Genomic DNA, 72089 nt, shown 5'->3' with positions numbered 1-72089 from the left:
CATGGGTCTCAGCTGTCAGGGTCACACATACATGGCTATGATCATACAGCCACTGCCTGGTACAGGTTGCCCACAGCTCATCGGTCTCAGCTGTCAGGGTCACACATGCCTGGCTGTGATCATACAGCCACTGGCTGGTACAGGCTGCCCACGGCTCATGGGTATCGGCTGTCAGGGTCACACATGCCTGGCTGTGATCATACAGCCACTGGCTGGTACAGGCTGCCCACGGCTCAAGGGTCTAAGCTGTCAGGTTCCCTATAAAGGAGTTGTGTGAAATAATACATGCACTGTAAAGAAACTGTCTGGCAAAAGGGTCTAATGGAGGTTACATTTTGTAAAACTAACAATATAATTATTCACACCTGCTGTCACCCTCCAGCGCCGACCGTCCTGTGATCTGTGCAGCAATAATTATGTTACCGTTCTACCAGACACATGACCGCTGCAGTTTGTGATCGGCTGCAGCGGTCAGGTGACTTGAACTGCAGGCATCACAAGTTGCAGCGATCCTGTCTCCCATAAACCGGTGACATAATTAATGCTGGCACAGAGCACAGGACGGCCGGCGCTGGATCCTGGAGGTGACAGCAGGTGTGAATACAATTTATTTATTATTTTTACAGAATCTAGCCTCCAGGTAATGGCCTTTTGTTTGGACAATCCCTTTAATAAACTATAATCCTCATCTTTCTTCCACCTGACAGCTCCAGTGTTACATTCCCTGATGCTTCTGTTTACAATGGCTGCAGATATCACAGCCCAGGAGCCTCATGTGACCGCTGCAGACAATCACTGGTTTCAGACTTGACCTTTATACAACTGACAAGCTGCAACACACTCACAGGGTATCCAGGTTGTGCCATCTCCAATGTGAATAAAAGCATTGGAGACAGCGCTGAAGCTGCAGCAGATAGAAGGCGGCAGGACTGGTCTGTGTTATATTCAGTTGGTAAATATGGAGATTATTTATTGTTTAAGTTTGGTAGTTTGGTCCTAAACTAGTAATAAACAGGACAATCTATATATTTACATCATTTTCTTGTGGTATGAAGAGGGGCCCAAAAAGATTTCTTGCATAGGGGCCCCCTGCAGTCTGTGTAGGCTCCTGGGTACTCGTAACTAGTGATGAGCGAGCACTACCATGCTCGGGTGCTCGGTACTCGTAACTAGTGATGAGCGAGCACTACCATGCTCGGGTGCTCGGTACTCGTAACTAGTGATGAGCGAGCACTACCATGCTCGGGTGCTCAGTACTCGTAACTAGTGATGAGCGAGCACTACCATGCTCGGGTGCTCGGTACTCGTAACTAGTGATGAGCGAGCACTACCATGCTCGGGTGCTCAGTACACGTAACTAGTGATGAGCGGGCACTACCATGATACCATCATCATGGTCATCAATACCATGATCGTGTGCTCGGTACTTGTAACCAGCAGTTGGATGCACGAGTGGATGCAGCAGTTGGTCACGAGTCAAGTATAATGGAAGTCAATGGGGAACACAAGCATTTTTCTGAAAAAATTTCTTGAAAAATGCTCCAGCTCCCCATTGACTTCAATTCTACTCAATAAACGAGTTGAGCCAGTCTAAGCATCAAACTGCTCATTACGAGCAACCGAGCATGGTAGTGCCCACTCATCACTAGTTGCAAGTACCGAGCACCTGAGCATGGTAGTGCCCACTCATCACTAGTTACGAGTACTGAGCATGGTAGTGCCCACTCATCACTAGTTACGAGTACTGAGCATGGTAGTGCCCACTCATCACTAGTTACGAGTACTGAGCTCCCAAGCATGGTAGTGCTCATTCATCACTAGTTACGACTACCAAGCACACAAGCTCACTAGAGATGAGCTGATCTGTGGAGTTTGAGTTCACCAGGTTCGGCCGGACTTTAAAGTTCAGGACCCTTCACTTGATCCCGGACCCCAAACCCCATTGGAAGTCAATGATTGGGCAGTTTGGCTCTTCACTCACATTCAGCCAGCCATAAACAGAGTATTTCCGGGGAGGTGGACTCTCGTTACCCCCAGTGAGAGCCATACAGGGACTGCATGTTTATTACACTGAGCTGAGCATCGGCCGTAACTGCGCACCCCGCTGCTCAGTTGAGTGGTTAGCATATGTACAGCACCGGAACTTGGACACTGAGGGGTTTTTTTTTAAGGCCTTGTTCACACACTGCGTTAAGTCTGTGTTTGATACGAACCCTAAACTTTACTACTCCGCACTAATTATAATATCATGCTGTTATCTTCCTTGAAGATTTACAATTTCTGTTAAAAGAGGAGTACCGTAAATACGTAAGGCCAAGATATTTTGCTGATTTGCTGTGAGGATTCCGCATTGCAAATTCAAATTAATTTACTGCACAAAACAAGTGTTTTTTTTTTTTTTCACAAAATCCCAGTCACACGTCGGGGGGGAAAAAATCTGCAAAAACAATGAATGCATGGTGCAAATTTCATATCTGCAGTTTGGTCGTTAATTTGCAGATTTTTGCTGATTTCACCCTAATCAACGCTTAATAAATGGAGGAAGGTGAAACTGGAAGCCAAATCCGATTTTGTCTGCAAATTCATTGTGAAAATTCTTTTGCAACGTGTGAATATACCTTAAATGTAACAATGCAGCCACACTTAATAGTATAAGGCTAGTTTCACACTTGCGTTGGACGGCTTCCGTTGCTATCCGCAGCTTTGAGGAATTACGGTAACCGTTGCAGGAAACAGTTATATTCCTCAGACTTCTATTAGCTACGGATAGCAACGAATGGTCTTGCAGCGCATCAGTTGTTTTGACGCTGACCGTCAGTGACCGTCGGGCGGATGGAACGCTGCATGTAGCGTTTTTCTGCATTTCAAAAAAACGCAACCTGCAGGATTCGGTCGGCGTCCGTTGTTTTTATAATGGACGCCTATGGTGGCGGATTCCGTTAGAATCCGTCATTTGACGGATTCCGTTAACGCATCCGTCTTTACACAACTGCGCATGCCCAGATGTGTAAAGTCAAGGAAAAAAAACCTATAACGGGTTGCGTTATTTTGTACGATCCGTAGCATCCGTTGTGCCACTATATGCAACGCATCCGTTGCATCCATCACACAACGCAATGCTACGGATCCCGTCCAACGCAAGTGTGAAACTAGCCTAAGTAGCAGAACATTGAGACTTGCTCAAATGAGTTTATCAGATTGGCTATTATACTCACATCTCCCGGCACAAGCCGGGCTCCCTTCTCCTGTCTGCTCTCCATTGGAGATTTTGTGGACTTCACTTAGCCTCTCTGTGCTGATCCTGACTGTGGTTTGGAGCTCCAGCCCTTCAAATGACAAGAGCTGAGATGTGTCTTCCATTAGAAAACAAATTTTAGCACTTGTCAATTGAAGTGGATGGACAGTGAAGTCTTTCACCTGAGCGTCCGATGCATGTGTAGGCTGGACTGCCAATGTTTTTGCTCGCAGTTGATGGACCCTTCATTTGACAAGTGCTGCAATATGCTTTCTAATGTCGGGGTCATTATAGCACTTGTTATTTAAAGGGGCTGGTGCTCCAAAGCATTGTCAGGATCTGTGAAGACTGATCGGAGTTTGCAATCTCAGACTCTTGTCAATCATTTAAAGTCAGATTCCCTCTCATTGCCCCGATAAGGGGACCAGATGTAACAAAGTTGTGTCAGAATGTCAACACAGTATTATGGGACCTACATAGACACACACTCATAGAAAACGTACAGGTGGTGAAAAGTATTTTGGAAACGCGATTGTTAGGAAGAGTTAGGGAGGCTTTACACGTTGTGACATCGCTACCGATATATCGTCGGGGTCACGTCGTTAGTGACGCACATCCGGCGCCAGTAGCGACATCGCAACGTGTAAATCCTAAGTGCGACGATGAATGAGCACAGAAGCGTAAAAATCGCTGATCTGTGCAACGTCGTTCATTTCCATAATGTCGCTCCATCAGGAGATACGATGTTGTTTGTCGCTCCTGCGGCGTCACACATCGCTGTGTGTAAAGCCGCAAGAACGACAAACATCTCCTTACCTGCGTCCACCAGCAATGCGGAAGGAAGGAGGTGGGCGGCATGTTCCATCCCGCTCATCTCCGCCCCTCAGCTTATATTGGGCGGCCGTTTAGTGACGTCGCGGTGACGTCACTGTGATGACGAACACACCTCCCCCTTGAAGGAGGGATTGTTCGGCGGTTACAGCGACGTCGCCGACCAGGTATGTGCGTGTGAAGCTGCCGTAGCGATTATGTTCGCTACGGCAGCAATCACAAGATATCGCATGTACGATGGGGGCGGGTGCTATCGCGCTGGACATCGCTAGCAAATGCTAGTGATGTTGCAACGTGTAAAGTACCCCTTAGCACATACAGTTAGGTCCAGAAATATTTGGACAGTGACACAATTTTCGCGAGTTGGGCTCTGCATGCCACCACATTGGATTTGAAATGAAACCTCTACAACAGAATTCAAGTGCAGATTGTAACGTTTATTTTGAAGGTTTGAACAAAAATATCTGATAGAAATTGTAGGAATTGTACACATTTCTTTACAAACACTCCACATTTTAGGAGGTCAAAAGTAATTGGACAAATAAACCAAACCCAAACAAAATATTTTTATTTTCAATATTTTGTTGCGAATCCTTTGGAGGCAATCACTGCCTTAAGTCTGGAACCCATGGACATCACCAAACGCTGGGTTTCCTCCTTCTTAATGCTTTGCCAGGCCTTTACAGCCGCAGCCTTCAGGTCTTGCTTGTTTGTGGGTCTTTCCGTCTTAAGTCTGGATTTGAGCAAGTGAAATGCATGCTCAATTGGGTTAAGATCTGGTGATTGACTTGGCCATTGCAGAATGTTCCACTTTTTTGCACTCATGAACTCCTGGGTAGCTTTGGCTGTATGCTTGGGGTCATTGTCCATCTGTACTATGAAGCGCCGTCCGATCAACTTTGCGGCATTTGGCTGAATCTGGGCTGAAAGTATATCCCGGTACACTTCAGAATTCATCCGGCTACTCTTGTCTGCTGTTATGTCATCAATAAACACAAGTGACCAAGTGCCATTGAAAGCCATGCATGCCCATGCCATCACGTTGCCTCCACCATGTTTTACAGAGGATGTGGTGTGCCTTGGATCATGTGCCGTTCCCTTTCTTCTCCAAACTTTTTTCTTCCCATCATTCTGGTACAGGTTGATCTTTGTCTCATCTGTCCATAGAATACTTTTCCAGAACTGAGCTGGCTTCATGAGGTGTTTTTCAGCACATTTAACTCTGGCCTGTCTATTTTTGAAATTGATGAATGGTTTGCATCTAGATGTGAACCCTTTGTATTTACTTTCATGGAGTCTTCTCTTTACTGTTGACTTAGAGACAGATACACCTACTTCACTGAGAGTGTTCTGGACTTCAGTTGATGTTGTGAACGGGTTCTTCTTCACCAAAGAAAGTATGCGGCGATCATCCACCACTGTTGTCATCCGTGGACGCCCAGGCCTTTTTGAGTTCCCAAGCTCACCAGTCAATTCCTTTTTTCTCAGAATGTACCCGACTGTTGATTTTGCTACTCCAAGCATGTCTGCTATCTCTCTGATGGATTTTTTCTTTTTTTTTCAGCCTCAGGATGTTCTGCTTCACCTCAATTGAGAGTTCCTTAGACCGCATGTTGTCTGGTCACAGCAACAGCTTCCAAATGCAAAACCACACACCTGTAATCAACCCCAGACCTTTTAACTACTTCCTTGATTACAGGTTAACGAGGGAGACGCCTTCAGAGTTAATTGCAGCCCTTAGAGTCCCTTGTCCAATTACTTTTGGTCCCTTGAAAAAGAGGAGGCTATGCATTACAGAGCTATGATTCCTAAACCCTTTCTCCGATTTGGATGTGAAAACTCTCATATTGCAGCTGGGAGTGTGCACTTTCAGCCCATATTATATATATAATTGTATTTCTGAACATGTTTTTGTAAACAGCTAAAATAACAAAACTTGTGTCACTGTCCAAATATTTCTGGCCCTGACTGTATGGTAGGGGCTGGACTAGTAGTGGAAACCCCGTAACTGCCCTGTAACATGCCAGAAAATGGTAGTTTCCTACTCCATTACTGTTTTTGTAACCGGGCACTGTTTTATCAGAGCTACCTGCCACGTATTTCTCTGCCAGTTTACATTACTAGCTGTCCTGCTTCTCCTTGATCCACGCGGTGTGCGTCAAGATCTGCTCCACTGCATTATAAGATCTGATCCGTGCTGCTCACCCAGACCTATGGCTTAGACAATCTACCTCACCAAGTGAGCCTATAAGGAAGTGGAAGTGCTGGCCACTCCACCCTTGAAGTTATGATGGTATTATGCATTGCACTGTTTTTATTTGTCTTTATCTGTTGGGTGATTTGCATGCACTTGGTTGGGTATATATAGGGTTAATAGTTGGGACTACCCCATGATGGGAAGAGCTACATGATCATACAGGATACAGCTTACTGGTAGTTAGTCAGATAGGGCCAAGCATTTCGAAGTGAAAGACCTATGGTCTAACTACTTGCAGACCTTCATGTAAGTGGGTGTTGTGTTGAAAGGTAGAAGACCACTACACATCAGATAGTATATACTAAAGGAACGTAAAAATACAATGCTTGGATTCTAGGCAGTAAGAACTAGTGCAGACTAATGTAAAGTACGAGATACTGAGTCCAGGCCAGGAAGGCCTAGAAAAGGAAAAGAATATCACTCGGATGAGCTGCAGGACGAGGTCCTTGATTCAGGCCAAAGAGACCATTGTAATGGCACAGAACTTTGTCCAACGGAGAGCACAAGGCCAGGGAAGCCCATTTAAAAGGAGTTGGTTTCAGATCAGCGTTTTTTTGACACACGTCAAAAAAACGCAAATAGCACCTGAACGGATCCTGTTGATATAGTGTTGAACGCTTGCAAACGCAAGTGTTATTTACAGGATCCTTTAATTTGAAGTTTATGGGCGGGCAGTTGAGTAAAGTGATAGGGAGTCAGTGGAACTCGACGAGAGAGAGAAAACCGCAAACATGATACTTTCTATCAGCATACCACCGTTTACATGCGGTTGCGTGCAGTAGAGTCAGGATCCAGTGACATGCAGTATTTGGATACAGGACAAAATGCTACAAGTAGCATTTTTGAAGTAAGGTAACAAAACGCAAAACAATGGATCCAGTATATGATGCATGCAAATGCATCTTAACGTGATTCCATTGAAAATGCATTGAAATTACAACACATTTGTCAAGGATCCAGTCACATGCGTTTTGCATTTTTTTGCAGTCAGGCAAAAAAACGCTGATGTGAAAACAGCCTAAGGATTCTGTATCTTGGATAAACAGGATTTAAGTAAACAATTATCTATATTGGAGAGGAAGCTGTGGTCGCTGTATTGGGACATGAGTTCTCCTATGGAGAGCTGAGAGTGCACTACAGCCAGCAGTCTATGACCCTCATCGAATGGAGATGCTAGTGAGGAGTCGTACTGACATACCACAGTCTGTGAGGTCCTTATTAGATAGATGGAAACTGAGCGTAGCTGTGAGGGGCTGTAGCATTACATCTCGACCCATACAGTCCTCACAAGTGAAGACAGAACTTCCCATAATGGTTTTCTGGACTGTATCACCACATGCATCTCTGCATACTGCAAACCAAGCATTCATAAAGTGTTGTGTCTAGTGTCTGATGTACATACTGTATTTTTTGTTTTATAAGACGCACCTGTCTTATAATCCTAGTGTGTCTTAATCCTAATGCTCACCAGGGGGATCGGCAGTGTTGGAGCAGCTCAGAAAGGTCCCAGGAGGCAGGGCGATGATGCGGGCTCAAAGGAGGGGGTGTTATGGCTCAGGAAGGTTGGCAATACTGTGGGCTTGGGCGTGTCGCAGCAGCAGGCACCATTGATCTGCCGGTGGGCTGCGGGGGTGACACTGCAGTGGAGCAAAGATGGACAGTCACGAGATTGGGAGTCTCTGCGGTGGATACCATTGATCTGACTGCGGACTCTGTTGAATCGCCCGCAGTTGACGGGATACACCTAAAAAAAATGGCTGCAGAGGCTGCGCATGTGTAGATAGGCCATTTTCTTGAAGTCCATCTTGTCAATCTGCGCATGCGCCGCCTCAGCGGCCATTTCTTGAAGTCCATCGCGTCAACCGCTTACGATTCGATGGTAGCTCAATGCAGTTGCCGCCAAGACACCCCATCCTGTGACCCTTCTGAGTCACTCCATTGCAGTGACACTTCCCAGCCCTCTAGCAGATGATGGGTGCGGTAGTGCCGGTGTGTGCGGTGATGATGGGTGCGGTAGTACCTGCGTGTGTGTGGTGATGATGGGGGCAGTAGTGCCGGGGTGTGTGTGGTGATGATGGGGGCAGTAGTGCCGGGGTGTGTGTGGTGATGATGGGGGCGGTAGTGCCTGCATGTGTGTGGTGATGATGGGGGTAGTAGTGCCGGGGTGTGTGCAGTGAAAATGGGGGCAGTAGTGCCGGGATGTGTGCGGTGATGATGGGGGCAGTAGTGCCTGGGTGTGTGCGGTGATGATGGGGGTGGTAGTACCTGCATGTGTGTGGTGATGATAGGGGCAGTAGTGCCTGGGTGTGTGCGGTGATGATGGGGGCGGTAGTACCTACATGTGTGTGGTGGTGATGGGGGCAGTAGTGCCGGGGTGTGTGCGGTGATGATGGGGGAGGTAGTACCTGCATGTGTGTGGTGATGATGGGGGCAGTAGTGCCGGGGTGTGTGCGGTGATGATGGGGGCAGTAGTGCCGGGGTGTGTGCGGTGATGACGGGGGCAGTAGTGCCTGGGTGTGTGCGGTGATGATGGGGGCAGTAGTGCCTGGGTGTGTGCGGTGATGATGGGGGCAGTAGTGCCTGGGTGTGTGCGGTGATGATGGGATCTCTCTTTCTCTCTCTCTCTCTTTCTTGGCATGAAAAAGAAAAAAAAGAACAAAAAACAACGAATCCGTTTTTTGCTGGATCCGTCGCATCAGTTTTTACACAATCTGCGACGGATCCGTTGCATCAGGAACAAGCCGGATTGTGCCTGATGGCAAAAAACTGATATGTGAAACCAGCCTTTGACAAAGTGACTCTAGCTAATGATTAGTGGCACCGCTCTCAGTCTCCCCCTTTGTGGCTCCTTAGCTGCTGGTGCTTTCATTTGCTTTTCTGCTCCAGGGAAATAATTCTAGAACTCTGTGCCGGTTTAAAAAATAACAAAAAGCGTAACTGGCACCGGGGTAAGCTTCAGTCACGTTATTCCAGTCACCAGATATGTATCCACTGATCTAGAACATTATTAACAGAGTCGTCTTTACTAGGACTGTTTGTATCACCTTTGACCATCCTTATGCTTGCTAGATTATTGTTTTAACACAAATCTGTTTGTGGGCGTCCAGTATGGCCGGAAATGTCCGTCATGTTTCTCTAAGGCTACGTTGCCATGATGAGTATTTAATATTGCAGATTTTCTGCAGCATTTTTGTACCTGTTAGGTTACTTTGCCTTTTTGCCTACAATTTTCAGTGCACTTTTTTTTATAGATTATTATTTTATAGACAATTAAAATTACCTTTTGATGCTGCAGTTGTTGTCTCTTTTTGGTGTTTCGTGTTTTCAATGAAGCTGCTTTGTTTTTGATACTTCTTATTTGGCTTAGACAAAACTTTACAAAACTTTATAGTCATGTGTAAAGTAAATGAGTTTTTTTTTACCTTTTTATTAAAATTTTGTGTTGAAAATTCACACACAAAACTCAGCATATCAGCAAGAAAAATTGACATGTTTTACATTTCAAACGCATCGCAGGTCAGTTTACGCTGTGAAAAAAAGCACAGTTGGTGTGAGATATATACACTAGAAATCAAAATTAGAGAACAATACACAATTTCCTAAATGTTGCAGCCTATGTTATTATATCCTAACATGAATAAACACACAATATTTTAAGCTTATTTCATAAATTGAATTTATTGTAAAGCACATAATAAAAATGTAAATTAGATAAGTGAAAAACAACACTGATCAAAATTAGAGAACACTTTCAGATACCTGCAAATTATTGGTGTTAATCTGGCACTTGGTGCTAATTTTCTTAATTATCTGACAAACCCTATGTAACTGGCAGCCTAACTTTCCAGTTTGCACTGACTTTGCAAAAATGGTGTGCTGTTCCAAAGTGACTGAAACCCTCCAGCAGCAGGTTGTCCAGATGAAGGCCAAAGGGGTGACCCTATCAGCCATAGCAAGAGAAGTTAGTCGTTCCAAGTCTGTGATTTCAAGATAATTCATCTTTACAAAATCAGAAACTCTTCCAAGTCCCCCAAGAAGGCTAGTCGCCCTCGAAAGACAAATGCAAGAGAGGACAGAATAATGTGGAGACTCTCCATGGGTAATCATTTCAATAGCGCAGCTGGAATTGCTCACCAGTTTAGCACTGACAGGGTAAGGATCTGTCTCGTCATATATTGTCACAACGTTTAAGAGCATCTGGACTGAAAGCCCACTCTGCAGTGACCAAACCTTTTATTAGCAGAAAGAATCAAAAAGCTAGACTCCCCTTTGGTGAGGAGCATGTTGTGTGTACAGAGGAGAAGTGTCCACAGTGCATTTTAGTGATGAAAACAAGTTTAATTTATTTGGGTCTAATGTAAAACATTATGTTCGTCTACAAACTGGGGAAAGACTGAACCCAAAGTGTGCTAAGAAGTCAGTGAAAGGTGGTGGAGGAAGTGTCATGGTTTTGGGAATGTTACCTGCAGCAGGAGTTGGACCTCTCATACAGCTACATGGCAGAGTGAATGCAAGTGTGGATCAGAACTTTCTTCAACAACACATGGTTCCTTACTTGCATTCATCACTCAGACAGCAATTTTCATGTAATACAATGCCCCCTGGTACACAGCAAAATGGATAAAACAGTTCCTTGAAACAGAAAACATTGAAACAATGAAATGTCCAGCCCAGAGTCTGATCTAAACCCAATAGAAAACCTCTGGAAATTCCTTGGTGACAAAGTTATGGCCAAGAAACCCACAACAGTCAAAGAACTGTGGAAGAAACTGGAAGAAGAGTGGACCAAAATCCAAAATCCCACCAGAGCAGTGTGAGAGACTAGTGATGTCCTGTGGCCGCAGATGTGCTGAAGTCATTCACAGCAAAGGCCTGTGCACGTCCTACTGATTGGTGACTGTTGTTTCCTTCAGAACAATTAGTTACAATCATTCTCTGTGCTACAATCATTGCTGTTATCTAATTATCATCATCACATTTTGGGCAAAATAAAGGTTTTATGTTAATAAACTTTGGATCTTTTGTAAAACACTGTTCTAGTGGCATGGTGCAGCCCTTACAAAAACATTGAAATGTTCATCAATGAAGATGACATTATTTCCAAAAAAAAAGAAAGTGATCATACATTGTTCTCTAATTTTGATCTCCAAGTCCCATCTACTTTGCTAAAACTGTAAGACGCTTGTGTTAACAATTAATCATGGGAACTAAGCCTAAGGGCAAAGGCAGACAGCCGTAGATTCTGTCATCCGGGAGAATTGGCACAATTATTCTAATCATAGTCTGATCAGAGTTTGGTCGGAGTGTCAGCATAGTGTGAGCCGGTTCTTCCAGAGGACAGAATCAGAGAACGCTGTGAGAAGATGGAGAACAAAATTTCTCCATAGTGTCTGCATATGAAAGTCAGACTGGACTATTCCCACCCACTTATACTCTGCTATCTATACCCACCCACTTATTCTCTGCTATCTATTCCCACCCACTTATACTCTATCTATTCCCACCCACTTATACTCTGCTATCTATTCCCACCCACTTATACTCCGCGATGTGTACCGCCCCGGGGCTCGACCGGATCCGTGCTCATCGGTGGGTGGCTCGAGCTCCTCACGGACCCGGGGGACATGTTGCTCTGAAAGGGGGGTTGGCGCTACACGTAGGGACTTCGGTGGGGAGGTCCACGGCCGGAGCCGCGGTTGTTTGTACGGGATTTAAGTTCGTGACACCACTCACGGGTTGTGGTGAATGGATGGACACCACCGCTGCTGTTGACTAGGCTCCCGGGGACGGTGTTGTGCTGATTGGTGTTGACCCCCTCCGTGGGTAGGGGGATGATGGTCCCGGGGGCCCGAGGGAGGTGCTGAGGCAAGGGGATGGTTGCGTGCTGGGGGTGTCGGTGCGGTGCGGCGCGCGGCCCGAAAGCACTGTTGTACTCACTATGACAAACACGCTGGAGTCTCTGGTAAACCAAACAAGATGGTGAACGTATCCCGCAGCCGGCTGTAGTTTTCCCCTTAACAGGTTGGTGGTTTCCGCCTTTCTCCTGCACCTCACTTATGTAGAAATCACGACTCCTATGCCTGAGCAACGGTAGTCCGCTCCCCGGTTTGATATATGTCGGGAGAGCCCTCGTTGCCCGCAGACGCTGGCCCCTCGGGTCTCTATGCCTGGGCAGTGGCTTTACCCCTATGGTTGGGCTGTTGTGTTCAGTCAGGTCTTATGTGGGAAAGGTCCTAAAGTCCAGTCCTCAATCAGTTGATTTGACTCGGCCCTGTAGTTTCTGGGCTTCATACTGGGTCTGAGTACCCCTTCCTGGTGCTCCGGTTTCCAATCGGTTCCCTGGTTCGGTACCGTCGGGCCACCGCCCGTTCTCGGTCCCTACGGTTCCACCGGCTGTAATCCCAGCTCCTGCAGGTGGCGATCACCGTCTGCCTCCTTGCCAGAGATGACTGGGCTCCAACCCAGACACCTGTGTAGCCTATGGCAGACCTAGACGCAGGTCTGCCCTTGAACTTCACTCCACTCCACTTCACTGTCAAGACTCTAACTACTGTTTTTCCCGCCTTGGGGCCTGTGAACTCCTCGGAGGGTGGAGCCAACTGCCTGGCTCCGCCCCCCTGGTGTGAACATCAAACCCGGAGGGTGGTGACAAGGGTTTTGGTAGTTTGGCTGCTGTCACCTTACTAAAGAGGGGAAGAGGGGTGTGTGTGCATGGTACTACCTGGGATGACCTGGCTAGTCCAGGGCGTCACATTCCCCCTTGGTTTAATGCAGACCGTCCGCGAGCTGCCCGTCCACCATCGGTTTATTTTGTGCTTTGCAACTGAAAAAGATTAAAACAGGTTTACAAGTATAATAACTTTTGTATAAACTTCAAGGATATTTTCAAATCTTCCCTTGCGGGAGGCACATTCTTAAACGTTGCAAGAAGTAACATTTTTATTAACACGGGAACGGGACCGGGTCCTTCAGTCACCCACCCAAACAAACCTAGCATTGATGCTGCCCCTAAGAAATGGGCAGCACCCCTTTTCCCCAGTCCAGGAACAGGCCCAGGTGTTGTTTTACAGGACGGGTGCAGGGTTTCACACCTGTTTGTCTCTCAGAGGCCCCACGTAAAGGGGGCCCCCAGGCCCAGAGGATTGCCACCGGTTGCATTGGTGACTGGGCCTCGGCCATCACTTTCCCGCAGGCCCATCCTCCAGTCTGCCTCTCCGTAGGTCGTGAAACAGGACAGACCGGTCATGGGATTATTTACAAATGGGACTTTGCTGCCAGCGCAGCCTCCTCCAGTCACTTTCCCACAGTCCACTACAGGCCAGCTCAGGTCCCCAATGCCACATTTACTCCCAGTGACACTGTCTACAAAGACCCCGTTCTCCACTGCCTGCAGCACGGCTACGGTGAACCGGGCTCTGAAACGGGAGCTGTCCTCGCTCCTCACAACTCCCTGCCGTCCTCCACCAGGGGCTCCGACCCCCGATGGCGCCCACTGGGACTCCAACCGCAGCGGCGTTCAACAAGTCGGGCAGGGTCCGGCTCCTTCCACCCGGCGCACCGGATGGCGTCTCCCGGGAACATGGGGACGTTCAACAAAGGAACACGGGATTTCGCAGCAGCGGGTCCTTAAAACATTTAAACTTGTAAAACTTGCAACTTCAAGGCGGCTACCACCGCAGGGGACTGTACTGTCTGACGATCAATCGGGCTCCCCATCCAGGTGCAGTATTTCCCTGGGCTGTAAACTTCCAGCGGGAATGGCGGCGGGGGCAGCGTACACGTACCACCATGAGTTGCAATACCTCGGGCTCGCTGGTAACAGTTCTGGCGAGCTCCAGCTCCCAGCTGATGAGGGACGACATGGGGGTCTGCGTGGCTTTATCTCGGCGCTGCACGGCTGCGGCAGCCCTCTGCTCACGGGCCCACACCCGGGCAACCATTCTGCGGACCACCGCCTTCCAGTCGAGCACCTGCTGCAGACTTTGCGCCCTCACCTTCACGCAGAACCGACCCAGCTCCCGCTCCAACCAGGCAGCGGTTCCCGCAGGGAGCTCACCCGGGCCGCATTCCTCAAAGGCTACTCCACCTCTGCTCCTTCCGGGTCCTGCCGCTCCAGAGGCGGGCGCCTCTCCGCTCCCGTCCGGGAATGCCGACATCTTTCCATGCGTCCCCCCCGTGGTCTTTTCGGGGCACTCCGCTTGCATTCTGCACCGCTCTGCTCTCAGGGGGCGGGGCTTTTCGTTCACGCCCTTTTGCTTGGAGAAGACGGCTTGGGCGGGAAACTTCGCGCCACAGGATGGTGACAAGATGGCAGATTCTGCAATTTTTCAACGGGGACTCCGCTGACGATAACTTCAAGGCGCACTTCCACAGGTAAGTGGATGGGTTCAATCCTGTTCGTGACGCCAGAAGAGTCGATGTGTACCGCCCCGGGGCTCGGCCGGCTGCAGAGCCGTTCGGATCCGTGCTCGTCGGTGGGTGGCTCGAGCTCCTCACGGACCCGGGGGTCATGTCGCTCTGAAAGGGGGGTTGGCGCCAGGGGTGGGATTCAAATTTTTAACAACAGGTTCTCTGTAAAGCCCGCCCACTTGAAAACCACACCCATTCTGTAACCACACCCATTTTGTTAGCCACACCCATTTTCACGCACTTTCCTCAACCAAAAAAATACAAGTAATTTAAAGTATAATCTCTTTCCAATACCTATACCGTCACTCTCCTGTCCAGCACCAGTTGTTCCAGTCACTGTCACTCTTATTGTATTAAACGTTTTTTCTACAGTTTTTAAAAATTATTACTAAAGGAGCCCTGCTAAAATTGGAATGGGCGACCTTCCCCATACAGATCCCATCCCATGTGGTCTCTCCCCCCCCTGCAGATCCCATCCCATGTGGCCTCTTTCCCCAGCAGATCCTGTCGCGGGCGGGGAGGACGCTAACGGTCGGGTCCGGCGCTGCAGCGGCTGCTGCTGCTCGGTGGCTCGAGTGGTGGGCCGGATCCGGGGACTCGAGCGGTGCCTCCTCGCCTGACCCCAGTCCTACGGTTCCGCGTTGCTTCACCACTCCTGCAGACGGCCACCACCATCTGCCAACCTTGTTGTCAGTGCCTGGGCCACAAACCCAGACACTCAAGTGTTTACTCCTCACACCTCAAACTCCAAACTCATTCTCTCACTTTTCCCGCCTCCAGGCCTGTGAACTCCTTGGTGGGTGGGGCCAACCGCTTGGCTCCGCCCCACCTGGTGTGGACATCAGACCCTGGAGGTAGGCAACAAGGATTTTATGTTTGGCTAATGTTACTGTCTGGTGGGGGTGGGGGTGTTTGTGTGTTACCTGTGACGACCTGGCTAGTCCAGGGCGCCACATTCCCCCTTGGTGAAATGCAGACCGTCCGCGGGCTGCCCGTCCATCACCGGTTTAATTTTTTTTCAAAAACTGTAAAAACATAAATAACATGTAAACATTTCAAACATCAGCATTTTTGTTAGGTCACTTAAACATTGCACATATAAAACACATTTTTAATAATGACGGACGGACGGATGTCTTCCGCTCTCCCACCCAAGCAACCTAGCCCCGATGCTGCCCCTAAGAAGTGGGCAGCACCCCTTGACCCCTGTCCAGGTTCAGGCTGCCCGAGCAGGAACTGGTACGGTAACTCGCACCCGGCTGTCACTTCAGGGGACCCCATGTCCAGGGGGACCCCTGACCCCCGGAGGATGGCCACCGGTCCTGGTGGTGGCCGGGCCCCAGCCTGCTCTGCTGCGGGCCCTTCCTCCAAACTGCCTCTCCGGAGGCGGCAACGGTTTCCATCCCACAAAACTATTTACAAGCCCACCAGTTCGTGGGTGGCCTGACAGTTCTCGGCCAAGTTCATGAGCAGTTTCTCATGCGGGTAGTAAAAACACACAGAGTCCCTCCGGGAACAACTTGCCGGCAACGGCTGGGATAATCACTGTAGCTAATCAGATGAAACTTCGTTGGGATTATTTTTCATTCATTCAAACTGCTGAGGGTCCCAACGGGGACAACTTGGTTGCAACGGAGGACCGCTGCTTTTTTCCTCATCTTTAAACAGCAATCCCGCGGCACAGCTGCCGTTGCTGCCGCTCCCGGTGTGGAGCACCTTCTGCTTGCTCCAGTTCAGGCGGTGTAGGGGATGGGCCCAGACAGAGTCCCTCTGTGCCGGCTACGACCTGTACCTTCTATAATGAGGGACCCCGCTGTGACGTGGCCTTCTCTGCCTCCTGGCAGCTGCATCCCCGCCGTGCCTCAGCCGAGGCCTGGGGTCTGGGAGCAGTTGACGGGATTTGCAGTGCTGGCCTCTGGTCGAGGATCTCCTCCGCTGCGGCCGGGCGGACTGCCGGGGCCGTCGACATCTCCGTCGCAGTTGGGATGGAAGCTGAGATGGGTGCCAGGGCGGTGACAAAGGTAAGGCCCAGGGGTCGCAGGTCTGGGCCCTCTCCCTCAGACGCTGTGGGCTCCGCTATCGGTGACAGGGGTAACGGGTCGGTCGGGGCGTTGGCCGCGGGAGTGGGCAGTGAGGGAGGTAGCGTGGTGGATGGCAGTAGGCCGGGCCCCTCAGCCGTATCGACCGATCCGTCGGGGACATAGGGGCGTGGGTCGCTTACCCGCTCCTCTGAGACCACCTCCACTTCGGATGCCCAAACGGTTGCGGCCAGGCCCTTCATCTCCGACGTCCACTTCGCCAGCATGAAGTGGACTTGGGCCTGGAGCTCCTGGCACATATTACGGCTGGTTCCAGGAACGTGTTTCGGCGGAGTCCTGGCATCCCTGCACGCTGCAGCGTTAGTTACATGCTGCCGCGGCTGCGACCGACGCTCCTCCGACGGCTGCGTCGGGCGCAGACATCTTTTTCCCGTCCCCCCTTAGTTCTCTTCAGCTCTTCCGTTTGCTGGGGGTGGGGCTTCGCTTTCGCGCCTTCCCTGCTCGGAGAAGACGCTCGAGCGGGAGATTTTCGCGCCAAGATGGCGGCGCTTCAAAATTTTCAGCCGGACACCGCCGGCGGAGATCACAAGGCGCACTTCTACTGGTAAGTAGATGGGTTCAATCCTGTTCGTGACGCCAAGTTGTCACGGGCGGGGAGGACGCCGCCGCCACGCGCTCACTGACGCTCGGGTCCGGCGCTGCTTTGGCTGCTGCTGCTCGGTGGCTCGAGCGGTGGGCCGGATCTAGGGACTCGAGCGTCGCTCATCACCTGTGAGTGAAAGGGGTGGTTGGTTTGGGGGATTTAGTTCATGACGCCACCCACAGGTTGTGGTGGAGATGGGCACTACCGCTGCTGGTGACGGGGATCCCGGGAGCGATGGTAGGGAGCAGCTGGGATGTTGTTTTCCCCCTCCATGGGTAGGGGTCGGTGGTCCAGGGGCCCGGTGGTGTGACGGGGAGGCAGGGTTGGTGAGGTGCAGGGTTGCAGGGACAGTGCGGCGTGGTGCCAGATGGCACGGGTGTACTCACTCAGTAAGAGATGCACAAAGTCCTCGGTAAACCAAACGGCTGGATGGACGGGTCCCTCAGCCGGCTGCAGTGTCTCTCCCCGGATAGGTGATGGCGGCTGTCTTTCCCTGCACCTTTGTGTACTTGTTTGACTACGATGGATCCCCAACGATAGTCCACTAACCGGTGTATGGATGCCGGAGGAGCCCGTTTGCCCACAGGCGCTGGCCCTTGGGTCTCTAGCCTTAGGCGGTAGCTGTATACCCTCACGGTGTGGGCGGTTGCCTTCTATCGGGTCTTTGGCTGATAGGAAACCCCTGGGGTTCCGGTCACACTCGGATTTGACTATTGTCGGCGGCTCCAAGCCTGGTCTGGGTCCGATGGCCCTGCCTGTGTGTGCTGGCTTCACTTCGCTCCCCGGTCGGTACCAGCGGGCGAATGCCCGACCCCGGTCCTACGGTTCCGCATTGCTTCACCACTCCTGCAGACGGCCACCACCGTCTGCCAACCTTGTTGTCAGTGCCTGGGCCACAAACCCAGACACTCAAGTGTTTACTCCTCACACCTCAAACTCCAAACTCGTTCTCTCACTTTTCCCGCCTCCAGGCCTGTGAACTCCTCAGTGGGTGGGGCCAACCGCTTGGCTCCGCCCCACCTGGTGTGGACATCAGACCCTGGAGGGAGGCAACAAGGATTTTATGTTTGGCTAATGTTACTGTCTGGTGGGGGTGGGGGTGTTTGTGTTACCTGTGACGACCTGGCTAGTCCAGGGCACCACAATCCCATCACATTATGGCCTCTTTCCCCAGTAGATCCCATGCCATTATGGCCCCTTTCCCCAGCAGATCCCATCCCATTATGGCCTCTTTCCCCCTGCAGATCCCATCCCATGTGGCCTCTTTCCCTTGCAGATCCCATCCCATTATGGCCTCTTTCCCCAGCAGATCCCATCCCATTATGGCCTCTTTCTCCCTGCAGATCCCATCCCATTATGGCCCCTTTCTCCCTGCAAATCCCATCCCATTATGGCCCCTTTCTCCATGTAAATACCATCCTATTATGGCCTCTTTCCCCCTGCAGATCCCACCCCATTATGGCCCCTTTCTCCATGCAAATACGATCCTTTTATGGCCTCCTCTCCTCATATAGCCACATATAGTTCCCATCTTATGTGGCTCTTCTCCCCATATAGCTGCCATGTTATTTGGCCCCTCTCCCTGCATCTTCGGCTGACTCAGCGCTTACCTGCAGCGGCGGCATCTCCTGTGTCTCCCGTCCTCCTCTGCGGCTCGTCTCTGCACGCTGACACTAACAGACGGCAGGAGGAGGAGCTACCTCCTCACACTGCCGTCACCTCTGCAGCGTCAGCGCATCGGGTCAGGGAGCAGACAGGCTCCACTGAACCAGGAAGTGCGGCACGGAGGTACGGGGATTCATTTGTGCTAGTGTCTTAAAGAGACACTAGCACAAATGAATACAGAGAACCGGATCGCCAGAGCTGTTTCTTGCCGATTCTGGGAACCGGCTGCTATTTTAACAACCGGTTCTCCAGAACCGGCTGAATCCCACCCCTGGTTGGCGCTGCACATAGGGACTTCGGTGGGGAGGTCCACGGCCGGAGGCGTGGTTGTTTGTAGGGGATTTAAGTTCGTGACGCCACCCACGGCTTGTGGTGAATGGATGGACACCACCGCTGCCGTTGGCTAGGCTCCCGGGGACTGTGTTGTGCAGCTTGGTGTTGACCCCCTTCGTGGGTAGGGGGATGATGGTCCCGGGGGCCCGAGGGAGGTGCTGAGGCGAGGGGATGGATGCGTGCTGGGGGTGTCGGTGCGGTTTGCGGCCCGAAGGCACTGTTGTACACACTATGACAAACGCTGGAGTCTCTGGAAAACCAAACAAGATGGTGAACGGTGCCCGCAGCTGGCTGCAGTTTTCCCCTTAACGGGTTGGTGGTTTCCGCCTTTCTCCTGCACCTCACTTATGTAGAAATCACGACTCCTATGCCTGAGCAACGGTAGTCCGCTCCCCGGTTTGATATGTGTCGGGAGAGCCCTCGTTGCCCGCAGACGCTGGCCTCTCGGGTCTCTATGCCTGGGTGGTGGCTTTACCCCTATGGTTGGGCTGTTGTGTTCAGTCGGGTCTTATGTGGGAAAGGTCCTAAAGTCCAGTCCCCCAATCAGTTGGTTTAAATCGGCCCTGTTGTTTCTGGGCTTCGTACTGGGTCTGAGTACCGCTTCCTGGTGCTCCGGTTTCCAATCGGTTCCCCGGTTCGGTACCGGCGGGCCACTGCCCGTTCTCGGTCCCTACGGTTCCACCGCCTGTAATCCCAGCTCCTGCAGGCAGCCACCACCGTCTGCCTCCTTGCCAGAGGTGACTGGGCTCCAACCCAGACACCTGTGTAGCCTATGGCTCACCTAGACGCAGGTCTGCCCTTGAACTTCACTCCACTCCACTTCACTGTCAAGACTCTAACTACTGTTTTTCCCGCCTCGGGGCCTGTGAACTCCTCGGTGGGTGGAGCCAACTGTCTGGCTCCGCCCCCTGGTGTGAACATCAAACCCGGAGGGTGGTGACAAGGGTTTTGGTAGTTTGGCTGCTGTCACCTTACTAAGGGGGGGAAGAGGGGCGTGTGTGCATGGGACTACCTGGGACGACCTGGCTAGTCCAGGGCGTCACACTATATATTCCCACCAACTTATACTCTGCTATCTATTCCCACCCACTTATATGCTGCTATCTATACCCACCCACTTATACTCCGCAATCTCTACCCATCCACTTATATGCTGCTATCTGTTCCCCCCCACTTATACTCCACTATCTATTCCCACCCATTTATACTCCGCTATCTATTCCCACCCACTTATACTCCGCTATCTATTCCCACCCACTTATACTCTGCTACGGTATCTATTCCCACCCACTTATACTCCGCTATCTATTCCCACCCACTTATACTCTGCTACGGTATCTATTCCCACCCACTTATACTCTGCTACGGTATCTATTCCCACCCACTTATACTCCGCTATCTATTCCCACCCACTTATACTCTGCTACGGTATCTATTCCCACCCACTTATACTCCACTATCTATTCCCACCCACATATTTGCTGCTATCTATACCCATCCACTTATACTCCGCTATCTATTCCTTCCTTTCTTGATTGACAGCTCTGGCTTGACAAAAATCTAAGGAAGGTGGACATAGATGTAAAAATTGGAAGGAGCACTGAATTGCTCTGCTCTGCCAAAGGTGAATCAGGGCCACCTTAGCATATTTGACCCTTAAAATGATCAGTATGACAACTTTCCAACAATTTGCCTTTGACTTTAATGGTGTTGTCAATTACTTGACAACCACTTATGAATGTCCCCAAAATGTTTTCTCTGCTGCAGATCTAGCAGTTATACAGAGTGCATGAATATGCTGGACTACCTGCCGCACGCCAAGTAGTCCTGTAATGATAATGTACTGCTGATTAATCAGTTTTATCAAACCGACACAAAGTAGCTCATTAAAGGTGGCTTTACATGCTACGAGATCGCTAAAGCGATCTCGTTGGGGTCACAGAATTTGTGACACACATCTGGCCGCTTTAGCGATGTCGTTGTGTGTGACACCTATGAGCGATTTTGAATCGTCGCAAAAACGTACAAAATCGCTCATCGGTGACATCACCTCCTATTGCCAATTATATTTGCTGCTGCAGTAACGATGTTGTTTGTTGTTCCTGCAGCAGCACACATCGCTATGGGTGACGCCGCTGGAACGACAAACATCTCCTTACCTGCGTCCACCGGAAAAGGAGGAAGGAAGGAGGTGGGCGGCATGTTCCGGCCGCTCATCTCCTCCCTTCCTTTTGTATTGTGCGGTGGTTCAGTGACGCTGCTGTGACGTTGCTGTGACGCTGAACGAACCGCCCCCTTAGAAAGGAGGTGGTTCGCCGGTCACAGCGACGTCGCAGAGCAGGTATATGCGTGTGATGCTGCCGTAGTGATAATGTTCGCTACGGCAGCGATCACCACATATCGTGCCACTGACGGGGGCGGGTGCTATCGCACGCGACATCGCTAGCCGATGCTAGCGATGTCGCAGCGTGTAAAGCGGCCTTAAGTGACACATCGCTGCAATCAAGATCTCTGCCCATGCTGCTCTCAGATTAGGTGGCAAAAACCTGCTGACAGGTTAACAGCACTTACATTCAGCATATCCCATATATCTACAGCATTTCAGCACATGACGGTTCCTTTAAGAACTCCAAAAGCTGTCCTGTATGTATTTGCACCTGCAATAATAGAAGCTGCCTGTAGGTGGCAGTGAGAGCCGTTACTGACTGCAGACAAGGTCAGACAAATACAAGAGGAGGAAGGAACGTTCTGTTTTCCCACAATGCTTCTTGCAGAGAGCAGGCAGCAGACATGTCTAGGAGGAAGGTGCTGGAGCTGTTCTATGATGTGGTCTCCCCATACTCCTGGCTGGGGTTTGAGGTGAGAGAATTTATGCGTCCATTATACCTGTGCATGCTCCACCATTCTTATTACTGCAGACGCGCCTAGAGGATAGGTGTGATATGCAGGTCTCATGAAACATGCTACTAGTTTTGTGTGAATGGAATGTCTATATGGCATGCTGTATATATGGCATGCTGTATACATGCTGTATATATGGAATGCTGTATATATGGAATGATGTATATAAAGGATCCAAAGGAGTTGTCCCCTCTTAGAAAAAAGTATCAGATCCATACTGTGCAATCAAGAGTGTGGCAAACTTCTGCAGCCATCATTAGAGTTCCACATGTGTAGTGCTGGGTCTGTCACTCTGTACCTGTCCTCCATGTGTAGTGCTGGGTCTGTCACTCTCCATACCTGTCCTCCGTGTGTAGTGCTGGGTCTGTCACTCTCCGTACCTGTCCTCCGTGTGTAGTGTGGGGTCTGTCACTCTCCGTACCTGTCCTCCATGTGTAGTGCTGGGTCTGTCACTCTCCGTACCTGTCCTCCGTGTGTAGTGCGGGGTCTGTCACTCTCCGTACCTGTCCTCCGTGTGTAGTGTGGGGTCTGTCACTCTCCGTACCTGTCCTCCTCCGTGTGTAGTGCGGGGTCTGTCACTCTCCGTACCTGTCCTCCTCCGTGTGTAGTGCGGGGTCTGTCACTCTCCGTACCTGTCCTCCATGTGTAGTGCTGGGTCTGTCACTCTCCGTACCTGTCCTCCGTGTGTAGTGCGGGGTCTGTCACTCTCCGTACCTGTCCTCCGTGTGTAGTGTGGGGTCTGTCACTCTCCGTACCTGTCCTCCTCCGTGTGTAGTGTGGGGTCTGTCACTCTCCGTACCTGTCCTCCTCCGTGTGTAGTGTGGGGTCTGTCACTCTCCGTACCTGTCCTCCTCCGTGTGTAGTGTGGGGTCTGTCACTCTCCGTACCTGTCCTCCTCCGTGTGTAGTGTGGGGTCTGTCACTCTCCGTACCTGTCCTCCTCCGTGTGTAGTGTGGGGTCTGTCACTCTCCGTACCTGTCCTCCTCCGTGTGTAGTGTGGGGTCTGTCACTCTCCGTACCTGTCCTCCTCCGTGTGTAGTGTGGGGTCTGTCACTCTCCGTACCTGTCCTCCTCCGTGTGTAGTGTGGGGTCTGTCACTCTCCGTACCTGTCCTCCTCCGTGTGTAGTGTGGGGTCTGTCACTCTCCGTACCTGTCCTCCTCCGTGTGTAGTGTGGGGTCTGTCACTCTCCGTACCTGTCCTCCTCCGTGTGTAGTGTGGGGTCTGTCACTCTCCGTACCTGTCCTCCTCCGTGTGTAGTGTGGGGTCTGTCACTCTCCGTACCTGTCCTCCTCCGTGTGTAGTGTGGGGTCTGTCACTCTCCGTACCTGTCCTCCTCCGTGTGTAGTGTGGGGTCTGTCACTCTCCGTACCTGTCCTCCTCCGTGTGTAGTGTGGGGTCTGTCACTCTCCGTACCTGTCCTCCTCCGTGTGTAGTGTGGGGTCTGTCACTCTCCGTACCTGTCCTCCTCCGTGTGTAGTGTGGGGTCTGTCACTCTCCGTACCTGTCCTCCTCCGTGTGTAGTGTGGGGTCTGTCACTCTCCGTACCTGTCCTCCTCCGTGTGTAGTGCGGGGTCTGTCACTCTCCGTACCTGTCCTCCTCCGTGTGTAGTGCGGGGTCTGTCACTCTCCGTACCTGTCCTCCTCCGTGTGTAGTGCGGGGTCTGTCACTCTCCGTACCTGTCCTCCTCCGTGTGTAGTGCGGGGTCTGTCACTCTCCGTACCTGTCCTCCTCCGTGTGTAGTGCGGGGTCTGTCACTCTCCGTACCTGTCCTCCTCCGTGTGTAGTGCGGGGTCTGTCACTCTCCGTACCTGTCCTCCTCCGTGTGTAGTGCGGGGTCTGTCACTCTCCGTACCTGTCCTCCTCCGTGTGTAGTGCGGGGTCTGTCACTCTCCGTACCTGTCCTCCTCCGTGTGTAGTGCGGGGTCTGTCACTCTCCGTACCTGTCCTCCTCCGTGTGTAGTGCGGGGTCTGTCACTCTCCGTACCTGTCCTCCTCCGTGTGTAGTGCGGGGTCTGTCACTCTCCGTACCTGTCCTCCTCCGTGTGTAGTGCGGGGTCTGTCACTCTCCGTACCTGTCCTCCTCCGTGTGTAGTGCGGGGTCTGTCACTCTCCGTACCTGTCCTCCTCCGTGTGTAGTGCGGGGTCTGTCACTCTCCGTACCTGTCCTCCTCCGTGTGTAGTGCGGGGTCTGTCACTCTCCGTACCTGTCCTCCTCCGTGTGTAGTGCGGGGTCTGTCACTCTCCGTACCTGTCCTCCTCCGTGTGTAGTGCGGGGTCTGTCACTCTCCGTACCTGTCCTCCTCCGTGTGTAGTGCGGGGTCTGTCACTCTCCGTACCTGTCCTCCTCCGTGTGTAGTGCGGGGTCTGTCACTCTCCGTACCTGTCCTCCTCCGTGTGTAGTGCGGGGTCTGTCACTCTCCGTACCTGTCCTCCTCCGTGTGTAGTGCGGGGTCTGTCACTCTCCGTACCTGTCCTCCTCCGTGTGTAGTGCGGGGTCTGTCACTCTCCGTACCTGTCCTCCTCCGTGTGTAGTGCGGGGTCTGTCACTCTCCGTACCTGTCCTCCTCCGTGTGTAGTGCGGGGTCTGTCACTCTCCGTACCTGTCCTCCTCCGTGTGTAGTGCGGGGTCTGTCACTCTCCGTACCTGTCCTCCTCCGTGTGTAGTGCGGGGTCTGTCACTCTCCGTACCTGTCCTCCTCCGTGTGTAGTGCGGGGTCTGTCACTCTCTACCCGCCCTCCTGAAACTAGGTAGCCCTATAAGAATAGTAAGAATAGGAACGTCCCATATGTATTTGAAGAACGTGTATTTGAATACTGTGTGTGTGTGTGTGTGTGTGTGTGTGTGTGTGTATACGTATACGTATATATATATATATATATATATTTCTTTGTCGCTCCATTGGGAGACCCAGACAATTGGGTGTATAGCTTCTGCCTCCGGAGGCCACACAAAGTATTACACTTAAAAGTGTAACCCCTCCCCTCTGCCTATACACCCCCCTGTGCATCACGGGCTCCTCAGTTTTTATGCTTTGTGTTGAAGGAGGCACACATGCACGCAAGCTCCACAATTTAGTCAGCAGCAGCTGCTGACTATATCGGATGGAAGAAAAGAGGGCCCATAACAGGGCCCCCGGCATGCTCCCTTCTCACCCCACTCTGGTCGGCGGTGCTGTTAAGGTTGAGGTACCCATTGCGGGTACAAAGGCTGGAGCCACATGCTGTTTTCCTTCCCCATCCCTTAGGGGCTCTGGGTGAAGTGGGATCCTAATCGGTCACCAGGCACTGGGACCGTGCTCCCTCCGCAGCCCCTGGGGGAATCTGCTGGACAGGAGACCGGGTATCGTCAGGGACAGGCCCTGCTCCTCTGAGGTACTCTGTGTCCCCTTGGGGACGGCGCATAGAGCGCCTGTCTAATGGACGCTGCAGCAGCTGCTGGTTGTGTTTGTGCGCCGGGACTACCGCGCTGACCGCGCTTGTTTGCCGGCCGCGCTTATAACTTTAGTCCCCGGCTTTTGCGGCCTAGTACCGCATATTCCCGCCCCCGGGCCTGCCAGTCAGGGGTAAGGGCGGGACGCTGCACTGGACGTCAGCGCTGAGGGCTGGAGCATACTTAGTATCCTCCTCCCCCCTCACTGAGCACCGTGGGGCACCAGATTCCCGCACTTTCTAAGGCACGCCCACGGCTCCCTCCTCCTCTCAGAACGCTGGCAGCCATTCCTATCAGCACTTCTGACGCTGGAGAACTTCAGAGACGAGCTCCACAGCTCTGGGAGCCACAGGCAGGGAATCTGGTGGTCACACAAACGCTGAGGGCGGTTGGTAAGCAGCACCTGTTACTAGGTGCTTGCCCCACTTGGTGCCGAAGTGTATATTTATATGCTTATATTGTATACATTTACTCTGTACGGCCGCACTAGTGCTTTGGCTATATACCCTCTCTGATTGCTCTAAGAGGAGACAACAGCATGTCGTCCGCAAAAAGCAAGGGTGCCAAGGCACAGGCTTACTTTGCAACCTGTACCTCATATGCGGCTATGCTACCTGCAGGTTCCACCTACCCTCATTGTGTGCAATGCTCGGCCCCTGTGACACTCACTCAGCCGGAGCCTCTGCCACTGGTGGGACCCTCGGCCCAGGTGGAACCACCTGCTGCCACTGTCCAGGTGACAGGGACAGAGTTTGCAGTATTCGCTGACAAACTTTCTGAGTCTATGAATAAATGGTCTGCTCAGATACTAGAAGCTTTGCAGTCCAGACCTGTAACACAGGCCCCGGGCACTGTTGAACCTTTTCCCTCAGACCGCCCTCGGTCGGCGCAGCAAAGTGCTCCTGGGGCGACTCATAGGTCCCACGGTGAGGACTCTGACACGGACCGCAGTCCCAGACCGGCTAAGCGGGCTCGCCGGGAGCTTCCCTCGACTTCATCACAGTGTTCAGGGTCTCAGCATGAGGACTCTCTGGAGGAAGAAGCGGAGGTGGCAGATCAGGGCTCTGATTCTGACGCCGCTCTCAACCTTGATACACCTGAAGGGGACGCCATAGTAAACGACCTTATAGCGTCCATCAATCAGGTGTTGGATCTTTCTCCTCCAACTCCTCAGATTGAGGAGTCAGCTTCTCAGCAGGAGAAATTTCATTTTAGGTTTCCCAAACGTACACGGACTGCGTTTCTTGATCACTCCGACTTCAGGGATACAGTCCAGAAACACCGAGCTTTTCCAGATAAGCGCTTTACTAAGCGCCTTAATGACACACGTTATCCCTTCCTCCCTGACGTAGTCAAGGGTTGGGCTCAGTGTCCCAAGGTGGATCCTCCAATCTCTAGACTGGCGGCTAGATCCATAGTTGCAGTGGCAGACGGTGCATCACTCAAGGATGCCACTGAAAGGCAGATAGAGCTCCTGATGAAATCCATCTATGAAGCTATCGGCGCGTCCTTTGCTCCGGCATTCGCAGCCGTATGGGCACTCCAAGCTATCTCAGCTTGTCAGTCTGAGATTAATGCAGTCACACGTGCCTCTACTCCGCAGGTTGTGTCCTTAACCTCTCAGGCGTCGGCGTTTGCGTCCTACGCCATGAATGCTGTCCTGGACTCTGCGAGCCGTACGGCGGTAGCATCCGCCAATTCGGTGGCAGTCCGCAGGGCCATGTGGCTACATGAATGGAAGGCAGACTCTGCTTCCAAAAAGTTCTTAACCGGTTTGCCATTTTCTGGCGACCGCCTGTTTGGCGAGCAATTGGATGAAATCATTAAACAATCCAAGGGAAAGGACTCGTCCTTACCCCAGTCCAAACCAAACAGACCTCAACAACGGAAGGTACAATCGAGGTTTCGGTCCTTTCGGCCCTCAGCCAGGTCTCAATTCTCCTCGTCCAACAAGCCACAGAAGGGTCAGAGGAACTCTGACTCATGGCGGTCTAAGTCACGTCCTAAAAAGACCGCCGGAGGAACCGCTCCCAAAGCGGCCTCATGACTTTCGGCCTCCCCAAACCGCATCCTCGGTCGGTGGCAGGCTCTCCCGCTTTTGCGACGCCTGGTTGCCACATGTCCAAGACCGATGGGTGAGAGACATTCTGTCTCACGGTTACAGGATAGAGTTCCGCTCTCATCCTCCGACTCGTTTCTTCAGAACATCTCCGCCCCCCGAGCGAGCCGACGCTCTTCTTCAGGCAGTGAGCACTCTGAAGGCAGAAGGAGTGGTGATCCCGGTTCCCCTTCAGCAATGGGGTCACGGTTTTTACTCCAACTTGTTTGTGGTGCCAAAAAAGGACGGATCTTTCCGTCCCGTTCTCGACCTCAAACTGCTCAACAAACACGTGAAAACCAGGCGGTTCCGAATGGAATCTCTCCGCTCCGTCATCGCCTCGATGTCCCAAGGAGACTTCCTAGCATCAATCGACATCAGGGATGCTTATCTCCACGTACCGATTGCACCAGAGCATCAGCGCTTCCTGCGTTTCGCCATCGGGGACGAACACCTTCAGTTCGTGGCGCTGCCTTTCGGCCTGGCGACAGCCCCACGGGTCTTCACCAAGGTCATGGCAACAGTGGTAGCAGTCCTACACTCTCAGGGACACTCGGTGATCCCTTACTTAGACTATCTCCTTGTCAAGGCCCCCTCTCGGGTGGCATGCCAACACAGCCTGAACATTGCTCTGGAGACTCTCCAGAGATTCGGGTGGATCATCAATTTCCCAAAGTCAAAATTGACACCGACCCAATCGCTGACATATCTCGGGATGGAGTTTCATACTCTCTCAGCGATAGTGAAACTTCCGCTGGACAAACAGCGTTCACTACGGACAGGGGTGCAATCTCTCCTTCGAGCCCAGTCGCACCCCTTGAGGCGCCTCATGCACTTCCTAGGGAAGATGGTGGCAGCAATTGAGGCAGTTCCATTTGCGCAGTTTCATCTGCGTCCTCTTCAATGGGACATTCTCCGCAAATGGGACAGGAAGTCGACGTCCCTCGACAGGAACGTCTCCCTTTCTCGGGCAGCCAAGGCCTCCCTTCAGTGGTGGCTTCTTCCCACTTCTTTGTCGAAGGGGAAATCATTCCTACCCCCATCCTGGGCTGTGGTCACGACGGACGCGAGTCTGTCAGGGTGGGGAGCGGTCTTCCTCCACCACAGGGCTCAGGGTACCTGGACTCAGCCAGAGTCCTCCCTTCAGATCAATGTTCTGGAGATAAGGGCAGTGTATCTAGCCCTAAAGGCGTTCCAGCCGTGGCTGGAAGGCAGGCAGATCCGAATTCAGTCGGACAACGCCACGGCGGTGGCATACATCAACCACCAAGGCGGCACACGCAGTCGGCAAGCCTTCCAGGAAGTTCGGCGGATTCTGCTGTGGGTGGAAGCCACAGCCTCCACCATCTCCGCAGTTCACATCCCGGGCGTAGAAAACTGGGAAGCAGACTTTCTCAATCGCCAGGGCATGGACGCAGGGGAATGGTCTCTTCACCCGGACGTGTTTCAAGAGATCTGTTGCCGCTAGGGGAAGCCGGACGTCGACCTAATGGCGTCCCGGCACAACAACAAGGTCCCGGCATTCATGGCACGGTCTCAAGATCACAGAGCGCTGGCAGCAGACGCATTAGTTCAGGATTGGTCGCAGTTTCGGCTGCCGTATGTATTTCCTCCTCTGGCACTACTGCCCAGAGTATTACGCAAGATCAGGTCCGACTGCCGCCGCGCCATCCTCATCGCCCCAGACTGGCCGAGGAGGTCGTGGTACCCGGATCTGTGGCATCTCACGGTGGGTCAACCGTGGGCACTACCAGACCGTCCAGACTTACTGTCTCAAGGGCCATTTTTCCATCTGAATTCTGCGGCCCTCAACCTGACTGTGTGGCCATTGAGTCCTGGATCCTAGCGTCTTCAGGGTTATCTCAAGAGGTCATTGCCACTATGAGACAGGCCAGGAAACCAACATCCGCCAAGATCTACCACAGGACGTGGAGGATCTTCTTATCCTGGTGCTCTGATCAGGGTTTTACTCCCTGGCCATTTGCCTTGCCCACTTTTCTGTCCTTCCTTCAATCCGGAATGGAAAAGGGTTTGTCTCTCGGCTCTATTAAGGTACAAGTCTCGGCGCTCTCTGTGTTTTTTCAAAAGCGTCTAGCCAGGCTTCCGCAGGTCCGCACGTTCCTGCAGGGAGTTTGCCACATAGTCCCTCCTTACAAGCGTCCGCTAGAACCCTGGGATCTGAACAGGGTGCTAACGGCTCTTCAGAAACCACCTTTCGAGCCAATGAGAGATATTTCTCTTTCACGCCTTTCGCAGAAGGTGGTCTTCCTAGTGGCAGTCACATCACTTCGGAGAGTGTCTGAGCTAGCTGCATTGTCATGCAAAGCCCCCTTCCTGGTGTTTCACCAGGACAAGGTGGTTCTGCGTCCGGTTCCGGAATTTCTCCCTAAGGTGGTATCCCCTTTCTTTATCGTTCCTATGGGAGACCCAGAGCATGGGTGTATAGCTACTGCCTCCGGAGGACACACAAAGTTACTACACTCAAAACGTGTAGCTCCTCCCTCCTAGCATATACACCCCCTGCTAGCCAGTCCTAGCCAGTTTAATGCTTTGTGTTTCAGGAGGTCACACACACATGCATTCTCTGATTTTGATTTTTGATTTTTCCTTTTGGACAAAGATTTGGAAGAAAAGCGGGTCCAGTCTGGACTCCCGGCATGTCCCTTCTCACCCCACTGGGCGGTGCTGTTAAGGTTGATTTCAGGGCTGTATCCCTTTCATGCCGCGCTCCTTCACCATCCCATGCTGGGGCTCTGGCTTGAAGTGGGAGCCAACACGGTTCTCACTGCTTTGCAGGAGACCGGTCTCCATCCGCAGCCCTTTTGCAGGACCCTGCTGGACGGAGCTATCATCCCCCAGGAACCTGGCAACCTGCGTCTCAAGCTAAGTATATGAGACGTTATTACCACAGAAAGTGGTCTTTCCAGGGGTCCTTTATGTTTATTTATTGGGGGAGTGTGTTTTATGTTTGGTGTTAACATTTCCGGCCGGTTCTCCAGTTTTCACTGGAGAACCGCGCCGATGGTGCCTGCACGCCGGCCGCATGTTTTACTCTAGGCCCCGGCTTCGCCTGAGGCCTAGTTTCGGTTTCCACTGTCTCTGCATGTCAGTCTTGCAGAGAGGCAGTGTAGCTCCGCCCAGCGGCTGCGCAGCACAAGGGAAGGGACACTCCTTGAGGAAGGATTCCCTCCCCTGGCTACCTCACTGAGGGAATCCTTTTGCCGCTCTAAGAGTAGGCCCCGCCCCCTCTCCTCGCTCCGGTCGCCATTTTCTCGGCGTTCTCTGTGCCTGCATAGGCACAGAGATTCCACAGTGTGACAAGTGGAGACCTGGGCTGAGGGACCAGGGGGCACAGACATGTCTGTTTAAACGATTGGCAGCCACAACCTCCGGTTGTGCAGCTGCTTGTTTTATCGGTTTATATATGCTGGGGGCCAGTCTTGACAGAGCCCCCACCTCTGCAGCATGTCTCACAGAGCAGGGCTGCAGGTTGTTTTTATTATGCACTGCAGGTAGTCTCGTACGGCTGTTCCGAGCTCATAACCATGGTGGCCCCTCAGCTTGGAGGCAGAGCCGAATGATTGCTAATTAGTGGCCCCTCCATCTGCTCCGGTTTCGGTGGCTGACCCCTGAGGGAATCCTATTTCCAGGGGTCGGCTGTCCTGGCATCTGCTGAGCATGCAGCTCCCCTCTCAGGGCGTTTTCTGCTTCAGCTCGCTCAATAAAGCTCACAAAGGACTCTCCTTCTGGGCTCAGACCCCGTCCTCCTGACAGGGAGACGCAGGGTCCCCTGTCCTTCCCCGTCCCGCAGCTCCGATTACGAGCTGACTCACTGGACGAGGAGGATGTCTCTACCAGGGGCTCGGACGCTACTTTATGTACATTGATCCGTCCGTACGTGACGCAGAGCCGAATGATTGGATTGCGTCCATTATACTTGTACTGGACCTCCATCCGCCCGTGTCAGGGGAGTATTCCCCGCTGGCAGAAAGGCATCAGTATACCTTTAACAGGACGAGGAGTGTGTTCTTTAACCACTCCAGTTTTCAGCCTGCTGCGTCCAAGCTCACAGCCTGTCCTGCAGACCCCAAAGCGGGGTTCTGCGGCCTGTTTCCCCCTCCCATCAGAGGTGGTCAAGGAGTGTACTCATTCGCCAAACGTGGCCCCTCCAGTGTCCAGACTTTCAGCCCGGATAGTTGTATCAGTGGCTGACGGCACCTCTATAGGGCTTCCACGGTACATTAATTTTGTACTGGACCCCAATCCGCCGGAGTTACCTTACCTAGGAGAACACAAAAGTGTGTTCCTTAACCACTCCAGTTTTCAGGCCCCTGTGACCAAGCCCAGGGTCCGCTCTGACAGTCGCTTCCCATGAAGCGTGATTCTGAGGACTGTGTTTCCCCTGTCCACCAATGGTGGTCAAGAAGTGGGCTCAGTCACCTCAGGTGGCTCAGCCCGGACCGTTATGTCAGTGGCTGATAGCTCCTCACTTAAGGTTTTGCGGTCCGCCCGGTTGTCCTTGGGCCAAGTCGGTATTGGGGCGGCAGCAGCTTCGTTCTCCTCAGCTTTACGGCAGTGCGGTTCTTTTGTACCTTCTCTGCTTGTCTGGAGGAGATGCATTCCCTCACAGGGACTCTATGCCCAAAACGGTTGCCTGAACTTCCAGACTTCAGTCTTTTCATCCTATGCCAGGTCTGCCATGCTGGACACCGCACGGCGGTGGTCTTGGCTACTTTCCTCGCTATCCGCAGGCTCCTGTGGCTTCGGTAATGGAAAGCAGATGCCTCTATAAGGGTTTCTTGCTGGGCTCCCCTTTGGTGGGACCAGTCTCTTCGGAACCAACTGGATGAAATTCAGGAAGCTCTTGGCGGGGAGAGTTCTTCCTTGCCACAAACCTAAACCAGGGAACCTGTCCAGGACAGGAATCAGTTGAGGTTTTGGTGGTTTCCGTTCCTCCATCTGATCGTCCTCTAGCTCGGCCTTGGTTCATAGAACCAAATAGCTTGAAGCTGCGTCTTCAAAAGACCGCAGGAGATGCTACCACGGAGTCAGCTTCCTCCGAGCTATCTAGCCACGCCAACCACCTCCTTGGTCGGTGGCAGGCTCTCTCCACTTGGCGACGTATGGTTCTACCACGTCTCCGTTCAGTGGGGGCGGGATCATATCTCCCATGGCTACAGGATGGATTTCTGTCCACCCGCCAAACAGATTTTTTTCTGTCACCTCCCGGCTCCAAGGCCGCCGCCTTCTCACAGGCCGTGGCATTTCTTGCAGGCCAATGGAGTAATTGTACCGGTTCTCGACTGGGAACGGTTCTGAGATTTTTGTTCAAATCTATTTCTAGTCCCCGAAGAGGGCGGTGCCTTCCGACCTAGATTTTTAGCTTTTTCAGCATGGTCAGGTGTGGCGTTTTCACATGGAGCCTCGGTCTTGTTCCGTGTGTTTTTTTTCACCGGATCAATCAAGAACCCAAGGAGATTCCCTAGCAGCCATCGGCATCAGAGATGCTTTTCGGCAGGGGTCAATCGCAGTTTCACACCAGCGTTGACTACGTTTTGCCATCGGAGTGGTCCAATTCGTGGCTCTTCCCTTGGGGTTAGCCACGGCCCCTCGAGTATTCTCATTCGGGCTGCTGTGATTAAGGTCCTGCACCCCTAGGGATTGGCAGTGATCGTTTGCCCTGGACGGCCTTCTTCTCGGGGCTTCATCCAGTGCAGACTCTTAGCAGAGTACTTCGCTTACTCTCGCCACTCTAACCTATTCGGGTGGCTTGTCATTCTGTTCAAGTCCACTCTGACTTCGAACCAGAGGTTCTCAGGGACGCAATTCGAGACTCTGTCGGCTCTTGTGAAGCTGCTCTTAGTCGATCAGTAGTCCCTCCGCTGGCGGTCGACGTCGTTCTATCAGACACCAAATACAGGTGCTGGTCAGACGGTGGCGTCAATGGAAGCGATTCCTTGCCCAGTTTCTCCTGCGTCCTCTGAGACTGGATGTTTTCCGCTGTACACGCGAACTCCCTCCTTCCACGGGGTGGTGGCTTTGCCACTGACCAGGGGCTCGTTTTCAGTGGTGGTTTCGGCCGCTCTGTCTCAGGGACGCTCCTTCCTGGCCCCGTCCCGGGTGATCCTCACCAGGGTGCTGGTCTTTCCGCCTTGGGAGCAGTATATCTCCACCGTGGAGCGCAGGGCGCTTGGACTCTGTCCGCATCAGCCCTCTGGATCAATAGGCTGGAAATCGGAGCTCTTTTTCTAGCTCTCTAAGCCTTCACCATCTGTTGGCGGCTAGGCACATTCGAGTCCAGTCGGAAAACGTGACAGCGTTTTCCTACATCGACTTCCAGGGCGGGACACTCAGCCGCCTGGCAATCTTGGCGCCTCAACATTCTTCAGTGGACAAGGGACTCCTAGTCCACCGTATCCGCAGCCCACATCCTAGATGTCAAAACTGCGAGGCAGACTATTTCAGCTGTCCAACCGTGGTCCACAATCCTCAGGTTTTGCGGTAGACACACTGGCTCATGTTTGATCCCAGCTTCGTCTCTACCTCTTGCCCAGAGTCCTGCACAAGATCAGTAAAGGGGGCCGTCGGGTCATTCTCTTACTCCAGACTGACCCAGGCAGGCTTGGTACCCTGACCTGCTCCTTTTGTCCGTTAGGTTGCCATGGCATCTTCCGGACCGTCCAGACCTTTTCTCAAAAGGTCCGTTTTTTCCGTCAGAATTCTGGATTCTCAGATTGACGGCGTAGCTATTGAGTCCTGGATCTTGGCGACTTCTGGTATCCTTCCTGAAGTCATCTCCGCTATGACTCGAGCTCCAAAGTGTCCTTGGACCTTTTTAGCCTTGCCGACCCTCCTGTCCCTTCCACAGTCCGGTCTACAGCTAGGACTATCCCTCATTAAGGGACAGGTCTCGGCTCTGTCAGTATGTGCCAGCGGCGTATCGTCCGGCTGGCTCCGGTGCGCTCCTTTAAGGGCGCATCTCACATCATTCCGCCTTTCCGGCGGCCTATGGAGCCCTAGGACCTTAATCCGGTCCTCCCGGTTCCCGGAAACCCCCCTTTGCGCCTCTTAGGGAGGTTTCTTTGTTTCATATTTCACAGAAAGTAGTCTTTCTAGTGGCTATAATTTCCCGCCAGGGAGTTCTGGCGGCACTTTCTCTGAGTCACCCCCTTTTTTTGGTCTTTTGCATCAAGACAAGGTGGTCTCCGTCCGACTCCGGACTTTTTTCCCTAAGGTGGTTACAGCTTCCACCTTATCCGGGGCAATTTTCCTGCCTTCCTTTTGTCCGGCTCCTGTTCATCGCTTTGAGGAAGCGTTGCATATCCTGGATCTGGTGCGGGCGCCCCGGATCTATGTGTCTCGCACCGCCGTTATTAGGCGGTGCACCTCTCTCTAGTACTGACTGCTAGTCAGCGTAGCGGTCTCTCGGCATCTAAGCCGACCCTGGTTCGTTGGCTTAGGTCGGCCATTTCCGAGGCCTACAAGTGTACTCAAGTGCCTTCCCCGCCGGGGATTAGAGCACATTTGATCAGACCTGTCGGTGCCTTTTGGGCTTTCACGCCAGGCTACGGCTCAGTAGGTCTGTCAGACTGCAGCTCGAATTAGTCTGCATACTTTTTCGAAGCTCTATCCAAGGCATGCTCTTGCTTTGGCAGACGCGGGCTTGGGCAGACGCATCTTTCAGGCGTCTGTCGCCCATTAGTGAAGTTGGGTTTGCCTGCTTCTCAGTTGTCTGTTTATTCCCACCCATGGACTGCTTTTGAACGTCCCATGGTCTGGGTCTCCCATAGGAACGATAAAGAAAAAGAGAATTTTGTTACTTACCGTAAATTCTTTTTCTTATAGTTCCGTCATGGGAGACCCAGCACCCTCCCTATTGCCTGTTGGCAGGTTTCTTGTTCCGTGTGTCTTCACCGGCTGTTATTGTTGTAGACAGAGGTTCCGGTTCTTCCGGATTTTACTCTCTCTTCTTGTGGGTGGATGTCCTCCTTCAGCTTTTGCACTAAACTGGCTAGGACTGGCTAGCAGGGGGTGTATATGCTAGGAGGGAGGAGCTACACGTTTTGAGTGTAGTAACTTTGTGTGTCCTCCGGAGGCAGTAGCTATACACCCATGGTCTGGGTCTCCCATGACGGAACTATAAGAAAAAGAATTTACGGTAAGTAACAAAATTCTCTTTTTTCATCTCAATCAGGATATCTCCTTACCTTCTTTTTGCCCTCATCCAGTTCACCAATGTGAAAAGGATTTGCACTTGTTGGATCTTGTGAGAGCACTTAGACTCTACATTTCTCGTACGGCGCCCCTGCGCCGCTCGGATGCGCTCTTTGTCCTTGTCGCTGGCCAGCGTAAAGGGTCGCAGGCTTCCAAATCAACCTTGGCTCGGTGGATCAAGGAACCAATTCTTGAAGCATACCGTTCTTCTGGGCTTCAGGTTCCTTCAGGGCTGAAAGCCCATTCTACCAGAGCCGTGGGTGCGTCCTGGGCATTGCGGCACCAGGCTACGGCTCAGCAGGTGTGTCAGGCGGCTACCTGGTCGAGTCTGCACACTTTCACGAAACACTATCAGGTGCATACCTACGCTTCGGCAGATGCCAGCCTAGGTAGGCGAGTCCTTCAGGCGGCGGTTGCCCACCTGTAGGAAGGGGCCGTTTGATGGCTCTATTACCGAGGTATTCTTTTACCCACCCAGGGACTGCTTTTGGACGTCCCAATTGTCTGGGTCTCCCAATGGAGCGACAAAGAAGGGAATTTTGTTTACTTACCGTAAATTCCTTTTCTTCTAGCTCCTATTGGGAGACCCAGCACCCGCCCCTGTTCCCTTCGGGCTGTTGTTCTTTTGTGTACACATGTTGTTCATGTTGAATTGTTCTGGGTTCATGGTTTCAGTTCTCCGAACATCCTTCGGATTGAATTTACCTTAGACCAATTTATAAGTTTCCTCCTTCCTGCTTTTGCACCAAAACTGAGGAGCCCGTGATGCACGGGGGGGTGTATAGGCAGAGGGGAGGGGTTTCACTTTTTTAAGTGTAATACTTTGTGTGGCCTCCGGAGGCAGAAGCTATACACCCAATTGTCTGGGTCTCCCAATAGGAGCTAGAAGAAAAGGAATTTACGGTAAGTAAACAAAATTCCCTTCTTTTGTGTAATGTTATTTGCCATTTGACCACACTGTCTCTTTTTTTATCTTTTTTTAATGGTTTTTATGGGGGTAGTTTTTATGATTTTTTTTTTTTTTTTATATTTGGTGTGTTTATTTTCTGTAGAATTTACTGGCAGTCACGATTCTTTTGGTGGTTGGGATGAAAGTCTGCAGTCCTTCACAGTGCACTTTGGCAGACATTTTCCGGTCCTGACAGCGGGAGCGGACAGACTCATGGCCACTGGTTTGTAATTTGCATACTTCAAACCACATTCTGGCTTGACGTGCCTGGCCTCGCTCATACAGGTGAGTTGAGCAAGGCCGAGCATATCTAGTCGGGACATCACCACTCGCTGTCACCACCGGAACCAGAGAATCCCAACAGTGTGTAGTGCGTATGCTGTGAGGATTCCAGCGTCTGCACTCACACCCTTTAAGGGGTTAATGGTTACACCAGGATATGCAGGGGTAACATTATCTTAACTTTTATAGGAATACCCTAATGTTTTGTTGTTTGTATTTTTGTTACAGGTACTGTTACGATATAAGAACATATGGAACGTAGACATTAGCCTACGCCCTGGATTCCTTGGAGGATTAATCGGAGCATCTGGTATGTAGAGCAGGGAATGGACAAGTCTCCATTGTGGACTGGTCCTGACCGGATAGTCAATCAGTTTTTATATCCCCCCTTTTTTCTTAGGCTACATTCACACTTCCGTTGTTTTGCATGAGTCACAATTCGTCGCCTTGAGGAATTATGGCATCCTGTATTTTGCAGGATTCCATTTTTTCCCATAGACTTGTAATAAGGACGTATTGCAACTGATGGCCTTGCGTTGCATTCGCCGGGCGGCCGATCAGTTGTGGATCGACTGAACACCAGCTGGAAAGAACGCAGACTAACGTTTTTTGCAGTGGCAAAAAAACGCACTCCGCAGGATTCCGTCGCCATCCGTCAAAAGCTGTAATGGCTGTCTATGGTGCTGGATTCCGCTGTAATCCGTCACACAACGAAATCCAGTGCTGGATTCCGTCTTGCTCTACTGAGCATGCCCAGTATGTTTGGCACTCCCATTGGGCTGTCCCAAACACAAACTGATCATGACGGAGCCGTCAAAAAACGGATGCACAGCGGATGTAAGGCTAGGTTCACATTTCCGTTGTTATACATCAGTCAGATGCGTTGCTTGACGCTTGTGACTGATGCGTTGTACAACAGATGACAAGAATGAGAATTCATTGTCGGTTTCCGTTGTAAAATGTGAGCGAGAGAGAGCGATCAGCTGATCGTTCACAATAGCTGGCCGCTGGCTTATGAGACCGAACAGATGATCTCCCAGCGGCCGGCTAATGAGAGCGATCAGCTGTTTGTTTACAATAGCTGGCCGCCGGGCGATCAGCTGATCGCTCTCATTGGCCGGGCGATCAGCTGATCGCTCTCATTGGCCGGGCGATCAGCTGATCGCTCTCATTGGCCGGGCGATCAGCTGATCGCTCTCATTGGCCGGGCGATCAGCTGATCGTTCGGCCGCCGAGAGAGAGCATGCGCAGCGGAATCAAAAGGATTCCGCTGCTCAAAAAACGCTACATGCTGCGTTGACGCCGCCCGACGGTCAGTCGTTCCACGACTGATCAGTCGGGCAGAGGATGCAACGCAGCATAATCAGTCACAATCCGCCGCTCATACAAGTCTATGGGAGCAACGGAATCCGCCAAACGGATTCTGTTGTTTACCAGAGCCGCGGATTGTGACTGATACAAATTGACGGAAATGTGAACCTAGCCTAACGGACGCGACTGGTCAGTTTTTCACAGGATTCCTGTGAGGCCTGCGACACACATCCGTGCCGCCGGCACGTGTTTGTCATTTTTTGCACGTACCAACGGCATGGAGACACGTTAAGCAGTGCTACCCTATTGTAGCAGGCACACACACGTAAAACCACACTGAACGTGTGTCCGTGTGCGTTTGTACGTGTGTGCGTTTTTCTAAACGCTGACATGTCAGTGTTTTCTCCGGCAGCACGGGTGTAGTGTGGATGCAGTCCCGTGTGAAACGCGCCGGAGAAAACACGTGTCAGTGAAAAAAACCCCAAACATTTACTCACCTTCTCCAGCCCTGCTGCCTCTTGCTGCCGACCGCCGCTCATTATTCTCATTTAATATTCACTTCACTGCCTGGCAGCAGCAGCAGCGGGGAGACGGGAGGGCTGGAGCCGAAGATCAGCACCACGGACAGCAGCGCGGACCACGTGAGTATGCAAATTACCGGTTCTACGTGTGCTATTGCGGATAGCACACGTAGAACACACGTGGCCCGCACGTACCAGAGACACGTACTTACCTGCACGCAACACGCAGGGGAAATACGTGTCTCTCGGCACGTGCGTGATTTACACGTGAGTGTGGCAGAGGCCTGAATGGAATCCTGTGAAATAACACATTCGTTGCATCAGTTGACATCTAAAAAACAATGAATCAGTTGTTGCGTCGCAATGACAGACCAGACGGATTTAAAACAACGCAAATGTGAATCTAGCCTTAAGGCGGTTTTACAAACCTTTTTTTTTTTTCTCTCTCTTTGTACATTGGGAAAAAACATTGCAATTTTTTTTTAATGCTGTCATCAGTGGTTGTGATACAATGATGGCTGGTGACACTGCTGAATTGCTGCAAGCCAGATACAGAGATATTGGCACCCAAACTAAAATGGAATAAAATGTTATATTATACAAGGAAAAAAAAAATAACATAAATGCCTTTTTTATTTTTTCTCAAACAGGTAACTCTGCACCTGCCAAGGTTCCGAATAAAGGAGCGTACATGTTTCAGGACTTAGAAAGAGTGTCTGAGTTTTATCAGGTTCCCTTACGATTGCCAAGTGATTTCTTCCACGTTGTTATTACGAAAGGTTGGTGTTACTTCATTGCCATAAATAATCAAAGCAAAATGAAGGCCTCGTCGTACAACTCTGCCATAGGTTTTGTGGGGTAAACAGTGTCCTGTGCTCGGTCTGAATACAGAAAAGAGGACAGTAGCTTGCATACATACATAGATCTCCATACAGGAGAGGCAATGGCTGACTATAGACTCCAATGCAAGTCTATGGCACAACGTCACATATCCTAAATGAAGCCCAAAGGAGCTGAAGAGCCCCTTTATGCTGTTTAGGATACCTAGATCCCAAGCAAGTGCTCATGATTTTCTTGTATTAAAAAATTGGTCCAAGTTTCATGACACTAGAATCAGTGTCGTAAGTGTTTGAGAGTTCTGTCAGTTTTTTTTATATATATATATATATATATATATATATATATATATATATATATATATATATATATATATATATATATATTATATGTGTGTATGTATATATATGTATATGCTGAAAAAATATATTTGCTGAAACGCGTTGTGTAATAACAGGAGCTTTTTTTTATTATTATTATTATTATTATTATTATTATTATTATTATTATTATTATTATTATTAATAAAGCTAATCATCTTACAAGACTGGCAGCCCATTTACTGGCGCTCAACCAGACCGAAACTTCTATCCTATTATATTGCGAAAGTATTCGGCCTCTTGAATTTTTCAACCTTTTCCCACATTTCAGGCTTCAAACATAAAGATAAAAAATGTTAATTTTATGGTGAAGAATTAACAACAAGTGGGACACAATTGTGACATTGAACAAAATTTATTGCTTATTTTAAACTTTTTAAAAAATAAATAATGGAAAATTGGGGCGTGCAATATTATTCATCCCCTTTAAGTTAATACTTTGTAGGGCCACCTTTTGCTGCGATTACAGCTGCAAGTCACTTGGGGTATGCGCAGGGGTGGGATTCAAATTTTTAGCAGGTTCTCTGTAAATCCCGCCTATTTGAAAACCACACCCATTCTGTAACCACACCCATTTTGTTAGCCACACCCATTTTCAGACAGTTTCCTCAACCAAAAAATACAAGTAATTTAAAGTAAAATCTCCTTCCCCTCCTCTACCGTCACTCTCCTGTCCAGCACCAGTTGCTCCAGTCTTATTGTATTAAATGGTTTTTCTACAGTTTTTAAAAATTATTACTAAAGTAGCCCTACTAAAATTGGAATGGGCGACCTTCCCCATACAGATCCCATCCCATGTGGCCTCTTTCCCCAGCAGATCCCATCCCATCATGGCCTCTTTCCCCCAGCAGATCCCATCCCATCATGGCCTCTTTCCCCCTGCAGATCCCATCCCATGTGGCCTCTTTCCCCAGCAGATCCCATCCCATCATGGCCTCTTTCCCCCAGCAGATCCCATCCCATCATGGCCTCTTTCCCCCTGCAGATCCCATCCCATCATGGCCTCTTTCCCCCTGCAGATCCCTTCCCATCATGGCCTCTTTCCCCCTGCAGATCCCATCCCATCATGGCCTCTTTCCCCCTGCAGATCCCATCCCATCATGACCTCTTTCCCCCTGCAGATCCCATCCCATCATGGCCTCTTTCCCCCTGCAGATCCCATCCCATCATGGCCTCTTTCCCCCTGCAGATCCCATCCCATCATGGCCTCTTTCCCCCTGCAGATCCCATCCCATCATGGCCTCTTTCCCCCTGCAGATCCCATCCCATCATGGCCTCTTTCCCCCTGCAGATCCCATCCCATCATGGCCTCTTTCCCCCTGCAGATCCCATCCCATCATGGCCTCTTTCCCCCTGCAGATCCCATCCCATCATGGCCTCTTTCCCCCTGCAGATCCCATCCCATCATGGCCTCTTTCCCCCTGCAGATCCCATCCCATCATGGCCTCTTTCCCCCTGCAGATCCCATCCCATCATGGCCTCTTTCCCCCTGCAGATCCCATCCCATCATGGCCTCTTTTCCCCTGCAGATCCCATCCCATCATGGCCTCTTTTCCCCTGCAGATCCCATCCCATCATGGCCTCTTTTCCCCTGCAGATCCCATCCCATCATGGCCTCTTTTCCCCTGCAGAGCCCATCCCATCATGGCCTCTTTTCCCCTGCAGATCCCATCCCATCATGGCCTCTTTTCCCGTATAGCTCCCATCTTATGTGGCCCCTCTCCCCATATAGCGCTCCCACCTTATGTGGCCCCTCTCCCTATATAGCTCCCATCTTATCTAGCCCCTCTCCCTGCATGCTCACTGAGCGCTTACCTGCTGCAAGCACCTGCAGCTTCTCCTCTGTCTTCTGTCCTCCTCCGCGGCTCGTCTCTGCACGCTGACAGACGGCAGGAGGAGGAGCTTCCTCCCCACACTGCCGTGACCTCTGTAGCATCAGCGCGTCGCTGCACGCCGGGTCAGGGAGCAGACAGGCTCCACTGTACCCGGAAGTGCGGCGCGGAGGTGCGGGGATTCATCTGTGTCAGTGTCTGCATCTCTGATCAGTCTTCTCCCTGTTTGAGATGAAAGTTTGATGGACGGCCGGGTCTTGGTAGATTTGTAGTTGTATGATACCTCTTCCATTTCAATATGATCGCTTGCACAGTGCTCCTTGGGATGTTTAAAGTTTTGGAAATCTTTTTGTAACCAAATGCGGCTTTAAACTTTTCCACAACAGTATCACGGACCTGCCTGTTGTGTTCCTTGGTCTTCATGATGCTCTCTGTGCTTTAAACAGAACACTGAGACTATCACAGAGCAGGTGCATTTATACAGAGACTTGATTACACACAAGTGGCTTAAATTTATCATTATCAGTCATTTAGGACAACATTGGATCATTCAGAGATCCTCAATGAACTTCTGGAGTGAGTTTGCTGCACTGAAAGTAAAGAATAATATTGCACGCCCCAATTTTCAGTTATTTATTACTTTAAAAAGTTTTTAAAATAAGCAATAAATTTCGTTCAACTTCACAATTGTGTCCCACTTGATGTTGATTCTTCACCATAAATTTAACATTTTTATCTTTATTTTTGAAGCCAGAAATGTGGGAAAAAGTTGAAAAATTCAAGGAGGCCAAATAGTTTCGCAGGACACTGTATCTAAGCAATTCTGTGCAGATCACTCGGTTCTCGCTCAAAATAATGGTCATGTGAACAGCCCCATTGAGCATCATAAATACAAATAGATATGAGTGCTATCCTTGAAAAACCCAGATAGTAATTGTATGCAAAAAAACTGACGTGTGAATGAGCCCTAAGCTTTAATTCCATAATCCCTCTGACATGTCGGAAAACCACTAAGGGGTACTTCTCACATAGCGAGATGGCTAGCGAGATCGCTGCTGAGTCACAGGTTTTGTGACGTACCAGTGACCTCATTAGCGATCTCGCTGTGTGTGACACTGAGCAGCGATCTGGCCCCTGCTGTGAAATCGCTGCTCGTTACACACAGTGCTGGTTCATTTTTTGCTCGTTGCTCTTCCGCTGTGAAGCATACATTGCTGTGTTTGACAGCGAGAGAGCAACAATCTGAATGTGTAGGGAGCTGGCGTCTGGAAGCTGCGGACGCTGGTAACGAAGGTACACATCAGGTAAGTAAGCGAAGAGCTTTGCTTGGTTACCCGATATTTACCTTGGTTACTAGCGTATGCCGCTCTCAGGCTGCCAGTGCTGGCTCCCTGCACACGTAGCCAGAGTACACATCGGTTAACTAAGCGAAGCGCTTTGCTTAGTAACCTGATGTGTACCCTGGCTACGAGTGCAGGTAGCCAGCGCTAAGCGGTGCGCGCTGGTAACCAGGGTAAATATCGGGTAACCAAGCAAAGCATTTTGCTTAGTTACCCGGTATTTACCTTGGTTACCAAGCGCAGCATCGTTTCCACGAGTGGCTGGTCGCTGGTGAGATCTGCCTGATTGACAGCTCACCAGCGACCATGTCGCGACGCACCAGCGATCCTGACCAGGTCATATCGTGGTCGGAATCGCTGGTACGTCGTTAAGTGAGACAGTACCCTAACTGGTGGTACAATTTATGATGCAAGATTGATATCAACAAACTGGTATTTCCTCTACATATAAATTAAATTTGATTAAATATCATAATAGTTTTACATTTGCAAAATTTACATAAACCATGATTATTAAAGAAAAAAAAGTCCTGTACTGATACAATATATGGCACTGCTGCAATCCACTTCAAATATATTATTTATCTTCTTGCATTAGTTCAGCTCTTTTGAATTTTTTGGGGTTCACTTTACAGGGAGCCTTTCAGCCATGCGGTTTGTGACAGCCGTGGATATGTCACATCCAGAGTTCCTCGAGGAGGTCTCCCGACAACTGTGGCTGCGAATCTGGTCTGAGGTCTGTCATTACTTTTGATGATTTTCGGAAAACACACTTTCTTATCTCAATTTAACTGATTTAATTATCAGTTACTTTTTCAGACAATCACTTAGTTTAATGGGAAAAATTTTATAGCCTAAAAATAAACCAATTTTTCAATTTTATTAAAGATCCCATAAGGGAAACCTCTGTTTGCAATAGTTTTTGCATGAGTTCAGTTTATGGTCTCCTGCGCGTTTTTTGAGTCTGATTTACCTGTAATTTTTTGTTACAGGATAAAGACATTACAGAACCAGAGAGCATACTTCAGGTAACAATGAAGCCTTCTGTAAATGGAAATATTTCACTGTTCTAAATATTTTCAAAAATTGTCCATATAGTTATGAAAGGAGCAATTTCTTAATGATTTTGACTTCAAATGTACAATGAATATTTTTAGTTGGCTCTTGTTTCTATATCAAAGAATTTCTTTTACTGCTACATATAATTAATGCATACATTTTTCAGTACTTTTTAAACATTATTATTATTTTTGCAAATCTAAAGATGTCAGTTTTCTGATATTTATTTAGAGGAAACTTATAAACAATTCAAATAACTAAAACATGTCCAAACATTATTACGAATTATAACAGAGAAATTGCAAATTTGCTCCTCATTCTATGACCACTTCTTTTTTCTTTGTCGCTCCATTGGGAGACCCAGACAATTGGGTGTATAGCTTCTGCCTCCGGAGGCCACACAAAGTATTACACTTAAAGTGTAACCCCTCCCCTCTGCCTATACACCCTCCCGTGGATCACGGGCTCCTCAGTTTTATGCTTTGTGTGGAAGGAGGCACACATCCACTCATGCATTCTCATATTAGTTATGTCGGTTGGAAGAAAAGAGGGCCCCCACGGGGCCCCCGGCATGTTCCCTTCTCACCCCACTACGTCGGCGGTGTTGTTAAGGTTGAGGTACCCATTGCGGGTACAAAGGCCGGAGCCTCATGCCGTCTCCTTCACCATCCCTTAGCGGCTCTGGGAGAAGTGGGATCCTGAGCGGTCATCCATTTACTGGGACCGTGCTCCCTCCGCAGCCCCTGTGGGAATCTGCCGGACCGGAGTCTATTCAACCTCAGGGACCGGGCCCTGCAACTCTAAGGTACTCTGTGTCCCCATAGGGGACTGTGCAGGGAGCGCACCTTCTTCCCGGACGCTGCGGCAGCTGCTGAATTGAGAAGGCCGGCGGACTTCCGCGCCGACCGTGCCTGCTTGTCGGGCGCGGTCTCAAATTTAGTCCCCGGCTTCATCGCGGCCTAGTCGCAAAAATCCCGCCCCCGGGCCTGCCTGTCAGGGGTAAGGGCGGGACTGCCGACCTGACGTCGGATGTGAGGGCCGGACCATCCTGCATGTTTCCTCCCCCCTCACTGATCACTGTGGGGACCCCAGATTCCCGCACTTTCCTGGCGCCGCCCACGGCTCCACTCCTCCCCTGAGAGCTCCGGCAGCCGTTTTTTTGGCATTCTGCCGGTGGAGGATTCTCAGTGAAGAGCTCTGCAGCTCCGGGGGACCTAAGGCAGGGAATCTGGAGGACACACACTCCGCTTTTTAGCGGTCGGTAAGCCACACCGGTCACCCGGTGCTGGTCCCCCTAGGGTGCCGGAATAGATACGTATATATATATATATATATATATTTATATTTATATTTCTGTTCGGTCGGGCTGTATACTCTTTTTTGCCCATATACCCTCAGTGATCATTCTCCTAGGAGACAACAGCATGTCGTCCACAAGGAGCAAAAGTTTTTTTGCGGCCTGTACCTCTTGTGGGGCTATGTTACCTGCGGGTTCCACCTACCCTCACTGTGAGCAATGCTCGACCCCTGTTTCGCTTGCTCAGCCGGAGCCTCGGTCACTAGTGGGCCCCTCGGCTCATGTAGACCCCCCCTGCTCCCCCTGTCCAGGCGGCAGGGACAGAGTTCGCCTCTTTTGCTGAGAAACTCTCTGAGTCACTTTCACAATTCATGGCTCAGTCTATGGACAAATGGTCTGCCAAGCTGCTAGAAGCTTTGCAGTCCAGACCGGTCCTTACACAGGCCCCGGCCCCTGTTGGATCGTCGCCTCCAGGCCCCTCTCGGTCCGCGCCGCAGCGCGCTCCCAGGTTGGGCCCTAGGTCTCACGTGGAGGACTCCTGCCCGGACCACAGTCCTAGACAGGCTAAGCGGGCTCGCTGGGAATCTTCCCCGACTTCTTCACGCTGCTCGGGTTCCCAGCTTGAGGACTCTCTGGAGGGCGAGGCGGACGTCGCAGCTCAGGGCTCTGACCCTGACGTTGCCCTTAACCTTGATACACCTGAAGGGGACGCCTTAGTGAATGATCTTATCTCGTCCATCAACCAGGTGTTGGATCTCTCTCCCCCGCCTCCTACTGTAGAGGAGTCGGCGTCTCAGCAGGAGAAACACCAGTTTAGGTTTCCCAAACGTACATGTAGTGCGTTTTTCGATCACTCTAACTTCAGAGATGCTGCCCAGAAGCCCAGAGCGGTTCCGGACAAGCGCTTTACTAAGCGCCTCACTGACACTCGTTACCCCTTCCCCTCTGAAGTCGTTAAGGGTTGGGCTCAATGTCCCAAGGTGGATCCTCCAGTCTCTAGATTGGCGGCTAGATCTGTGGTATCGGTTGCAGATGGCTCATCGCTAAAGGATGCCACTGACAGGCAGATAGAGCTCCTGGTGAAGTCCATCTATGAGGCCACGGGCGTGTCTTTTGCCCCGGCCTTTGCAGCCGTGTGGGCACTCCAAGCTATCTCAGCTTGTCTGGCTGAGATTAATGCTGTCACACGTAATTCTGCTCCACAAGTTGCGTCTTTGACTTCTCAAGCGTTAGCTTTTTCTTCCTACGCCATGAACGCAGTCCTAGACTCTGCTAGCCGTACAGCTGTGGCATCCGCAGGGCCATGTGGCTGCGCGAATGGAAGGCAGACTCTGCCTCCAAGAGGTTCTTAACCGGTTTGCCGTTTTCTGGCGACCGCTTGTTTGGCGAACGATTGGATGAGATTATTAAGGAATCCAAGGGAAAGGACTCCTCCTTACCCCAGTACAAACCTAAGAGACCTCAGCAACGGAAAATACAATTGAGGTTTCGGTCCTTTCGTCCCTCCGCCAAGCCGCAATCCTCTTCGTCCAGCAGGCCGGAGAAAGGCCAGAGGAACTCCTATGCGTGGCGGTCCAAGTCACGCCCCCAAAAGGCCGCAGGAGGCACTGCCTCCAAGGCGGCCTCCTCATGACTCTCGGCATCCCCTAGCCGCATCCTCGGTCGGTGGCAGGCTCTCCCGCTTTGGCGACGCCTGGTGGCCACATGTTCAAGACCGATGGGTGAGAGACATTCTGTCTCACGGTTACAGGATAGAGTTCAGCTCTCGTCCTGCGGCTCGTTTCTTCAGAACCTCTCCGCCCCCCGCTCAGGCCGACGCACTTTTTCAGGCAGTGGACGCTCTGAAGACAGAAGGAGTTGTGATCCCCGTTCCCCTTCAGGAACGTGGTCGCGGCTTTTACTCCAACTTGTTCGTGGTGCCAAAAAAGGACGGATCATTCCGTCCCGTTCTGGACCTCAAACTACTCAACAGACATGTGAGAACCAGACGGTTTCGGATGGAATCTCTCCGCTCGGTCATCGCCTCGATGTCACAAGGAGACTTCCTAGCATCGATCGACATCAAGGATGCTTATCTCCATGTGCCGATCGCACCCGAGCATCAACGCTTCTTGCGTTTCGCCATCGGGGACGAACACCTTCAGTTCGGGGCATTGCCTTTCGGCCTGGCGACAGCCCCACGGGTTTTCACCAAAGTCATGGCATCCGTTGTGGCGGTCCTACACTCTCAGGGCCACTCGGTGATTCCCTACTTAGACGATCTCCTAGTCAGGGCCCCTTCTCGGGTGGCGTGTCAACACAGCCTTACCGTCGCTCTGGCGACTCTCCAGCAGTTCGGGTGGATCATCAACTTCCCGAAATCCAAGTTGACACCGACCCAATCACTGACTTACCTCGGGATGGAGTTTCATACACAGTCAGCGGTAGTCAAGCTACCGCAGGACAAACGGCTTTCTCTGCAGGCAGGGGTGCAATCTCTCTTCTTCGGGGTCAGTCACACCCCTTAAGGCGCCTCATGCACTTCCTGGGGAAGATGGTGGCAGCGATGGAGGCAGTGCCGTTCGCGCAATTCCATCTGCGGCCACTCCAATGGGACATTCTCCGCAAATGGGACAGGAGGTCGGCTTCCCTCGACAGGAACGTCTCTCTTTCCCTTGCAACCAAGACGTCTCTTCAGTGGTGGCTCCTTCCCAATTCTCTATCGCAGGGAAAATCCTTCCTACCCCCAACCTGGGCTGTGGTCACCACGGACGCGAGCCTGTCAGGGTGGGGAGCGGTTTTTCTCCACCACAGGGCTTAGGGAACCTGGACTCCGATAGAGTCTTCCCTTCAGATCAATGTTCTGGAGATAAGGGCAGTGTATCTAGCCCTATTGGCTTTCCATCGGTGGCTGGAGGGCAGGCAGATCCGTATCCAGTCGGACAACGCCACTGCCGTCGCATACATCAACCACCAAGGCGGCACTCGCAGTCGTCAAGCCTTCCAGGAAGTCCGGCGGATTCTGCAGTGGATGGAAGCCACAGCCTCCACCATCTCCGCAGTTCACATCCCGGGCGTAGAAAACTGGGAAGCAGATTTTCTCAGTCGTCAGGGCATGGATGCGGGGGAATGGTCTCTACACTCAGAAGTGTTTCGAGAGATCTGTCGCTGCTGGGGAACGCCGGACGTCGATCTCATGGCGTCACGGCACAACAACAAAGTCCCGGCATTCATGGCTCGGTCTCAGGATCACAGAGCTCTGGCGGCGGATGCGTTAGTTCAGGATTGGTCGCAGTTTCGACTGCCTTACGTGTTTCCTCCTCTGGCGATGCTGCCCAGAGTGTTACGCAAGATCAGGTCCGACTGCCGTCGCGCCATTCTCGTCGCTCCAGACTGGCCGAGGCGGTCGTGGTACCCGGATCTGTGGCATCTCACGGTGGGTCAACCGTGGGCGCTTCCAGACCGCCCAGACTTGCTGTCACAAGGCCCGTTTTTCCATCTGAATTCTGTGGCCCTCAACCTGACTGTCTGGCCATTGAGTCCTGGCTCCTAGCGTCTTCAGGGTTATCTCAGGATGTCATTGCCACCATGAGACAGGCCAGGAAGCCAACGTCCGCCAAGATCTATTACAGGTCTTGGCAAATCTTCTTATCCTGGTGCTCTGATAACGGTTTTCCTCCATGGCCGTTTGCCTTACCCACTTTTCTTTCATTCCTTCAATCCGGAATGGACAAGGGTTTGTCACTCGGCTCTCTCAAGGGCCAAGTATCGTCGCTCTCCGTATTTTTTCAAAAGCGCCTAGCCAGGCTTCCGCAGGTCCGCACGTTCCTGCAGGGAGGTTGCCACATAGTCCCACCTTACAAACGTCCGCTGGAACCCTGGGATCTTAACAGGGTGCTAACGGCTCTTCAGAAACCGCCTTTCGAGCCGCTGTGGGATGTCTCTTTATCACGTCTTTCGCAGAAGGTGGCCTTTCTAGTGGCAGTTACATCACTCCGGAGAGTGTCGGAGCTTGCAGCGCTGTCATGCAAAGCCCCCTTCCTGGTGTTTCACCAGGATAAGGTGGTTCTGCGTCCGGTCCCGGATTTTCTCCCTAAGGTGGTATCTCCTTTTCATCTCAATCAAGATATCTCCTTGCCTTCATTTTGCCCTAATCCAATTCACCAATGTGAAAAGGATTTGCACTCTTTGGATCTGGTGAGAGCACTCCGACTCTACGTGTCTCGCACGGCGCCCCTGCGTCGTTCAGATGCGCTCTTTGTCCTTGTCGCTGGCCAGCGTAAGGGCTCGCAGGCTTCCAAGTCAACCTTGGCTCGGTGGATCAAGGAACCGATTCTCGAAGCCTACCGTTCTTCTGGGCTTCCGCTTCCTTCAGGGCTGAAAGCCCATTCTACCAGAGCCGTGGGTGCGTCCTGGGCATTGCGGTACCGGGCTACGGCTCAGCAGGTGTGTCAGGCAGCTACGTGGTCTAGTCTGCACACTTTCACGAAACACTATCAAGTGAATACCTATGCTTCGGCAGACGCCAGTCTAGGTAGGCGAGTCCTTCAGGCGGCGGTTGCCCACATGTAAGATTGGGCCGTTTCGGCTCTTTTTATTGAGGTATTCTTTTACCCACCCAGGGACTGCTCTTGGACGTCCCAATTGTCTGGGTCTCCCAATGGAGCGACAAAGAAGAAGGGAATTTTGTTTACTTACCGTAAATTCCTTTTCTTCTAGCTCCTATTGGGAGACCCAGCACCCGCCCCTGTTCCCTTCGGGCTGGTTGTTCTTTTATGTACACATGTTGTTCATGTTGAATTGTTCTTTTGGTTCATGGTTTTCAGTTCTCCGAACATCCTTCGGATTGAATTTACCCTAGACCAATTTATAAGTTTTCTCCTTCCTGCTTTTGCACCAAAACTGAGGAGCCCGTGATCCACGGGAGGGTGTATAGGCAGAGGGGAGGGGTTTACACTTTTAAGTGTAATACTTTGTGTGGCCTCCGGAGGCAGAAGCTATACACCCAATTGTCTGGGTCTCCCAATAGGAGCTAGAAGAAAAGGAATTTACGGTAAGTAAACAAAATTCCCTTCTTTCTTGCTCGTCTCTTGTACTCCTGCATCAGATCATCTCTTACAATTGTCCAACAGTAATCTGGAAGCATTAATGGATTCTATTTTCCTTGATATCTTTTCTTTATAGCCGCAATATTCATAGCTATCTGCGCTTGAGTTTCCCCAATTCTTAGTTACCGCTAATGTGAATGCTACCCATGCAACCTTTTTCTTGCCTGCAACAAACGGAGAAACTCCTCATCTTGAAAGAAGTTTACCAATCTGAGGTCCAATAAAGACTTGTTCCTTTGTCTTTGCTTCACTTATCCTTGGAAATATAAAGATACTTGAATGTGTTTTGCATTTTTATCCATTGCCTTTACAAAGTTCTTAAAGTGAACCTGTCACCTAAAATATGCGTTCTGACCTATCAGCAGACGCATGTGTGCCCTAATTACACCTTCCTACCCATCCCTGTGTTATAAAATTGTATAATATGAAAGTAATAAAAAACGTTTTATTACTTTCATATTTCCTATGTAAATAGCAGGGAATATGGTCACAGGGGCGGCGCCTTGCCCTGCATACTTTACGTGGTATCACTGTGGGCGTGATACCATGGAGTCACATGAGCAACGTCACCGTCGCTCATTCTATCCTGCGTGCATTGTGGCAGACTTCGTTTCCGGGTGTTCACGCGCCGGCTTCAGACGCGCACTGCGCGTCTGAAACTGACAAGGAGAACCCGGAAGAGAAGCCTGCCGCAATAGTAAGTGTAAATGTGCGCAGGATAGAATGAGTGACGGTGACGTTGCTCATGTGACTTCATGGTATCACGCCCACAGGGACGTGATACCACGGAAAGTATGCAGGCCAAGGCGCCGCCCCTGTGACCATATTCCTTGCTATTTACATAGGAAATATGAAGGTACTAAGATGTTTTTTATTACTTTCATATTATACAATTTTATAACACATGGATGGGTAAGAAGGTGTAATTATGGCGTCTGCTGATAGGTCAGAACGCATATTTTAGGTGACAGGTTTCCTTTAATTAGGCCCAAGTTGATATGCAATGGTGGTAACAAAATCTTATATGGGCATATAACGAGGCATATCTGAAATAACCATAGAAACATATCAATATGCTAAGAAATCCTAAAACTGTATACGCTACACAGAGAGCATTTACAGAAATAGGTGATTCAACTGTAATTAGGATTATGTCATCGGCGCCGAGTTGGTGTTTTTTGATTGGTCGCCCTAAGATGATAGAATACTGAAGGCTCAATAGACTAAATAGGTGATGTAATAGACTAGTCTATCGTGTTTCCATAGACAAGCCTACTCCAAAGGCCAAAAAACCCTGCTATGGCTTATTTTCAGGGTAGGGCTTACTTTCAGGGAAGCACAGTACTAAAGATGTAATAAAGGTGCCATTTTTCTATAAGCCTGCGTGAAAGATGTCATAAGTAATTACAACCTCTCCTGGTTCTTGAAAATTAGAGCCAATTCGCAAATTTAAGCATCATATTCTTTTCATCACAGCAAAAAAGTGTTTTTGTCTCTGAACCAACTTGGCAGTGTTAGGGCGGCGTTACACGGTACGATATATCGCGTGATATGTCGTCGGGGTCACAGAATTCGTGACGCACATCCGGCATCGTTAGAGATGTCGTACCGTATGACACCTCCGAACGACTGTTAACGAGCAAAAATACTCACCTTATCATTGCTCGTTGACACGTCGTTCATTTCCCTAATGTCGTTCCTCCTTCTGCGCGCCGTTTGTTCGTCGTACCCGTGGCAGCACACATCGCTACGTGTGAATCCCCAGGAACGACGAAAAACAACTGACCTGCATCCCGCCGGCAATGAGGAAGGAAGGAGGTGGGTGGGATGTTATGTCCCGCTCATCTCCGCCCCTCCGCTTCTATTGGGCGGCCGCTGTGTGACGTCGCTGTGACGCCGAACGTCCAACCCCCTTCAGGAAGAGGATGTTCGCCGCCCACAGTGACGTTGTTGGGGAGGTAAGTACGTGTGACGGGGGTTTAACGACTTTGTGCGACATGGGCAATAAATTGCCCGTGCCACACAAACGACGGGGGCGGGTGCGACCGCACGATATATCGTCTCGTGTAACGCCGCCCTTAGGCTATGTGCCCACAGGAGCTCGCACCTGCGGATTTTGCCTCGGAAAACCTGCGGATTATTCTGGATTTTCTAGATAAATCCACAGGTTTTAGCAAGTACAGACACTTCCCATATTATCCTATGGACATGGGGAGTGTCTGTATCAATAGTGTGGTACGGGCGGCTGCGGAATATGCTGCAGATATCCCGCAGCCTCCCATAACTGCATGTCGATTATTCCTGCGGATTTGTCTGCGGAACTCCCGGCCCTCCACTATGGAGATAAAAGCTGGGACTTCCGCAGGTAAGTCGCATGAATGTCCGCAGGTTTTCCACAGATATTTTGCTGGAATCCCGCAGCTATATCATAGTATCATAGTATCATAGTTTTTAAGGTTGAAGGGAGACTCTAAGTCCATCTAGTTCAACCCGTAGCCTAACATGTTGATCCAGAGGAAGGCAAAAAAAACCCAATGTGGCAAACAAGTTCCAATGGGGAAAAAAATTTCCTTCCTTCCTTCCGCAGCTATATATAGCTGCGGATTCCGGGAGCTGCTGTGGGAAACCTGCGGCCGTACCTGCGGATATATCTGCAGGTGCGAGCTCCCGTGGGCACATAGCCTTACAGTCCGACTTCTACTTTGTTTTATTGCACTCCCTGATGCCTCTGATTTCTAATTAGTGCACACTAGGTTTTTTTTTTGTTTTTACATTTGTGCAATTTGTGTATGTCATTTATTTAGTCATTGAAATGCCACACAACGTTTTCCAAAATCTTTCTAATAACTTCAGTCCAGTAGGATTTTAAAGGGAATCTGTCAATAGGTTCAACCCTCCGAAGTCGTCTGCATGGACACGTTAGTCAGAGAAAGTTGAATCAAATGATACTTTAATATCTGCGACCCGATGAATTATTCCCAAGAAATCCACGGTTTCCTTATATACAAATGAGCTGAACAGATATCTGTGACAGATTAATTAGGAGGTGTGAGCCTATTGACATATGCCCTCTAACCTTGGTTTTTTGCTCCAAAAACATAACGAAGTTAAAGGGAATTTGTCAGGTCCTGTATGCACCCAGAACCAAGAGCAGTTCTGGGTGAATATTTCTAATCCCTGCCTAACTGTCCGAGCCTATAGTAACATACAAAAGGATCTTTAAAAAAAGTATTTCTAAAGATCCTTTATGATATGGTAATTAGGCCAGGGACTAGTTGCAAGGGCATTATTTCCCTTAGCATGTGAGCATGTCCCTTTGGGCATGCTAATGAATGCACAGCATCAGAGGAATGGTCGCTCTAACCTCTCTGCTGCCACCGCTGCTGGTTTTCAGCTCATTGCGCACGATCAGAACGTCCCCGGATTTCCGGTCATGCGCACTACACCAGTTTGAAGCTGGGACGTGTACACCCGGCAAGATAGTACGCATGACTGGAAATCCGGGACCTCTGATCATGCGTAATAAGCCGAAATCCAGAGTTTGGCATGGTGGCAGCAGCGAGGTGAGTGCGACTGTGCCTCTGACATTGTGCATTCATTAGCATATTAGCACGCCCACAGGGGCGTGCTTACATGCTAAGGGGGCTGACTAGCCAAGGGAACTAACACCCAGGGGACTAGTCCCTGTGCTCATTAGCATATCATATAGAATCTTTAGAAATACTTTTTTCTAAAGATCTCTTTATCTATGCTATTAGATACAGGGACAGTTAAGGTGGTGTCACACATAGCGACAACGACATCGCTGTTACGTCACCATTTTCTGTGACGTAACAGCGACCTTGTAAGTCGCTGTTATGATCGCTGCTTAGCTGTCAAACACAGCGACGCAGCAGCGATCATAACGTCGCTACATGTGCAGAGAGCAGGGAGCCGCGCACACTGCTTAGCGCTGGCTCCTTGCTCTCCTAGCTACAGTACACATCGGGTTAATTAACCCGATGTGTACTGCAGCTACATGTCACAGTGCAGAGAGCAGGGAGCCGCGCACACTGCTTAGCGCTGGCTCCGTGCTATCCTAGCTACAGTACACATAGGGTTAATTACCCGATGTGTACTGCAGCCACATGTGCACAGAGCAGGAGCCGGCACTGGCAGCGAGAGCACCAGAGGCTGGTAACGAAGGTAAATATCGGGTAACCAGAGAAAGGTCTTCCCTTGGTTACCCGATGTTTACATTGGATACAGCTTTCCGCAGCTGCCAGACGCCGGTTCCTGCTCCCTGCTCGCTTCATTTCGTCGCTCTCTCGCTGTCACACACAGCGATGTGTGCTTCACAGCGGGAGAGCGACAACGAAAAAATGAAACAGGACATTCAGCAACGAGCAACGACCTCACAGCAGGGGCCAGCTCATTGCTGGATGTCACACACAGCGACAGCGACGGGACGTCGCTGCAACGTCACAGAAAATGGTGACGTAGCAGCGACGTCGTCGTCGCTGTGTGTGACACCACCTTTAGGCAGGGATTAGCAATCTACACACAGAACTGGTCATCGTTCTGGGTACATATTGCACCTGACTGGTTCCCTTTTAAAGCAAAAACTATTTATTTTGCTCCTTTTGACTACCTTCTGTCCTTCTTAATAGTAGTTATCTGTTGTTTTTTTTTTGTTTTTTTCTTCTTTACAATTGTCCTAACTTTGTTTAGGCTGCTAAGAACGCTGGGATGCCTGAAGACCTGGCCAAGAAATTACTGTCCACAATCTCCTCACCAGAAGTCAAGAATAAGCTAAAGGAGACGACAGACAAAGTTTTGAAATACGGGGTAGTTATGAGCATTATCATTTTTTTTTCAGCTTTGTATAAAAATGACACAATGTCCAAAAAATGTAATGTTTTTTGTTAATGTTTATGTTCATATCTGTGTTGTTGTTGTGGTTTTTTTTTTGTTTTTTTTTTTCTCTTCTTTTAGCTGTATAAAATATATGGCGAAACAATCAGCCACACATACAGTTCTTTAAACTTGGTACATGTGTTACAGTATGTGTTACAGTATGACTTCTTCATTTTGACAGAAGTGTGATGTGTGACTTTGAAGTCTATAGGGCTGCATTTAAGGCCCCTACTCGGGCCAGTCTGACCGTGGTACTGCTTTCAATTAAAAAAGCTATTCTGTAAACCTTATGTTGGCAGTGTAAATTAATTCTTCTGCGTTGCTGGTTGTGATATACAGTGAGGCCACTCCATGCAGCCACCATACCCAATGACTTGTAGGAAGGTCTCCATGAGGTATCGCTTCACGTCCGCAGCCTTCAGTTTTTCACGTTCTAATCATAGCATTTCTGTATGCAAGGTGTCGATTCGTATTGAATTGATGATGCCCTACAACTTTGTAATTCACTTTTTTTTTCTCTATCTCGTTCCGTTTTCGAGATAAAAAGGCTAACTCCGTTGTTTTCCACCAGGTGGCACTATAGGTGGTTTCATTGTGTAGCGCATGGATACTTTACTATACCTAGACACCACTTCTATTCCTATAGCTGCCGCCGTTCTCGCGTTAATGGCGGTGGACAGGATATGGGTGGAAACAGTGTATATAAAAAGAGTGTCAACTCAGTTCAGTGATTCTGTTTATAGAGGGGGGGGGAATGTAAATATGTATGTGTATATGTATATATGCGCATATGTGTAATGTATAATATATTATATTATATATATATATATATATATATATATATATATATATATATATATATATATATATATATATATATATATATATATATATATATATATATATATATATATATATATATATATATATATATATATATATATATATAATCTCATTGCACTATTTTTTTTTTTTTTTTCTGCTGCATGACTGACAAGGGCCATTTCAAAGTCTATAGGCTGCTTTACACGCTGCAACATCGCTAGCAATTGCTAGCGGTGTCGAGCGCGATAGTACCCCGCCCCCGTCGTTCGTGTGACATCGATAGCACCCGCCCCAGTCGTTCGTGCGACATTTGGTGATCGCTGCCGTAGTGAACGTTATCGCTACGGCAGCGTCACACGCACATACCTTTTCAGCAACGTCGCTGTGACCGCCGAACAATCCCTCCTTCAAGGGGGAGGTGCGTTCGGCATCACAACGGCGTGACTAAGCGGCCGCCCAAAAGCAGAGGAGGGGCGGAGATGATCAGCCGGAACATCTCGCCCACCTCCTTCCTTCCTCATTGCCGGTGGACGAAGGTAAGGAGATGTTCGTCGTTCCTGCGGCGTCGCACATAGCGATGTGTGACGCCTCAGGAACGACGAACAACCAGCAGCATGCACCACCAACGATATTATGAAAAGGAGCGACGTGTCAACGATCAACTATTTTTGACGCTTTTGCGATCGTTGATTGTCGCTCATTGGTGTCACACGGTGCGATGTCGCTAACTGCACCGGATGTGCGCCACTAACGACGTGACCCTGACGATATATCGTTAGCGATGTCACAGAGTGTAAAGCACCCTTAAGGGACTGTGGAAAACATACAGCCCGCAGATGACATCTGTGAGCTGTGTGAGTTTAATACTGAAGGTTATAGTCGAAGCTTTAATTTATTTCTTTAGCCGTTCATGAAAAACACTGATGGTAAAAGTGAACACATGGATGTCACACCATTATTTATTTATTTATTTTATTTTTTTCTTTCATCCACTTCCGTGTGTAAACATGGATGTGTGAGTGAGGCCTTAGGCTCTGTGCGCACTGGGAAGTGGAATTTTCTTGAGAAAATTCCGCATGCCCTCAAAGATTACCGCACCCGCGGTAAAAAACCGCGGGAAACCGCACCCGAAAACCGCATGCGGTTTGCCGCGGTTTGCTGCGGTTTTACCGCGGTATTGCCGCGGTTTTGCCGCGTGCGGGTTGGGATGTGCTTTATTGCATTCAATGCAATAAAGCACATTGAAGAAAAAAAAAAAAAGTCATTTAATTCTGAGAGTAGATAGACAGAAGAATAGATAGAGGGATAGATAGATAGATAGATAGAGGGATAGATAGATAGAGAGATAGATGACAGATCGCTGCATTTCCCACGGTCGGCAGTGAGTTCACATTACCGGCCGTGGGAAATGACCGGTAATTACCTCTGCTGCTTTCATTCAGCCTGTGTCTGTGACAGTCGCGGCTGGATGGAAGCAGCGCTGGACGTCGGACCTGGATTACGCCGGAGTTTTGTTGCGGGAGGGGTTAATAAAATGGTGAACGAGGCTTGTTTGTTTTATTTAAAATAAAGGATTTTTCGGTGTCTGTGTTTTTTTTTTCACTTTACTTACGGGTTGATCATGTCAGCTGTCACATAGACGCTGCCATGATCAAGCCTGGGGTTAATGGCGGTGGTCCCCCATCACCATTAACCCCTTGTATTACCTTGTCACCACTGCTACACGGTGGCAAGAAGAGCCGAGGACACGCCGGTATTGTCGCATATTGCATGCGACAGTGCCGGGGCAGCTGCGGCTGATATTCTCGGCTGCCGGAGGGGGAGTGAGGCGGGGGACATTACCCCTGCCCCTCTCCCTCCCCAGCCTGAGAATACCGGGCCGCCGCTGTGTGCTTACCTCGGCTGGAAGGTAAATATGCAGCGGAGCCCACGTTCTTTTTTTTCTATATTTCCGTTTTCTTTCTATGTGTGTTCTATGTGTCTGTGTCTATGTGTTCTATGTCTGTGATGTGTTCTGTGTCTGATGTGTGTGTGTTTACTCTGCACGACTTCCTGTTCCTGTAATGACATCACTTCCCTGCAAAACCGCAGCAAGTGATGCACATTACCGGAGGTAAACCGCAAAATACCGCAGGGAATAACGCAGGAAAACGCAGTGAACCGCACAGAATTTGCTGCCTGCGTTATTCCCTGCGGGATTTCTTGATTAACATTGAGTCAATGGAGTAAAATCCCGCAGCGCTGTGCGGAAAAGAAGTGACATGCACTTGTTTTTGCTGCGGGATTCCCGCAGCAAAACATGCAGCTGTCAAATTCCGCCCAGTGCGCACAGGATTTTTTTTCTCCATAGGATTTGCTGGTGATTCACTGCAGAGATGTTATGAACATTTCTTTGTCGCTCCATTGGGAGACCCAGACAATTGGGTGTATAGCTACTGCCTCCGGAGGCCACACAAAGTATTACACTCAAAAGTGTAAGGCCCCTCCCCTTCTGGCTATACACCCCCAGTGGGATCACTGGCTCACCAGTTTTGTGCTTTGTGCGAAGGAGGTCAGACATCCACGCATAGCTCCACTGTTTAGTCAGCAGCAGCTGCTGACTATGTCGGATGGAAGAAAAGAGGACCCATACTAGGGCCCCCAGCATGCTCCCTTCTCACCCCACTTTTTGTCGGCGGTGTTTGTAAGGTTGAGGTACCCATTGTGGGTACGGAGGCTGGAGCCCACATGCTGCTTTCCTTCCCCATCCCCTCAGGGCTCTGGGTGAAGTGGGATCATATCGGTCTCCAGGCACTGAGACCGTGCTCCATCCACAGCTCCTGGGAATCTGCTGGACATGGAGCGGAGTATCCTCAGGGACATGGCCCTGCTACGTTGAGGTACTCTGTGTCCCTGTGGGGACCGCGCACGGACACACGGCAGCATTGCTGGGTGTGTTAGTGCGCCAGGGACGGCGGCGCTGCCCGCACTAGTGCCATCGCACACTACAGCTTGCTGGGTGTGTTAGTGTATTAGGGGACTACCGCGCTAACCGCCGTTGCCATTTTTATTTCGGGCGCGGCTGGGACTTGTGGTGCGCCGGGGACTTCCGCGCCGACCAAGGCTTATATGCCGGCCGCGCTTATCACTCGAGCCCCCGGCTTGCGCGGCCTAGTCTCACTTCGTGTCCGCCCACAGACCTGCCAGTCAGGGTAGGGGCGTGACGCTGCACAGCACGGCAGCGCTGAGAGCTGGAGTATGCTTTGCATACTCCACCCCTCTCACTGTGTGCACTGTGAAACCGGCAGCGCTGAGAGCTGGAGTATGCTTTGCATACTCCACCCCTCTCACTGTGTACACTGTGAAGCCGGATTCCCGCATTTTCTCAGGCACGCCCAAAAAAGACAGCCTGAAAAGCCCACGGCTTCCTCCTTTACACAGGACGCCGGCAGCCATTCTTGTCAGTGTTTTCTGTAGCGACAGAAGAGACAAGTTTGGGAATCCCTGGCAGGGATTCGGATAGTCACACAACCGCTGTGACCAGGCGTTAAGCAGCACCTGTGGGGCTGACTCCACTAGTGCCGAAGTGCACATATACATATATGCTTATTCACTATGCATTGCACTGTTTAGCTGCATTTTTGTATATACCCTCCTTGATTGTGCGGAGGACATAACAGCATATTGTCTGTGTAAAACAGAGGTGCAGAAGCACATGTTTTCTATGCAGCCGGTACAGCATGTACGGCTATATGGCCGGCAGTGTACATAGACCCCCATTGTATACTACGGAGTCTCTGCTAATCGTCAGGACATGGGGACGGAGCCTGCAGTATTTACTGACAGATCTTCTGAGACTATGGCTATGATACTAGAAGCCTTGCAGTCCAGACAAGTCTCTCAAATCCATGGCCACTGTTCATTCATTATCCATGGTCCCCCTCAGTGGGAACAGCTTTGAGCTCCGAGGGTGTCATGTGCTTCCCAGAGTGACGGCTCTGACACGGACGACAGTCCCAGACAGCCTGAGAGGCTCACTATGAGCGGCCCCCGACTTCATCACACTAGTCAGGGTCCCAGCAAGCGGACTCTCTGTGTGATGTGGCGGAGGTAGCTGCTCAAGATCTAATCCTGAGACCGATCTCAATCTGGATACACCTGATGGTGACGCCATAGTCAATAATCTCATAGCGTCCATCAATAGAATGTTAGTTATTTCTCCCCCAGCTCCTCCGGTGGAAGAGTCAGCTACATAGCAGGAGAAATTCCATTCACGTATCCCAAGCGTAAATTAAATACTTTCCTTGGCCACCCTGACTTTACACAGGCAGTCCAGGAACACCACGCTTATCCAGTTAAGCGCTTCTCCAAACGGCTGAGGATACACGTTATCCCTACCCCCTGACGTGGGCAATGGCTGGACCCAGTGTCCCAAGGGGCATCCTCCAATCTCCAGCTTGCAGCTAGATCCATAGTTGCAGTGGAAGATGGGGCTGCACTTAAAGATGCCACTGACAGACAGAGGGATCTCTGGTCGAAATCCATCTATGAGGCTATCGGCGCGCTGTTAGCTCCAGCATTCGCAGCCGTATAGGCACTCCAAGCTACTTCAGCTTGTCTTACACAGATGGACACGGTCACACGTACATCTGTTCCGCAAGTGTCATCCTTAACCGCTCAAATGTCTACATTTGCGTCTTATGCGATTAATGCTGTCCTAGACTCTACGACCCGTACGGCAGTGGCGTCCGCTAACTCCGTGGTTTTTACGCAGGGCCTGGGTGTTAACTGAATGGAAGGCAGATTCTGCTTCCAAAAAAGGGCTTAGCCAGTTTGCCTTGTTCTGCTGACCGACTGTTTAGTGTGCGTGAGATGTAATCATTAAACAGTTCAAGAGTAAGGATTCTTCCTTGCCTCAGCCCAGACAAAACAAATCCCAACATACCAAGGGACAGTCGGGGTTTTCGGTCTTTTCAAGGCTCGGGCAGGTCCCATTTCTCCTCGTCCAAAGAGGACTCAAAAGGATCAGAGGAGCTCAGTTTCTTGGCGGGCTCAGTCACGCCCAAAAAAGACAGCCTGAAAACCCGCTTCCAAGAGGCTTCCTCATGACTTGCGGCCTCCTCTCTCCGCATCCTCGGTCGGTAGCAGGCTCTCCCGCCTTGGCGACATTTAGCTGTCACAGGTCAAAGACCGTTGGGTGAGAGACATTCTGTCTCACGGGTACAGGATAGAGTTCAGTTCTCGTCCTCCAACTCAATTCTTCAGAACTTCTCCACCTCCCGACCGAGCCGATGCTCTTCTGCAGGCGGTGGGCACTCTAAAGGCACAACGAGTGGTGACCCCCGTTCCTCTTCAGGAACAAGGTCACGGTTTTTACTCCGAATTATTTGCAGTGCCAAGAAAGGACGAGTATTTTCGTCCCGTTCTGGATCTAACACTGCTCAACCAGCTCGTGAACACCAGGCGGTTCCGGATGTAATCCCCCCGCTCCGTCATCGCCTCAATGTTTCAAGGAAATTTCCTAACATCGATACACGTCAAGGATGCTTATCCCCACGTGCCGATTGATCCAGAGCTCCAGCGTTTCTACGCTTTGTTATAGGACGCGAACACCTTCAGTTCGTAACGCTGCCTTCCGGCTGGCGATAGCCCCACGGGTCTTCGCTAAGGTCATGGCAGCAGTAGTACCAGTCCTGCAATCTCAAGGTCACTCTGTGATCCCGTATTTGGGAGATCTACTTGTCAAGGCACCCTCTTAAGGAACATGCCAACACAGCCGAACGTTGCGCTGGAGACTCTCCAGAGTTCGGGTGGATCATCAACTTTTCAAAGTCAGATCCGACCCTGGGCCAATCACTAACATATCTAGGCATGGAGTTTCATACTCTCTCAGCGATAGTGAAGCTTCCGCTAGACAAACAGCGTTCACTACAGACAAGGCTGCAATCTCTCCTTAGGATCAGTCGCACACATTGAGACGCCGCATGCACTTCTCACGTAAGATGGTAGCAATGGCGGCAGTCCCTTTCGAGCAGTTTCATCTGCGTCCACTACAATGGGACATTCTCCGCCAATGAGACGGGAGGTCGACGCCCATCGACAGAGACGTCTCCTTTTCTCAGGCGGCCAAAGAATCTCTACGGTGGTGGCTTCTTCCCACCTCAGGGTCAGAAAAAAGGTCCTTACTACCCCCATCCTGGGCGGTAGTTACGACAGGCACGAGTCTATCAGAGTGGAGAGCAGTTTTTCTCTACCACCAGGGCTCAAGGTGCGTGGATTCAGCAAGAGTCCACCCTTCAGATCAATGTTCTGGAAATCAGAGCAGTGTATCTTGTCCTACAAGCCTTCCAGCAGTGGCTGAAAAGCAAGCACATCCGAATTCAGTCGGATATCTCCACAGCGGTGGCATACATCAACCACCACGGAAGAACACGCAGCCGGCAAGCCTTCCAGGAAGCCGGCGGATTCTGACGTGGGTGGAAGACACGGCATCCACCATATCCGCAGTTCACATCCCAGGCGTGGTAAACTAGGAAGCAGACTTCCTCAGTCGCCAGGGTATGGACGCAGGGGAATGATTTCTTCACCCGGACGGGTTTCAGGAGATCTGTCGCTGCTGCGGGATGCCGGACGTCGACATAATGGCGTCACGGCACAACAACATTGTCCCGGCTTCATAGCACAGTCTCACGATCATCGAGCTCTGGCGGCGGACGCCTCAGTTCAACATTGGTCGCAGTCCCGGCTACCTTATGTGTCCCACCTCTGGCATTGTTGTCCAGAGTGCTGCGCAAGATCAAATCCGACTGTCGCCGCGCCATCCTCGTCGCTCCAGATTGGCCGAGGAGGTCGGGGTTCCCGGATCTGTGGTACCTCACGGTAGGCCAACCGTGGGCACTACCAGACCGACCAGACTTGCTGTTTCAAGGGCCCTTTTTTCCATCTGAACTCTGCGGCCCTGAACATGACGGTGTAGCCATTGAGTCCTGGATCCTAGCGTCTTCAGGATTATCTCAGGAGTGGTTGTCACCATGACGCAGGCCAAGAAGCCAACGTCCGCCAAGATCTACCACAGCTCGTGGAAGATATTCTTATCTTGGTGCTCTGCTCAAGGAGTTTCTCCCTGGCCATTTGCATCGCCTATTTTTCCTTCCTTCCTACAATCTCGGTTGGAAAATGGTTGGTCGCTCAGCTCCCTTAAAGGACAAGTGTCAGCGCTATCTGTATTTTTTCAGAAACGCCTAGCCGACTTCCGCAGGTACGCACGTTCCTGCAGGGAGTTTGTCTTCTCATCACTCCGTACAAGCGGCCGTTAGAGCTCTGGAGTCTGAACAAGGTTCTAATGACTCTCTTGAAGCCGCCTTTCGAGCCTTTGAAAGTTGTTTCCCTTTTCCGTCTTTCACAGAAAGTGGCTTTTCTAGTAGCGGTCACGTCTCTTCAGAGAGTGTCCGAGCTAGCAGCGCTGTCATGCAAATCTCCATTCCTGGTCTTTACCAGGACAAGGGGGTTCGGTGTCCGATTCCGGACTTTCTCCCTAAGGTGGTATCCCACTTTCATCTCAATCAAGATATCACCTTACCTTCTTTGTGTCCTCATCCAGTCCATCAATTTGAAAAGGATTTGCATCTGTTGGATCTGGTGAGAGCACTCAGGATCTACATTCCCGCACGGCGCTCCTGTGCCGCCCGGATGGACCCTTTGTCCTTGTCGCTGGTCAGCGTAAAGGGTCGCAAGCTTCCAAATCCACCCTGACTCGGTGGATCAAGGAACCAATTCTTGAAACCTACCGTTCTGCTAGGCTCCCGGTTCCCTCAGGGCTGAATGCCCATTCTACCAGAGCCGTGGGTGCGTCCTGGGCATTACGGCACCAGGCTACGGCTCAGCAGGTGTGCCAGGCACCTACCTGGTCGAGTCTGCACACTTTTACCAAGCATTATCAGGTGCATACCTACGCTTCGGCAGACGCCAGCCTAGGTAGACAAGTCCTTCAGGCGGCGGTTGCCCACCTGTACGAAAGGGCTGTTTGACGGCCCTACCACGAGGTATTCTTTTACCCACCCAGGGACTGCTTTTGGACGTCCCAATTGTCTGGGTCTCCCAATGGAGCGACAAAGAAGAAGGGAATTTTGTTACTTACCGTAAATTCCTTTTCTTCTAGCTCCAATTGGGAGACCCAGCACCCGCCCTGTTTTCTTAGGGTTTTTTTCGGTACACATGTTGTTCATGTGAATGGTTGCAGTTCTCCGATGTTTCTTCGGACTGAATTGGTCTTTAAACCAGTTATTGGCTTTCCTCCTTCTTGCTTTTGCACTAAACTGGTGAGCCAGTGATCCCACTGGGGGTGTATAGCCAGAAGGGGAGGGGCCTTACACTTTTGAGTGTAATACTTTGTGTGGCCTCCGGAGGCAGTAGCTATACACCCAATTGTCTGGGTCTCCCAATTGGAGCTAGAAGAAAAGGAATTTACGGTAAGTAACAAAATTCCCTTCTTTCTGCAGCGAAACATGCAGCAAATCCGCGGCAAAATCCGCGAAAAATCCGGTAAGTGCGCACATAGCCTTAGACTTCGTATGATTTCTGGGACAGGCGGCAGTGGTAGTCTGAGCCAGATTTACTTTTATGGGGCTGATTTCTCTAGTTATTACTCACTATCCCATGTTGTCGGTTACCCTTTAACAACTATCTCTTTCCCTCTTAGGTTATATTGCTTCTATGGCACAATATGAAAAGTTGATTTAGAACCAGTATCTGCTGGGACAGCTCAAGCAGAGCCTAATCTTAGTTTATAATTTACAACAGAGATGGCCAAATATTATTTACTTTTTTTGATTTTTTTTTTTTTTTTGTTGTTTGTTTTGTTTACAGCCACACTAGTTCCTATCTGCAATTCAATCAAGCTTAAAGGCTTTGCCAACTTTAAAACCTCAAATGATTGATCACCTCAAAAATAACAAAACTAACATTGATCAGCCACTGCCTCTCCACTGTTGCAATCTGTCTTAATAGACATGACATCAACAGTGACGTCACATCTACAGTATGTAACTGCTGCAGCCGATCATTGATTTCACTAATCTCATGTCATTTACCTCAGTATCCACTAAACCCAGCAATTGGCTGTTACATTATATGCTGTGCTCTTGACGTCATTGCTGTGGCTATGTGTTTAGAGTACCAGAGAGGTATCACCGGCGTGGTGTGTGGTAAAGCCCGCTTTACACGCTGCAATGTATCTTACCATGTGTCGGCGGGGTCATGTCGTAAGTGACGCACATCCGGCATCGTAAGGTACATTGTAGTGTGTAACTGCTACTTGCGATTGAACGGTAAAACATTCATCGCACGCACGTCGTTCATTTCTCATGAATTGAACGTCAGATTGTTCATCGTACCCGGGGTAGCACACATCGCAGTGTGTGACACTCCGGGAACGATGAACAGATTTTACCTGCGGCTCCCGGCTGACAATGTGGAAGGAAGAAGGTGGGCGGGATGTTTACGGCCCGATCAGCTCCGCCCCTCCGCTTCTATTGGCCGGCTGCCGTGTGACGTCACTGTGACCCCGAACGTCCCTCCCACTCCAGGAAGTGGACGTTCGCTGCCCACATCGAGGTCGTATGGATGGGTAAGTACGTGTGACGGGGGGTTACTCGTATGTGCGGCACATTCAACAAATTGAACGTGCTGCACATACGATGGGGGCGGGTACGATCGCATACGATATGGTATGCTGGATCGTAGGGTGTAAAGCAGGCTTAAGTGATTAAGATTATTTTGTAAAAAGTCTAGAAAAAGAAAAAGTCTAAAAGAAAAAGTCTAAAAAGTCAACTCTTGGGCAAATTAAAACTTAAAAGTAGGCTACACCATTAATGAATGAGGGGAACTCTGTGCCCAAATGCCAGGAAATCGGACTATGCTCATTTTCACTCCAATTCAATGAATATGAGCTGAGCCGCCACTGCACAGTATCCGGAGCTGCGCTGTTCCAGCTCAGTGCACTGTTTATCTATCTACTGCCAGATCTGACAACAGCTGATTAATGTGGTGCCAGTGCTTCACCAATATATCAATGACCTATCTATCTACCAAAGAGGGATTGAGGGAATATATATTTTATATCAGATCGGTGAAGGACAGACTTTCCATCAATTGGCTGATATCCGCTCTGGCATTAGATGGGTATAAAAAAGTGCACTGAGCTGGAACAGCACAGCTCCATACACCGTGTAATGGCAGCACAGCTCCTATTCACTAAATTGGAGTAAATATGAATGGAGTCCACTGTTCTTGCATTTGGATTTCCCACCATATCTAGTAAATAAGTGATAACTTATTCATACAAGAATATAATTTTTAAACCTATTTAAAGGGATATCATGCTTTTTAAACTTTAAAACCCCAAGGACTTGACTTTCTTAAATACAATTATCTTATTACTTATCCCACATTTCGCCAGTGATGCATCTCTGGTCACATGGCCACATCAATATATACTGTCAGGCGTACAGTATATATACACCATATTACACATATGACATTTTGCTGTATTTCTTATAGATTCTGTGCCCTCCTTTGCTAGCTGTGACCAGATGTAATGAACAGTGAAATCCTTCCCCCATATGATTGCATTGTGCATATATAATGTGTGTATGTCCTGTCCTGTTAATGTTACATTTATATTTCATCTTCCATCCATTAAAGTGTTTTGTCTTTTCTTTCCTTGCTGTATAGGCTTTTGGAATGCCCTCCATAGTGGCTCATATAAATGAAAAGCCGCAATTGTTTTTTGGATCTGATCGGTATGAAGTTTTGGCTCATCAGCTGGGTCAGTATAATAAGTAAAAACTTATTTTTATTTTTTTTTTTAATGTAGTGAATGTACTGGACATGTATATTTCATTGGCCGATTTGTCACTTGTAAGTCTTAGGCTATGTGCGCACGTAGCGTTCTGCCCTGCAGAAATTTCTGCAGCGATTTGAACAGCACACGTGCGCTTCAAATCACTGCAGAAAGAGTCCGTAATGAAAAAAAAAAGCCGATTTCATGCGCTCTGAGTGCAGCCCCTCCCATAGACAGAGTGGGGGATGCATGCAGAGCGCAGGAAAGAAGTGACATGTCACTTCTTAGAACGCGCGCTTCAGGCAGCAGCCGAAGCACTGCGCTCTAATACGCCACGTGCGCACGTCTCCTGCATAATCTTCATAGATTATGCAGGGAATGCAGGATGCATGCAGTTACGCAGCGGTGCAGATCGCAGCGTAACTACATGCAAATACGCAACGTGCGCACATAGCCTTACTAATCACCCTTGCATAGCAGCTTTTTGTGTCATGTACAATGTGCATATAATACACCTGCATGAAATACTTTTTATAATAATGACCTTTAAAATACTGAGCTTTACATAAAAGATTGCATGTCATGTCCTGGTTCTGAGTTAGTATCAGATCACAGGTGTGTATGTATGTATATATATATATATATATATATATATATATATATATTTAAGCAAGCATTGTTGACCTTAAGGAGATCAACATATCCACTGCGGAGACACCATCACGTGTTTCTCAACGCAGTGATTCTAGAGCAATGCCCCCTGGGAAGTATGCAAATAAGAAAGCCGCGGAGACACCATCACGTGTTTCTCAACGCTGCCAGGAAACTAGCCAGGTCTTTTACCGGGAAACTGGCTAGTTTCCTGGCAGCGTTGAGAAACACGTGATGGTGTCTCCGCGGCTTTCTTATTTGCATACTTCCCAGGGGGCATTGCTCTAGAATCACTGCGTTGAGAAACACGTGATGGTGTCTCCGCAGTGGATATGTTGATCTCCTTAAGGTCAACAATGCTTGCTTAAGTAGTCTTTTACTAGGCATTGCCCCCACTAGCCAGATTCCTACTCCACACTGATGAGGGGCAAATACCCCGAAACGGCTGTCTGTGGATGGATACCATGTTTGGTATAGGTGGTCTCCTTGACTGGAGACTGCCCTTCCCGTGGTTGTTCCTTCCCGGTGAAAGACCTGGCTAGTTTCCTGGCAGCGTTGAGAAACACGTGATGGTGTCTCCGCGGCTTTCTTATATATATGTATGTATGTATGTATATATATGTGTATATATATATATATATATATATATATATATATAATATTACACACACACTAAAAATAAGCCTGATGCTATTGCACCGGGAGTGCGGTGAAATTAACATTGTCTATGCTTAGTGGTGCTGACAGGAGCAGTGGACATGTCACACGGTTTGCGCTTTCCAAAGTTATCTCAACCACACCTCCTTACTGCTCAGTGACATCTCAAATGTGTCATTTAAAACACCAACACCTGAATATACCTGAATGTGGTATGGTATCACAATGTTAGACTGTGAACAGAATTACGCAATTATAGTGGAAAGCGAGAGAGAATATATGTAATATAATATATAGATTGTGATCCTAAAGGCCACGTCTACCTAAGCAACATCGCTAGTGACATCGCTGCTGAGTCACGTTTTTTGTGACGCAACAGCGATCTTGCTAGCGATGTCGCTGTGTGTGACATCCAGCAACGACCTGGCCCCTGCTGTGAGGTCACCGGTTGTTGCTGAATGTCCCGGACCATTTTTTGGTCGTTGCTCTCCCGCTGTGAAGCACACATCGCTGTGTTTGACAGGAAGAGTGCAACGATCTGAATGTGCAGGGAGCCGGCTTCTGCAGACGCTGGTAACCAAGGTACACATCGGGTAACCAAGCAAAGGCTCTGCTTGGTTACCCGATATTAACCTTGGTTACCAGCGTCCGCAGCTTCTAGAAGCCGGCTCCCTGCACACGTAGCCAAGGTACACATCGGGTAACTATAAGCAAAGCGCTTTGCTTAGTATCCCGATGTGTACTATGGTTACCAAGCACAGCGTTGTTACACGGATCGCTGGTGGCTGATCTCTGTGGAGATCTGCTTGATTGATAGCTCACCAGCAACCATGTAGCGACGCTCCAGCGATCCCTGCCAGGTCAGATCGCTGGTGGGATCGCTGGAGCGTCGCGAAGTCTGATGGTACCTTAAGTGGGGACAGTGATGATAATGTGTGTTAAAGCACTGCAGAATATGTTGGTGCTATATAACGCCTCCTTCAAACTTCCATGTGTCCAGTACGTGTGGAATTTGTTTTCTTTTTTCATAGATGCCACATGTACTTATTATAATATATTGCGTTCTTCACATGTCTGTGTTTCTCGCAGCACGGATGACAAGCAAATCAAAAAATCCTTAAGGGGTGTAGGCAAAACCACCAGAAGGAAAATAGTGACAGACAAAATATATAAATAAAGTATCAAATTTTTATTTGAATTTTACATTAAAACCAAATTATGCAAGAAATATAAAATCAAGACAGGGATATTCCCAAATAGCAGCAAAAAAAGTGATTATGCAAGTGAGACCATATATACCACTATGGATGACCAGTATGGCTAAAAATAATGTGCATACCATGATATAATGCAAGGGCTACAGATGATTCGTATATGGAGTGATGATCCATAAATAGTGTGCGAATGCAGAAAAAATCCCCAGAAGACGCAGTACACTGAATTTCAGCATGTGTGAGGTCTGCAGGACGATCCCAGAATAAGCCCAATAATATAATAGCAAATTTATATAAGTAAATACCTTTAGTGGATGGTCACATAATGCTGCATGCCGCTAACCCCGACGTGCATTTCGTCCGCTAGTGACTTCCTCATGGTGCGCTCAGGGCCAATACAAGTCTATGGGTCTGTGAAAAAATGCTTGGCATCTGTCTTTACATGTTTAATAATGAAAAGTATAGGAGACGCTTTGTAATCTAGTCATTGATCCATGTGTGAAAAACAGACGACACACGGATGTCATACTGATCCAACACATTGATATCGGGACCATTATTTTTGGGTATGTGTTTAAAAACGGTGTGTGAATGAGGCCTTGATAAGCATGAAAAATCATAAAGATGTTATATTGCCACCTACTGGCAGCAAGGAAAATTACACAACAGTTCACATTCTGTCATGGCTTTTGAAGAGCAGATTTATCACGGCAGGGAGAAATCCATGGTGCGTCCGCAGCGTGTGATGCCAGGGGATTTTAGCTGTAAATTTGTGGTAAAGTCTGCATGTGTGAGCTTGTTTTAACACTGGAAAGCACTACTCATAACTTTTTTTTTTTTGCAGGTGAAAAATGGCTGGGACCTGTACCAGAAAAATCCCGGCTGTGATAACCTCATCAGAACAGAAGTATTATAGGCGGAGCTACCAACGTTATGTTACTGGTTTCAACACAACTTCAATTACCTCCTTTATAATAGTTTGATACTGTAGGAAATTTATAATCTGTCTCTACACAGGTTGTAGTCATCACCAAAGCTGGATAGTATTATAGAGATGGACTATAATGGGTTAAAGACATACCACTACCACCAATTCTGCCTTAATTAATAAAGTCATTCTATATATTTGCAGTGTAATGGCTTCTTTATGCATAAAGCTACAAGGTCACATTTGCATTGTGTTTCCTGAAGAATAATCTGTCAGTGCAGTTGATGGGGTGTCAGCACAAGTGCATTTCCACAAAAGATAGTTGTGATCCCGCATGTAATAAGCTGTGTGTGTATATATATATATATAATATAATGTATAGAGATTACACATATATACACATACATATATATACACGCACATATACATTACATATATACACATACATATATATATATATGTGTACATGTATGTGTATATATATATATATATATATATATATATATAATATATATATATATATAATGTGTGTGTGTGTGTATGTGTATGTGTATATATATATATATATATATATATATATATATATATATATATATATATATATATATATATATATATATATATATATATATATATTAGAAGGTGGCCCGATTCTAAAGCATCGGGTATTCTAGAATTTATTGTGTAGTTAATGTATAATTTTTGTTATATATATTAGATGTTGTTGTGTGTAGTTGCCAAGTGTTTGTGTAGGGGCTGTACATGTTCTGTGTGTTGTCTGGGTGTGGCGGGAGGTGAGAGCGGTGTTGTATGTGTGTTGCGTTGTTTGTGGAGCGTTGTGTGTGTGTTGCGCGGTTTGTGTGTGGTGTGTTTTGGGGGGAGGTATGTTTTGTGCAATGTGTGTGTTGCGCGGTATGCGTATATTTATGTATGCCGCGGTGTTTGTGTGTGTGCGGCGTTGTCTGTGTGTGGGTGTCTGTGTAGGGCGGTGTTTGTGGTTCCCAGTGTGTGTGCTGTGTTGTGCAGTGCGCGTGTGTGTGTGTGTGTGTGTGTGTGTTGGGGGGAGGTGTGCACCTCCCATCGTGCTAGATCCCCCATGCTGCGCACCCCCCATCGTGCTCCATCCCCCATGCTGCGCACTCCCAA

The 72089-nt window shown here is 49.8% G+C and overlaps 1 protein-coding gene across 1 annotated transcript; it reads left to right on the top strand.

Moving 5' to 3' along the window:
• Window positions 1–22161: 22161 nt before the first annotated feature.
• LOC142313334 (glutathione S-transferase kappa 1-like) lies at window positions 22162–71140 on the top strand. The gene is made up of 8 exons (XM_075352334.1): window positions 22162–22271; window positions 37518–37599; window positions 39772–39900; window positions 44146–44246; window positions 44503–44538; window positions 55664–55780; window positions 67385–67478; window positions 70860–71140. The coding sequence occupies exons 1-8, from the start codon at window positions 22203–22205 to the stop codon at window positions 70901–70903; spliced, it is 672 nt and encodes a 223-aa protein (XP_075208449.1). The 5' UTR covers window positions 22162–22202; the 3' UTR covers window positions 70904–71140.
• The last annotated feature ends 949 nt before the right edge of the window (window positions 71141–72089 follow it).

This window comes from Anomaloglossus baeobatrachus, chromosome 5, assembly GCF_048569485.1.
Source record: "Anomaloglossus baeobatrachus isolate aAnoBae1 chromosome 5, aAnoBae1.hap1, whole genome shotgun sequence".
Lineage (NCBI taxonomy): Eukaryota > Metazoa > Chordata > Amphibia > Anura > Aromobatidae > Anomaloglossus > Anomaloglossus baeobatrachus.
The sequence above is the reverse complement of the archived record's forward strand: the minus strand, read 5'-3'. Positions and strand labels throughout refer to the sequence as shown.

What these genes read in the sequence shown, in the direction of transcription:
- LOC142313334 (XM_075352334.1), top strand. Translation starts at nt 22,203, where the DNA reads ATGTCTAGGAGGAAGGTGCTGGAGCTGTTCTATGATGTGGTCTCCCCA. An exon ending in AACCAGAGAGCATACTTCAG is followed by an intron (nt 44,539 to 55,663) that starts GTAACAATGAAG and finishes AACTTTGTTTAG; the next exon opens with GCTGCTAAGAACGCTGGGAT. An exon ending in ACAAAGTTTTGAAATACGGG is followed by an intron (nt 55,781 to 67,384) that starts GTAGTTATGAGC and finishes CTTGCTGTATAG; the next exon opens with GCTTTTGGAATGCCCTCCAT.